Here is a 72089-nt window from a genome sequence, read left to right on the forward strand (position 1 = left end):
TTTCAACGGATCCAAGTAAAACTCCAACCAACAAGTGGAACGAATTCAAATATTACAAAGCAACAGCGAAAATAGAATAACAACACAGTGAACAAAAAAAGAAAAGAATACTATTCGATAGACAAGTCCAGTTACTGCACACGTGACATGTGCGCCAGTGCACGGCACTCGGTTACGAAACCATGACGGCCTGTACCGGAGACACCACGGGCATACGACGATCTTGACCCCCGAAAACACGTAATCTGCCACCGGATTAGGGAGGTACTTATCCTCGATCGCAAGTGACCAAGGACAAGGGCGTACTGAAGATCCCGATTCTTATCTGCTATACGGGCTGCCTACTACTACTACTACTACTACTACTACTACTACTACTACTACTACTACTACTACTACTACTACTACTACTACTACTACTACTACTACTACTACTACTACTACTACTACTACTACTACTACTACTACTACTACTACTACTACTACTACTACTACTACTACTACTACTACTACTACTACTACTACTACTACTACTACTACTACTACTACTACTACTACTACTACTACTACTACTACTACTACTACTACTACTACTACTACTACTACTACTACTACTACTACTACTACTACTACTACTACTACTACTACTACTACTACTACTACTACTACTACTACTACTACTACTACTACTACTACTACTACTACTACTACTACTACTACTACTACTACTACTACTACTACTACTACTACTACTACTACTACTACTACTACTACTACTACTACTACTACTACTACTACTACTACTACTACTACTACTACTACTACTACTACTACTACTACTACTACTACTACTACTACTACTACTACTACTACTACTACTACTACTACTACTACTACTACTACTACTACTACTACTACTACTACTACTACTACTACTACTACTACTACTACTACTACTACTACTACTACTACTACTACTACTACTACTACTACTACTACTACTACTACTACTACTACTACTACTACTACTACTACTACTACTACTACTACTACTACTACTACTACTACTACTACTACTACTACTACTACTACTACTACTACTACTACTACTACTACTACTACTACTACTACTACTACTACTACTACTACTACTACTACTACTACTACTACTACTACTACTACTACTACTACTACTACTACTACTACTACTACTACTACTACTACTACTACTACTACTACTACTACTACTACTACTACTACTACTACTACTACTACTACTACTACTACTACTACTACTACTACTACTACTACTACTACTACTACTACTACTACTACTACTACTACTACTACTACTACTACTACTACTACTACTACTACTACTACTACTACTACTACTACTACTACTACTACTACTACTACTACTACTACTACTACTACTACTACTACTACTACTACTACTACTACTACTACTACTACTACTACTACTACTACTACTACTACTACTACTACTACTACTACTACTACTACTACTACTACTACTACTACTACTACTACTACTACTACTACTACTACTACTACTACTACTACTACTACTACTACTACTACTACTACTACTACTACTACTACTACTACTACTACTACTACTACTACTACTACTACTACTACTACTACTACTACTACTACTACTACTACTACTACTACTACTACTACTACTACTACTACTACTACTACTACTACTACTACTACTACTACTACTACTACTACTACTACTACTACTACTACTACTACTACTACTACTACTACTACTACTACTACTACTACTACTACTACTACTACTACTACTACTACTACTACTACTACTACTACTACTACTGTAACAGTTTTCCCCTGTTCTCTATAACTTTACACTCCCTCGCACCTCATGCGTCTTACGCCTGTCTATTAGCACCTTCATTGGCGCCATTGCCACATGTATACTATCACATTTTGCATATAACTGGTCGAGGCACGCTCAACCAGGCCTCTTACTTTTCAAGTTTGATTAAACCTGTTACACTGGTAGCAGAGGATGGTTACTACTCTGCTTTTGGCAGGTGTTCTGGTCGCTCTGCTTACGCTCCTCGTACTCGTCGTTCGGCTGATAAACGATATCAAGACCGCTCAGCGTGTTAGCCAAGGAAACCGAACGATACATCCGAACTCGGAACCGTGGGAGCCAACACACCGCCTTACGAAAGAGCCGCCTGTGTTTGGAGGAGATTCCGCTACATTCAAAGAATGGACGTTTGCAATGGACATGGCCCTACGGTCGTTGGCACTCCCAAATGCGGCACAGAGGGTCGACTACGCGGCAGGATTTTTGACTGGAAACGCTCGTCTTTGGTTGATAGCGGCATTGGAAGCTAACCAAGTGTTTTCCGACTGGCCTGCTCTGAAAGCGGCACTTGGCGATGTGTACGGACCACGGCACAACGAGGAAACATCGCGTATGGGACTAATTTCCGCAGCGCAGCGCGGGTCGCTGGACGCATACATTGCTGCTTTCACTCGCCTCAGCCTGCAAGTGCCGGAAATCGACCACCACACCAGAGCGCTGCTGTTCGTCAGGGGTCTAGTGCCGCACATCCAGCGACAGGTCATGCGTGAGCATCCACGTACCCTGGAGCAAGCTGTCATGGCAGCAAACACCGTGGAGCAGTCGTCAGGGCCACCGGCGTCGGGGCCACCAGCCAGTAGAGAGTCGCGTTCCGTGCCCAGCTTCCGTGGTCAGGGCCTCCGCAAGCTGACGGACCAAGAGCGTGTCCAACTGCGAGCAATGGGACACTGCTTTGCTTGCAGGAAGCCAGGCCACCTCGCTAAAGACTGTACTGAGGGTGGACAGCGCTACCCAAACGCTGGTCGCCAGTAAGAAAGGGGGTGCGCTTACTGGCGACGACCCAAGCGCCCACGCCGATACCAGTCGCTAACCGGTTCGGAGCTCTGGAGGTTGAAGACGTTGCTCTCCAGGAACCTACGGAGCCGGAGACACCCATAGCTGTAGGAAATTGTCCCGTTGCAGAAAGGTGTCATGTCAGCAACGTCAGCGTCGGCAATGAACCTGAACACGACCTACTGCGCATACAGGGAAGAATCGGCGGTCGCCGTGCAGTGATGCTGATAGATTCCGGTTCGACGCATGACTTCATTGCAGACAGTTTTGTTCGAAAGCATCATCTTGACACGGATGCAAGCTCAGCAGTGCTGAGCGTAACATTGGCGGACGGCTCGACCAGCGAGGTCCCGCAGATTTGCACACGCACGCTAAGGGTGACAGTCGGGGGCTTCAGTGAGGAACAGCACTTTACTGTGTATCCCCTGACTCGCTACGACGCTATTCTTGGCAAGCCGTGGCTTACAAGGAACAACCCCAGCATCAACTTCCGTACGAACGAAGTTCAGTTGGACGGTGAGCCCTTTGTTGCCAAATTGCCTTCAGCTAACCCGCCGACAGCCGACCGGCCATCTGTGGAAAGCATGTTTATCAGTGGCCGACAAGCTCGTCATGCCCTGAGGAGTGGAGCCGAGGGGTTTCTTGCATGGGTCACTGCTGCAAACGAGGAGAATCGTTCCGGGCCACAACTCCAGGAATCAGAGCAACAAGACATCCAGAACCTGCTCAAGAGGTACCAGGATTTATTTCCAGACGAGCTGCCGAATGAGCTTCCACCGAAGAGACCAGTCGACCATGAAATCCAGATAGAAGATGGAGCCAGACCACCGTCTCGACCCGCCTACCGCCTGCCGAAACCAGAGATGGACGAGCTCCAGTCACAGCTATCAGAATTACTTGAGAAGGGATTCATTGAGCCAAGTAAGTCGCCATACGGTGCACCTGTGTTTTTTGTGAAAAAGTCGGATGGTACTCTGAGAATGGTGTGCGATTGGCGAGAATTGAATAGAATTACGATCAAAAACAAAGCTTGTCTTCCTAATATTGATGACTTATTCGACACGATCCAGGGCAGTGCATATTTCTCCAAGTTGGACTTGCGGTCAGGCTACAATCAAATCAGAATTCAAGACTCGGATGTTTCTAAGACGGCCATTAACACGCCGTTCGGCCACTTCCAATTTAGAGTCATGGGATTCGGGCTGACTAATGCCCCGGCCACCTTTCAGTCACTCATGAACTCTATTCTGCAACCGCATCTCCGAAAATTCGTTGTAGTATTCTTGGATGACATTCTAGTTTTCAGCAAGACCTGGGAAGATCATCAGCATCATCTTCAAACAGTTCTAGAAACACTTAGAAATAGTGAGCTGTATTGCAAACAGTCTAAATGCGAATTCGGCGTGAGAGAAGTTCTCTTCTTGGGGCATAAAATCAACGGCACATCAATTTCCCCTGATCCCAAGAAGATAAGTGCTGTGGAAACATGGCCAACTCCGTCGTCAGTAACTGATGTGAGGAAGTTTCTTGGCTTTGCAAACTATTTCCGAAGGTTCATAGACCGACACTCGACCATCTCTCGTCCATTAGAAGAAATCACCGGAAAAAATTCACGCTTTGAATGGAGCGCTGCTAGACAGAAGGCATTCGAGTCTCTAAAATCAGCATTACTCGAGGCGCCAGTGTTGCAACTGGCCGATGTTGAGAAAAGCTTCATGGTAGAAACTGACGCAAGTGACTTTGCCGTGGCGGGTGTGCTCCTGCAGCAGGGAGAAGATATGGATTTGCATCCCGTAGCCTATTGTAGTCGGAAACTGTCAGCTGCAGAACGCAACTATACTGCGGCCGAGAGGGAAACGTTGGCTGTGGTATTTGCATTAAAGTGCTGGAGAATCTATCTATTCCGCCACTTTGACCTGATGACTGATAATATGGGTGTTGTCTATTTACGAACCAAACCGACTCTCACCAAGCGTGAGGCAAGATGGGTAGAGTTTTTAGCTGACTATGACTTTACGGTCTTTCACAAACCAGGAAAGAAAAACATTGCCGACCCGCTTTCACGCCGTCCAGATCTGTTCAGTGATTCTGAAATAGGCGGGTCATCCTATCCTCCTAACATTCAGTTGAATGCCATAGAGCATACCCTAGAGATTAATCCAGACTTAGCGCAGTTAATTGTAAGCGGTTACAAGTGCGACAAGGATCTTGCTCCCATTATCAGGAGACTGAAAAATTCAAGCCATGACAATCTGCACGACCGTTACCTTCTAAATGAAACACCCGGTTATCTTTATCTCAGATCTTCACCACAGAACAGGTTATGCATTCCAAAGAGTAGCAAACTCCGACTCGCCCTGCTTCAAGAATACCATGACTGTGTGACTGCGGGGCATCCCGGTCGAGATCGCACCTATTTCAGACTCTCTAGATATTTCTATTGGCCCAGAATGGGACTGGATGTAAAGGCGTTTGTCAAGTCATGTGACGTCTGCCAACGAGTTAAAGGCGGCCAGCTAAAAACTGGTCTCTTGCAGAATTTACCAGTGCCCAGTCAGCCGTGGGCGGATATCTCGATGGATTTTATCATGGGTTTGCCTAGGACCGATACAGGTCATGATGCTATATATGTATTTGTAGACCGCTTGACAAAGTGTGTACATTTAGCACCTACTTCCTCTACTATTGACGCTAAAGGAAGTGCTGATCTGTATATCCAACATGTATTTCGACTTCATGGTTTGAGTTCTAGTATTGTATGTGATCGTGATCCAAGATTTACGGCAGCATTTTTTCAGGAATTGTTTGATCGCTTAGGAACGAAACTAGCATTTAGTACTGCCAATCACCCTCAGACAGATGGCCTAACTGAACGAGTAAACAGAATAGTAGAGGATGTGCTGAGGGCTTTTGTAAATCATAAACAAGATAACTGGGATATGCTCCTACCTCTCTGTGAGTTTTCTATCAACAGCGCTACTCAATCATCTACAGGAAACACACCGTTCTTCTTAAATTACGGTCTAAATCCCAGAGCGCCACCCGACTTCCTCAACCCTATTCAGGGAGGCAGAGATTCAGCTGATTGGTTGCAAGCAAGACAAGACGCGGTCAAGATCTCACAAGATGCGCTAGTGGCAGCTCAAGCTCGTCAGGCCTTCTATGCAGATCGGACAAGGGTCGAGGGAAAGCTGAAGGTGGGAGATTTGGTAATGGTCTACCGGGATTTCCTCCTGACTCCTGAAGCTCGGGACCGACCATCCCATAAATTACGCCCCAAGTGGTTTGGCCCCTTTCCTATAACCCATGTGGTCGGCCCGAATGCCTACAAGCTCAAGTTGCCTCATACCAGCCGCTGTCACCCGGTATTTAATGTGTCGGCACTCCGTGCCTACGAGAAGAACGCTATTCCTAATAGGAGACAGCCTACGCCTCCGCCTATCACGGACCTTGATGGTCATGCCCGCTATGTGGTGGAGAACATTCTCAGTCACCGCCGCCGGCAGAATCAGCTTCAGTACCTAGTCAAGTGGCAAGGCTACTCTGATGCCACTTGGGAGCCTGAACATTATTTGTTGGATGAATCTGGTAATGACATTGTTCCACTTCAGAAGTACAAAACCTTGGCTTCTGCCCGCTGAGTTTTGCAGTTGAACTTCTAGTTTCACCTTACACATTTGTTGAGCTTATTACACTTTATTTGCATGGAGTTTCAGTCGTCTTATTGTGTTACTTCAGTGCGAAGCCTTTTTTCGTCTCGCACGTGTTTGCGCTTATTGTACTCTATTCCACTTGAGCATTTGGGTTATAAGCTCCTTCCTCTCCATAGGAGGGGGATGATGTAACAGTTTTCCCCTGTTCTCTATAACTTTACACTCCCTCGCACCTCATGCGTCTTACGCCTGTCTATTAGCACCTTCATTGGCGCCATTGCCACATGTATACTATCACATTTTGCATATAACTGGTCGAGGCACGCTCAACCAGGCCTCTTACTTTTCAAGTTTGATTAAACCTGTTACAACTACTACTACTACTACTACTACTACTACTACTACTACTACTACTACTACTACTACTACTACTACTACTACTACTACTACTACTACTACTACTACTACTACTACTACTACTACTACTACTACTACTACTACTACTACTACTACTACTACTACTACTACTACTACTACTACTACTACTACTACTACTACTACTACTACTACTACTACTACTACTACTACTACTACTACTACTACTACTACTACTACTACTACTACTACTACTACTACTACTACTACTACTACTACTACTACTACTACTACTACTACTACTACTACTACTACTACTACTACTACTACTACTACTACTACTACTACTACTACTACTACTACTACTACTACTACTACTACTACTACTACTACTACTACTACTACTACTACTACTACTACTACTACTACTACTACTACTACTACTACTACTACTAGGAAGCGTGTTTTTATTGACCACATAAAATGATGATGGAAAGAAAGAAAAGAACACCGGTAACGTAAACTCAAGAAATAATATTCGGCGCAAAAGAAGAAACACAAAGAAATAACCGCAAAGTTTTTTGTTAAAAAACAGAATAGAAAAACAAAGAAATAACCCCAAAGCGCTAAATTGCACCTAAATTATAAGAAAAAGACAGGACACTTCCGGTAATGCAAACTACTCCAGCGATACAAAAAGACAGGACACTGCCTGTAATGCAAACTACTCCAGCAACACATCACAGTACGGTTGAAACTAAAAAGTTCCCATTGACAGATTAATTGACAGCAACCGACATCACGGACAAGGCAACACTAAAAGGTAGATACAATACCATGAGCTAACTGAAACCAAGGGCTCAGAAGCGAGCAGCAGCCCGCATCTCCGCAAGGAGAGCAGCAGCCCTTCGCCGGTAGGATGTACGGGATCCCCGGAGACACGTGATCTGCCACCTGAGCAGACACATGCCGATCTTCGCCCTGATTGTTGAGATGGCAACGGCATAGCTAATGTCTCCGCACTTCTCTGCGACACGACTTGCCAACGTCTTCAGGAAGACCTCACACTCCACAGCCGCCTGGCCATTCGTTCCAAACACAAGCGGCGTGAATGATCCACGGTCAACTTGTGTGATGCGCTCCCCGTACTGCCGCCTCTTGGCCCGTTCGTTGTGGGCTAGTTGGCTCTTGACTTCTGCACACGACCGCAGAGACGCTTTGGGGTGGGTCACCCTTACATCGAAAAACGCGCTCTGCTGCCGTGTCCAAAACCCAAGAGCTCGGATGTCCACTCTCGCTTGGTCGGCATGAGATCCACTGACGTCCTCGCCGTCCAGGGACAGGAGAACTGGTTCCCGTTCAACGTCCGGGACGACGACAGATAGAAGCTCCGAGAGCAAATCCCGGATCTCATTATGACGAGCCGTGGGATACCCCCCGGCAGGGCAGGTCATCGCATGATCCACCGTAAAATCGGGACTCCCACGGCAGATACACGACGTCGGCAAATCATGCAGCGCCAGACCATACCGCAAAGCTAGGCCGTCGCGGAAATCCGACTTCGACAATATGGTGCCGTGTTCCTGCGAGGGTGGAGACGTTACCCACGTCGAAACGCCCTTCTCCTTTGAGGTGTCGAGAAGAAGTCGCTGAGGTGGTGTTAGAGACGGTCCCAGCTCGCTGACGACGTCCACGAGGGACTCACGGAACTGAGCGCGTGTGCGCCCGGCAACTGCCCTGGACGCTGCAATTGCATCCACCACCCGAGGCCGCCGCCGAGCAAGCCCCGAAGCATCACCCGCACAAAGCCCAGTGCCGGGGCTGAGACTCTGAGCGACCTCCGATGCCGCATTATCCGCACCCGCGGCAGCAAGGAACTCCACAATCGGGCCAGTAGAAGCACGAGAGAGCTCTAGCTGTCTCGCGGCACCCTCGGACGGGACGGGGATGCCTAGACCACCGAGGCGGACAGGCAACGACAACAGCTTACGGAGGGACTCCGGCAGCTCGTCTCGACCGAAAATGCCCTCGCAGAAACGGACGATCACATTGTCCAATCGACCAAAGGCGTCGGCAGGGACCTCACACACTCGCTGCAGAAACCTCCACTTCGCCTGCACTGCGGTCGAGACGACGTGGTACGCAGCCTGGGGTTGGGTTTTGGCGAGCACCGTCAGACGATTCATGAGCGTTAGCCAGGTGTTGATCTGGGACGAGACCCGACCCGCCACAAACTCATTGGACCCGATGTAACCACCCAGGTACCGAACACCATCCGATCGGATTGCAATTCCTGTCCCGTGGAACACTTCCTTCGCCGTTTGCTCGAGCTCGGGCTTGACGAGGAGGATAGACTTCTGGGCATTTGGGAAATACCCGTAGCGTGGACCGACGCTGGATATGCATCTCCAGTACTCTCTGAGGGATGCGAGCTTGGCGGCGGCAGCATCATCATCGGCGAACCACAGTTGCCGACAGTCCGGAGAGGCAAGAGACAGCCTCTGCGCCAGCGGGGACATGGCTAGGGCATAAAAAGCCATTGCCAGGGGGTCACCCTGACAGGTCCCCTCCCTGGACAACACTGTCAGGCCACCCTCCAGAAACAGAGGGATGTCCGACTGATAGAGGTTGACGAACGCACGGCCGGCGGCGGGGCAAATGCGTGGGATATTGTGCAAAGCAGCCGACCTGTTCATGGCGTTAAATGCGTTGGAGGCATCCACAAGAAGAATGCCATCGCATGACTCGGACTGAAACTCTTGGCCGAGAATACCGACGGCAACCTCACAGGCAGATGGAATGCCAACGCACAGTTGGTAAGGCGTGACAGCCAGAAGGACATCCCGCTCGATAGCACTCATGATGGCTTTGCATATGACTCTCCGAAACACCTCGCCAATCGCAATTGGGCGGACTCCAGGTTGCTTGTCGAGTGGTATTAGCCTTGCAGCGAGGAATGGCCGAAGGCAGGTCTCGTCCAACGTTTCCGTGCAGATACACTTGGCCGCCCTCGAGAGAACGCCGCACAAGGAATCAGATGCGCCATCGTAACTGGTCATCATCCGCCTCCAGGCAGCAGAATCCAAGGCCGATGGCCTAGCAGCGCCCGACAATCGAGAAGCCAGTCTACGAATCATGGCGGGCGTGATCTTGTCATACAGTACCGGCTCAGGTGGGTCCGGGCCGCCGGGAAGAAGGATATCGGGTTGAGCATCCACTGGAGCGGGGTGCTTTTCCTTGAGGACATCAAGGACCCGGCGCCCCGGCGCCACCTCTTCAGAGAGGTCAAGTACCCTTCCAGAGGCATTCGACTCCACATAACGGGTGGCAGTGCCCACTTTGCCATGGCTAACCATTCCGGCGAAAACAATGTCGTCTATCCCATCGGATTGCCTGGACGAGGAGCGGGTTGGTAAGTGTGCCTGCAAGCAACGGCACTCACGCAATAAGCCGTCGAAATCCCCAGTCCTCCACCGCTCCATTCGGCCTGCGAGATGCCTCCGGGTTTCTTTAGACGAGTCGGCACCCAGGGGCTTCTGGAGAAGCAAATGACAGGCCGCGACCACAGCGTACCAGGCATATCGGCGTCCAGGCAGGCCATCAGAGAAGAGGCTGATTAAACGTGTAAGCTCCCGGACAAAACTCGAACCCTCCGCTCCAAACGGCAACATGCAGAGGTTGCGTCTCCAGCACACCACCTCATCATAAATCTTGCTGAAAATGGTAAACAACTCATCCGGCGGCAGGGACCAGGCACCATCCCCTCCAGGATCACCACCACCTGGGCCGCTGGGTGCACCAGGACCACAGGAAGTCGGCTCACGCGACTCCTGCCCTTCCAGACGCAGAGGGGCCAGACGAACATGCGATGGCTGATACAGCGATGCTGGTGAACAGGATGGTTCCGCCTGACAACACTCCGAAGACACCGGCGCAGGCGCAGGAGCAGACGCATGAGTATCTCCTGTTGTTCGATCGCAGGAAGACTGAGGCCCGGAACTTGGTACATGCCCAACCATGCCGCGGCGAGGCAGCGCAGATGCAGAGGCAGGAACAGACACCTGAGGATCTCCCAATGCGCCATCACGGGAAGACTGATGTCCGAAAATTGGCGCAGACCACGGGAAGACTGATGTCCGAAAATTGGCGCAGACTACTACTACTACTACTACTACTACTACTACTACTACTACTACTACTACTACTACTACTACTACTACTACTACTACTACTACTACTACTACTACTACTACTACTACTACTACTACTACTACTACTACTACTACTACTACTACTACTACTACTACTACTACTACTACTACTACTACTACTACTACTACTACTACTACTACTACTACTACTACTACTACTACTACTACTACTACTACTACTACTACTACTACTACTACTACTACTACTACTACTACTACTACTACTACTACTACTACTACTACTACTACTACTACTACTACTACTACTACTACTACTACTACTACTACTACTACTACTACTACTACTACTACTACTACTACTACTACTACTACTACTACTACTACTACTACTACTACTACTACTACTACTACTACTACTACTACTACTACTACTACTACTACTACTACTACTACTACTACTACTACTACTACTACTACTACTACTACTACTACTACTACTACTACTACTACTACTACTACTACTACTACTACTACTACTACTACTACTACTACTACTACTACTACTACTACTACTACTACTACTACTACTACTACTACTACTACTACTACTACTACTACTACTACTACTACTACTACTACTACTACTACTACTACTACTACTACTACTACTACTACTACTACTACTACTACTACTACTACTACTACTACTACTACTACTACTACTACTACTACTACTACTACTACTACTACTACTACTACTACTACTACTACTACTACTACTACTACTACTACTACTACTACTACTACTACTACTACTACTACTACTACTACTACTACTACTACTACTACTACTACTACTACTACTACTACTACTACTACTACTACTACTACTACTACTACTACTACTACTACTACTACTACTACTACTACTACTACTACTACTACTACTACTACTACTACTACTACTACTACTACTACTACTACTACTACTACTACTACTACTACTACTACTACTACTACTACTACTACTACTACTACTACTACTACTACTACTACTACTACTACTACTACTACTACTACTACTACTACTACTACTACTACTACTACTACTACTACTACTACTACTACTACTACTACTACTACTACTACTACTACTACTACTACTACTACTACTACTACTACTACTACTACTACTACTACTACTACTACTACTACTACTACTACTACTACTACTACTACTACTACTACTACTACTACTACTACTACTACTACTACTACTACTACTACTACTACTACTACTACTACTACTACTACTACTACTACTACTACTACTACTACTACTACTACTACTACTACTACTACTACTACTACTACTACTACTACTACTACTACTACTACTACTACTACTACTACTACTACTACTACTACTACTACTACTACTACTACTACTACTACTACTACTACTACTACTACTACTACTACTACTACTACTACTACTACTACTACTACTACTACTACTACTACTACTACTACTACTACTACTACTACTACTACTACTACTACTACTACTACTACTACTACTACTACTACTACTACTACTACTACTACTACTACTACTACTACTACTACTACTACTACTACTACTACTACTACTACTACTACTACTACTACTACTACTACTACTACTACTACTACTACTACTACTACTACTACTACTACTACTACTACTACTACTACTACTACTACTACTACTACTACTACTACTACTACTACTACTACTACTACTACTACTACTACTACTACTACTACTACTACTACTACTACTACTACTACTACTACTACTACTACTACTACTACTACTACTACTACTACTACTACTACTACTACTACTACTACTACTACTACTACTACTACTACTACTACTACTACTACTACTACTACTACTACTACTACTACTACTACTACTACTACTACTACTACTACTACTACTACTACTACTACTACTACTACTACTACTACTACTACTACTACTACTACTACTACTACTACTACTACTACTACTACTACTACTACTACTACTACTACTACTACTACTACTACTACTACTACTACTACTACTACTACTACTACTACTACTACTACTACTACTACTACTACTACTACTACTACTACTACTACTACTACTACTACTACTACTACTACTACTACTACTACTACTACTACTACTACTACTACTACTACTACTACTACTACTACTACTACTACTACTACTACTACTACTACTACTACTACTACTACTACTACTACTACTACTACTACTACTACTACTACTACTACTACTACTACTACTACTACTACTACTACTACTACTACTACTACTACTACTACTACTACTACTACTACTACTACTACTACTACTACTACTACTACTACTACTACTACTACTACTACTACTACTACTACTACTACTACTACTACTACTACTACTAGGAAGCGTGTTTTTATTGACCACATAAAATGATGATGCAAAGAAAGAAAAGAACACCGGTAACATAAACTCAAGAAATAATATTCGGCGGAAAAGAAGAAACACAAAGAAATAACCGCAAAGTTTTTTGTTAAAAACAGAATAGAAAAACAAAGAAATAACCCAAAAGCGCTAAATTGCACCTAAATTATAAGAAAAAGACAGGACACTTCCGGTAATGCAAACTACTCCAGCGATACAAAAAGACAGGACACTGCCGGTAATGCAAACTACTCCAGCAACACATCACAGTACTGTTGAAACTAAAAAGTTCCCATTGACAGATTAATTGACAGCAACCGACATCACGGACAAGGCAACACTAAAAGGTAGATACAATACCATGAGCTAACTGAAACCAAGGGCTCAGAAGCGAGCAGCAGCCCGCATCTCCGCAAGGAGAGCAGCAGCCCTTCGCCGGTAGGATGTACGGGATCCCCGGAGACACGTGATCTGCCACCTGAGCAGACACATGCCGATCTTCGCCCTGATTGTTGAGATGGCAACGGCATAGCTAATGTCTCTGCACTTCTCTGCGACACGACTTGCCAACGTCTTCAGGAAGACCTCACACTCCACAGCCGCCTGGCCATTCGTTCCAAACACAAGCGGTGTGAATGATCCACGGTCAACTTGTGTGATGCGCTCCCCGTACTGCCGCCTCTTGGCCCGTTCATTGTGGGCTAGTTGGCTCTTGACTTCTGCACACGACCGCAGAGACGCTTTGGGGTGGGTCACCCTTACATCGAAAAACGCGCTCTGCTGCCGTGTCCAAAACCCGAGAACTCGGATGTCCACTCTCGCTTGGTCGGCATGAGATCCACTGACGTCCTCGCCGTCCAGGGACAGGAGAACTGGTTCCCGTTCAACGTCCGGGACGACGACAGATAGAAGCTCCGAGAGCAAATCCCGGATCTCATTATGACGAGCCGTGGGATACCCCCCGGCAGGGCAGGTCATCGCATGATCCACCGTAAAATCGGGACTCCCACGGCAGATACACGACGTCGGCAAATCATGCAGCGCCAGACCATACCGCAAAGCTAGGCCGTCGCGGAAATCCGACTTCGACAATATGGTGCCGTGTTCCTGCGAGGGTGGAGACGTTACCCACGTCGAAACGCCCTTCTCCTTTGAGGTGTCGAGAAGAAGTCGCTGAGGTGGTGTTAGAGACGGTCCCAGCTCGCTGACGACGTCCACGAGGGACTCACGGAACTGAGCGCGTGTGCGCCCGGCAACTGCCCTGGACGCTGCAATTGCATCCACCACCCGAGGCCGCCGCCGAGCAAGCCCCGAAGCATCACCCGCACAAAGCCCAGTGCCGGGGCTGAGACTCTGAGCGACCTCCGATGCCGCATTATCCGCACCCGCGGCAGCAAGGAACTCCACAATCGGGCCAGTAGAAGCACGAGAGAGCTCTAGCTGTCTCGCGGCACCCTCGGACGGGACGGGGATGCCTAGACCACCGAGGCGGACAGGCAACGACAACAGCTTACGGAGGGACTCCGGCAGCTCGTCTCGACCGAAAATGCCCTCGCAGAAACGGACGATCACATTGTCCAATCGACCAAAGGCGTCGGCAGGGACCTCACACACTCGCTGCAGAAACCTCCACTTCGCCTGCACTGCGGTCGAGACGACGTGGTACGCAGCCTGGGGTTGGGTTTTGGCGAGCACCGTCAGACGATTCATGAGCGTTAGCCAGGTGTTGATCTGGGACGAGACCCGACCCGCCACAAACTCATTGGACCCGATGTAACCACCCAGGTACCGAACACCATCCGATCGGATTGCAATTCCTGTCCCGTGGAACACTTCCTTCGCCGTTTGCTCGAGCTCGGGCTTGACGAGGAGGATAGACTTCTGGGCATTTGGGAAATACCCGTAGCGTGGACCGACGCTGGATATGCATCTCCAGTACTCTCTGAGGGATGCGAGCTTGGCGGCGGCAGCATCATCATCGGCGAACCACAGTTGCCGACAGTCCGGAGAGGCAAGAGACAGCCTCTGCGCCAGCGGGGACATGGCTAGGGCATAAAAAGCCATTGCCAGGGGGTCACCCTGACAGGTCCCCTCCCTGGACAACACTGTCAGGCCACCCTCCAGAAACAGAGGGATGTCCGACTGATAGAGGTTGACGAACGCACGGCCGGCGGCGGGGCAAATGCGTGGGATATTGTGCAAAGCAGCCGACCTGTTCATGGCGTTAAATGCGTTGGAGGCATCCACAAGAAGAATGCCATCGCATGACTCGGACTGAAACTCTTGGCCGAGAATACCGACGGCAACCTCACAGGCAGATGGAATGCCAACGCACAGTTGGTAAGGCGTGACAGCCAGAAGGACATCCCGCTCGATAGCACTCATGATGGCTTTGCATATGACTCTCCGAAACACCTCGCCAATCGCAATTGGGCGGACTCCAGGTTGCTTGTCGAGTGGTATTAGCCTTGCAGCGAGGAATGGCCGAAGGCAGGTCTCGTCCAACGTTTCCGTGCAGATACACTTGGCCGCCCTCGAGAGAACGCCGCACAAGGAATCAGATGCGCCATCGTAACTGGTCATCATCCGCCTCCAGGCAGCAGAATCCAAGGCCGATGGCCTAGCAGCGCCCGACAATCGAGAAGCCAGTCTACGAATCATGGCGGGCGTGATCTTGTCATACAGTACCGGCTCAGGTGGGTCCGGGCCGCCGGGAAGAAGGATATCGGGTTGAGCATCCACTGGAGCGGGGTGCTTTTCCTTGAGGACATCAAGGACCCGGCGCCCCGGCGCCACCTCTTCAGAGAGGTCAAGTACCCTTCCAGAGGCATTCGACTCCACATAACGGGTGGCAGTGCCCACTTTGCCATGGCTAACCATTCCGGCGAAAACAATGTCGTCTATCCCATCGGATTGCCTGGACGAGGAGCGGGTTGGTAAGTGTGCCTGCAAGCAACGGCACTCACGCAATAAGCCGTCGAAATCCCCAGTCCTCCACCGCTCCATTCGGCCTGCGAGATGCCTCCGGGTTTCTTTAGACGAGTCGGCACCCAGGGGCTTCTGGAGAAGCAAATGACAGGCCGCGACCACAGCGTACCAGGCATATCGGCGTCCAGGCAGGCCATCAGAGAAGAGGCTGATTAAACGTGTAAGCTCCCGGACAAAACTCGAACCCTCCGCTCCAAACGGCAACATGCAGAGGTTGCGTCTCCAGCACACCACCTCATCATAAATCTTGCTGAAAATGGTAAACAACTCATCCGGCGGCAGGGACCAGGCACCATCCCCTCCAGGATCACCACCACCTGGGCCGCTGGGTGCACCAGGACCACAGGAAGTCGGCTCACGCGACTCCTGCCCTTCCAGACGCAGAGGGGCCAGACGAACATGCGATGGCTGATACAGCGATGCTGGTGAACAGGATGGTTCCGCCTGACAACACTCCGAAGACACCGGCGCAGGCGCAGGAGCAGACGCATGAGTATCTCCTGTTGTTCGATCGCAGGAAGACTGAGGCCCGGAACTTGGTACATGCCCAACCATGCCGCGGCGAGGCAGCGCAGATGCAGAGGCAGGAACAGACACCTGAGGATCTCCCAATGCGCCATCACGGGAAGACTGATGTCCGAAAATTGGCGCAGACCACGGGAAGACTGATGTCCGAAAATTGGCGCAGACTACTACTACTACTACTACTACTACTACTACTACTACTACTACTACTACTACTACTACTACTACTACTACTACTACTACTACTACTACTACTACTACTACTACTACTACTACTACTACTACTACTACTACTACTACTACTACTACTACTACTACTACTACTACTACTACTACTACTACTACTACTACTACTACTACTACTACTACTACTACTACTACTACTACTACTACTACTACTACTACTACTACTACTACTACTACTACTACTACTACTACTACTACTACTACTACTACTACTACTACTACTACTACTACTACTACTACTACTACTACTACTACTACTACTACTACTACTACTACTACTACTACTACTACTACTACTACTACTACTACTACTACTACTACTACTACTACTACTACTACTACTACTACTACTACTACTACTACTACTACTACTACTACTACTACTACTACTACTACTACTACTACTACTACTACTACTACTACTACTACTACTACTACTACTACTACTACTACTACTACTACTACTACTACTACTACTACTACTACTACTACTACTACTACTACTACTACTACTACTACTACTACTACTACTACTACTACTACTACTACTACTACTACTACTACTACTACTACTACTACTACTACTACTACTACTACTACTACTACTACTACTACTACTACTACTACTACTACTACTACTACTACTACTACTACTACTACTACTACTACTACTACTACTACTACTACTACTACTACTACTACTACTACTACTACTACTACTACTACTACTACTACTACTACTACTACTACTACTACTACTACTACTACTACTACTACTACTACTACTACTACTACTACTACTACTACTACTACTACTACTACTACTACTACTACTACTACTACTACTACTACTACTACTACTACTACTACTACTACTACTACTACTACTACTACTACTACTACTACTACTACTACTACTACTACTACTACTACTACTACTACTACTACTACTACTACTACTACTACTACTACTACTACTACTACTACTACTACTACTACTACTACTACTACTACTACTACTACTACTACTACTACTACTACTACTACTACTACTACTACTACTACTACTACTACTACTACTACTACTACTACTACTACTACTACTACTACTACTACTACTACTACTACTACTACTACTACTACTACTACTACTACTACTACTACTACTACTACTACTACTACTACTACTACTACTACTACTACTACTACTACTACTACTACTACTACTACTACTACTACTACTACTACTACTACTACTACTACTACTACTACTACTACTACTACTACTACTACTACTACTACTACTACTACTACTACTACTACTACTACTACTACTACTACTACTACTACTACTACTACTACTACTACTACTACTACTACTACTACTACTACTACTACTACTACTACTACTACTACTACTACTACTACTACTACTACTACTACTACTACTACTACTACTACTACTACTACTACTACTACTACTACTACTACTACTACTACTACTACTACTACTACTACTACTACTACTACTACTACTACTACTACTACTACTACTACTACTACTACTACTACTACTACTACTACTACTACTACTACTACTACTACTACTACTACTACTACTACTACTACTACTACTACTACTACTACTACTACTACTACTACTACTACTACTACTACTACTACTACTACTACTACTACTACTACTACTACTACTACTACTATACTACTACTACTACTACTACTACTACTACTACTACTACTACTACTACTACTACTACTACTACTACTACTACTACTACTACTACTACTACTACTACTACTACTACTACTACTACTACTACTACTACTACTACTACTACTACTACTACTACTACTACTACTACTACTACTACTACTACTACTACTACTACTACTACTACTACTACTACTACTACTACTAGGAAGCGTGTTTTTATTGACCACATAAAATGATGATGGAAAGAAAGAAAAGAACACCGGTAACATAAACTCAAGAAATAATATTCGGCGCAAAAGAAGAAACACAAAGAAATAACCGCAAGAAAAGAACACCGGTAACATAAACTCAAGAAATAATATTCGGCGCAAAAGAAGAAACACAAAGAAATAACCGCAAAGTTTTTTGTTAAAAAACAGAATAGAAAAACAAAGAAATAACCCAAAAGCGCTAAATTGCACCTAAATTATAAGAAAAAGACAGGACACTTCCGGTAATGCAAACTACTCCAGCGATACAAAAAGACAGGACACTGCCTGTAATGCAAACTACTCCAGCAACACATCACAGTACTGTTGAAACTAAAAAGTTCCCATTGACAGATTAATTGACAGCAACCGACATCACGGACAAGGCAACACTAAAAGGTAGATACAATACCATGAGCTAACTGAAACCAAGGGCTCAGAAGCGAGCAGCAGCCCGCATCTCCGCAAGGAGAGCAGCAGCCCTTCGCCGGTAGGATGTGCGGGATCCCCGGAGACACGTGATCTGCCACCTGAGCAGACACATGCCGATCTTCGCCCTGATTGTTGAGATGGCAACGGCATAGCTAATGTCTCTGCACTTCTCTGCGACACGACTTGCCAACGTCTTCAGGAAGACCTCACACTCCACAGCCGCCTGGCCATTCGTTCCAAACACAAGCGGCGTGAATGATCCACGGTCAACTTGTGTGATGCGCTCCCCGTACTGCCGCCTCTTGGCCCGTTCGTTGTGGGCTAGTTGGCTCTTGACTTCTGCACACGACCGCAGAGACGCTTTGGGGTGGGTCACCCTTACATCGAAAAACGCGCTCTGCTGCCGTGTCCAAAACCCAAGAGCTCGGATGTCCACTCTCGCTTGGTCGGCATGAGATCCACTGACGTCCTCGCCGTCCAGGGACAGGAGAACTGGTTCCCGTTCAACGTCCGGGACGACGACAGATAGAAGCTCCGAGAGCAAATCCCGGATCTCATTATGACGAGCCGTGGGATACCCCCCGGCAGGGCAGGTCATCGCATGATCCACCGTAAAATCGGGACTCCCACGGCAGATACACGACGTCGGCAAATCCACCGTAAAATCGGGACTCCCACGGCAGATACACGACGTCGGCAAATCATGCAGCGCCAGACCATACCGCAAAGCTAGGCCGTCGCGGAAATCCGACTTCGACAATATGGTGCCGTGTTCGTGCGAGGGTGGAGACGTTACCCACGTCGAAACGCCCTTCTCCTTTGAGGTGTCGAGAAGAAGTCGCTGAGGTGGTGTTAGAGACGGTCCCAGCTCGCTGACGGCGTCCACGAGGGACTCACGGAACTGAGCGCGTGTGCGCCCGGCAACTGCCCTGGACGCTGCAATTGCATCCACCACCCGAGGCCGCCGCCGAGCAAGCCCCGAAGCATCACCCGCACAAAGCCCAGTGCCGGGGCTGAGACTCTGAGCGACCTCCGATGCCGCATTATCCGCACCCGCGGCAGTGAGGAACTCCACAATCGGGCCAGTAGAAGCACGAGAGAGCTCTAGCTGTCTCGCGGCACCCTCGGACGGGACGGGGATGCCTAGACCACCGAGGCGGACAGGCAACGACAACAGCTTACGGAGGGACTCCGGCAGCTCGTCTCGACCGAAAATGCCCTCGCAGAAACGGACGATCACATTGTCCAATGGACCAAAGGCGTCGGCAGGGACCTCACACACTCGCTGCAGAAACCTCCACTTCGCCTGCACTGCGGTCGAGACGACGTGGTACGCAGCCTGGGGTTGGGTTTTGGCGAGCACCGTCAGACGATTCATCAGCGTTAGCCAGGTGTTGATCTGGGACGAGACCCGACCCGCCACAAACTCATTGGACCCGATGTAACCACCCAGGTACCGAACACCATCCGATCGGATTGCAATTCCTGTCCCGTGGAACACTTCCTTCGCCGTTTGCTCGAGCTCGGGCTTGACGAGGAGGATAGACTTCTGGGCATTTGGGAAATACCCGTAGCGTGGACCGACGCTGGATATGCATCTCCAGTACTCTCTGAGGGATGCGAGCTTGGCGGCGGCAGCATCATCATCGGCGAACCACAGTTGCCGACAGTCCGGAGAGGCAAGAGACAGCCTCTGCGCCAGCGGGGACATGGCTAGGGCATAAAAAGCCATTGCCAGGGGGTCACCCTGACAGGTCCCCTCCCTGGACAACACTGTCAGGCCACCCTCCAGAAACAGAGGGATGTCCGACTGATAGAGGTTGACGAACGCACGGCCGGCGGCGGGGCAAATGCGTGGGATATTGTGCAAAGCAGCCGACCTGTTCATGGCGTTAAATGCGTTGGAGGCATCCACAAGAAGAATGCCATCGCATGACTCGGACTGAAACTCTTGGCCGAGAATACCGACGGCAACCTCACAGGCAGATGGAATGCCAACGCACAGTTGGTAAGGCGTGACAGCCAGGAGGACATCCCGCTCGATAGCACTCATGATGGCTTTGCATATGACTCTCCGAAACACCTCGCCAACTACTACTACTACTACTACTACTACTACTACTACTACTACTACTACTACTACTACTACTACTACTACTACTACTACTACTACTACTACTACTACTACTACTACTACTACTACTACTACTACTACTACTACTACTACTACTACTACTACTACTACTACTACTACTACTACTACTACTACTACTACTACTACTACTACTACTACTACTACTACTACTACTACTACTACTACTACTACTACTACTACTACTACTACTACTACTACTACTACTACTACTACTACTACTACTACTACTACTACTACTACTACTACTACTACTACTACTACTACTACTACTACTACTACTACTACTACTACTACTACTACTACTACTACTACTACTACTACTACTACTACTACTACTACTACTACTACTACTACTACTACTACTACTACTACTACTACTACTACTACTACTACTACTACTACTACTACTACTACTACTACTACTACTACTACTACTACTACTACTACTACTACTACTACTACTACTACTACTACTACTACTACTACTACTACTACTACTACTACTACTACTACTACTACTACTACTACTACTACTACTACTACTACTACTACTACTACTACTACTACTACTACTACTACTACTACTACTACTACTACTACTACTACTACTACTACTACTACTACTACTACTACTACTACTACTACTACTACTACTACTACTACTACTACTACTACTACTACTACTACTACTACTACTACTACTACTACTACTACTACTACTACTACTACTACTACTACTACTACTACTACTACTACTACTACTACTACTACTACTACTACTACTACTACTACTACTACTACTACTACTACTACTACTACTACTACTACTACTACTACTACTACTACTACTACTACTACTACTACTACTACTACTACTACTACTACTACTACTACTACTACTACTACTACTACTACTACTACTACTACTACTACTACTACTACTACTACTACTACTACTACTACTACTACTACTACTACTACTACTACTACTACTACTACTACTACTACTACTACTACTACTACTACTACTACTACTACTACTACTACTACTACTACTACTACTACTACTACTACTACTACTACTACTACTACTACTACTACTACTACTACTACTACTACTACTACTACTACTACTACTACTACTACTACTACTACTACTACTACTACTACTACTACTACTACTACTACTACTACTACTACTACTACTACTACTACTACTACTACTACTACTACTACTACTACTACTACTACTACTACTACTACTACTACTACTACTACTACTACTACTACTACTACTACTACTACTACTACTACTACTACTACTACTACTACTACTACTACTACTACTACTACTACTACTACTACTACTACTACTACTACTACTACTACTACTACTACTACTACTACTACTACTACTACTACTACTACTACTACTACTACTACTACTACTACTACTACTACTACTACTACTACTACTACTACTACTACTACTACTACTACTACTACTACTACTACTACTACTACTACTACTACTACTACTACTACTACTACTACTACTACTACTACTACTACTACTACCAGCTAGTACTGGTGAATCAGGATTGATTGCAATTTTGAAGTTACTTCAAGGACAATTGTTCGGGATGAAACGAACACAATTCGAACATTCTCGAAACTAACAAAGTAACGAACGAACGGTTATTGTCATCCAAGGTGGAACTTCTCTTTATTTCCATGGGTTGAGCATTGTTTGAGTCTTTCTGGCAGGGATCGGGATTCGAGAGTCGCGACTGCCTGCTTTCTGATCAATGTCAAAGTTACCTTTTCCTCGTGCAAACTGCAAAGGCATTCAAGTTGTTCATTATTGTTTTACTTCATTGCGATAAGTTAATATCGTAATTATAATTATGGTTAAAAGTTAAAACCATTGTGTGGTTAGAGGCCTGGGTTAGGCCATATACATGTACATAAGGACTACTACATTGTACATAAAAACTCGGCTTGCTCTGACTCGACTGTAGTCTAGTACCAAGAGTCCATTTATATTTGGGGTTGTGGACCCTTGCTAGGAGTACTGCACTGCCAAGCGACGTACATAACTAGTACAGTAGAAGAACCTGGCCGGCTGTTGAGTGTTGTGGCAGCCAGCAAACAGATCCCTCTCGAATATTATAATAATAATAATCTTTATTTCAGGATTACCCAAAGGCTGACGCCTATCGGGGGGATCCCCTATTTGAATGGCCCGAGCTGGTGATGCACTGAGAGACTGGAAGACGGATCTCTTTTTTTATTAGCATCCAGTCGCTGCTGTCATTTACGATCGTCCTGGAGAGATAGTCTTCTGTGATATTGTCTTCCTACCCTCCAGGACTCCCTGGCAGCGAAAATCCAAATATTCGCTCGTCGCTGCATCCACGACCGGCCGTTCAAGTGTCCTGTTTAGGAATTATTACGTCAGAACACAGAGTGATCGCACCGGTGATTCAAATCAGTCCAGAATCAAATAAAATCAGTCTAGCAAGTAAGGAAACCAACACATTGCAGGGGCGGGGGATGGGGTTACGATGGGGTACAGTGTGAGCTACTACAGGAGCATATGGATGATAGAATGAGGCTAGACGCCATTGATTTAAGGGGGCAGCCTACCCATAAATTTCATATGGCATTCAATTGACCGTAACTTTGGTGTTTCTCAATGGATTTGAGTGAAATTTTGACCACACACTCCTGCCACTATGCTGGCCCTCAGGACATGATTTATAAGTTCTTGCGCCTCACTGACAGGCTTTCCAGGCCGGAAAAACTCAAATTTCCGGCATAGTGCCACGGTGTGCGAGCCACCCAGGAGCCAAACAAATGCATTTACAATTTTTTCACATTTTCGTTCTCATTCTGTTCGTGCGCGGGACTCAAACCTAGAACAAGTCCAGAAGCAGCCGTGGGTGATGGGGTAGGGCCCCTCAACGAGGCCCTGGAATCTGTCACAACGGAACGAGTGGGCGTTCTCGCACACACTCCCACAGACCCAAGTCAATTTTTGAATTTTTTAGGTTTAGCACGTGCTACGAGGTCGTACCTTTGATACAACATCCAGTGCTGGGACCTCCACAGCAAGCCATTTCCACAGCGCTGCACACCAAATCCAGGATACCCTCAGAAACCGGCAAAGACTACCACTCACGTTTCACTACTGCCTAGTACCAAGAGTAGATAAACTACTCTTGCTAGTACTGAATCCTACCTGACTTCTTGACACGACTCAAACTTGCCAAAGTCACTAAATCAACGTCAACTACAATAATCAAGCCACATATCTGCAACGTCACGAGGGTGCTGGCAAAAGTCCTGCTGCACGGCGGCGGGCTTCGCCCGCCGCCGTGCAGCCCAATACGTGGCTCAAAAACCTGATTTTTTGGACTTGGAGCAAAATTCTGCACACTTTCACGTGTTTCCATGATACGACAAGTTGCGCACGGTCTGCTCACATTCAAATACAGTGCTGCCAACAAATGACAGCGTGCAACAAAAAATCTTTCCTTGCAAGGGCACATTTTCGGCCATAACTCTTGAACGGCCGGTCAGATCGGGACACAATTTTCAGAGAATTTGCAGCTATTCATGCTCTTTCAACTGACGTAGCACTCAATATGAATTTACAAATTCGATTTTTCAGCGAATTTTTGGGTAGTCTGCCACCTTAAACGCATGCTTGCTATTTGTTTCACGCAGGTCGGGGGGGGGGGGGGGGTAATTGGTTGAAATTGTGAAGGGACAGGTTCAACGCTTCGAAGCCCCAGATAGGCGTTAGCCTTTGGGTAATCCTGAAATAAAGATTATTATATACTAAGTACCATTCAAAGTAGGTCACTTTTTTTTATCTGCTCACCAATGGTCAATCCTTTCTAATTTTATGTAAGAATTATTTTATCTGATCAAATCCTATCCTATGGGTACCTAATGTTCTGCAAGGATGTTAGGAAATGAACTTCTCGACATTAAATTGGTCAGTTACACTCCGTGTTTTCGGTTTTTCAACAGGGTTCTTTTTCCCGCCGATCTATCTGTGTGACATAATCAGTTAGCTTCGGTGACTTCTTTCTCTTATGATTTTTTCTGCTCCGCTCCCCATTTGTTTAGGAATGAGTTTGCTCCCACACTGGAGCTCACGCTATTCCGCCGACGACTTGACACTTGACTGACTCACGACTGCCATCCGGAGAACACGAGAAGTCCATCGAACCTTCCACTCGGCAAACCTGCAAGAAAGCACCACTCCCTGCTCAATACACAGTGTTTCGGGGAATTCACCCCTCATCAGTTGTACTTGAGTAGGCTGAGGAAGATTGTGCCTGAAGAGCACCACTTATATAGTGCTGTCCAGACACAAACATCACCAGGGATACAAACTTACAGAGACAAACACCTCGTGAACACCAGACAGCAGCGTGAGTCAGTTATCGCTCCTGGACGGTGAGAGCAGACGTAGAGGATCCTCGGTCATTCACAACGCTGTCACCTCCAAACCAGCTAGTCGCACGCCCGCGCTGGGCACAACAGTACGAAATAGAGGTTGCGACTTCGGCGATGATTTTGTTTAGGAATGGATTTGCTCCCACACTGGAGCTCGAGCTCCCGTGTGGGAGCAAGCCCATTCCTAAACAAAATCATCGCCGAAGTCGCAACCTCTATTTTGCTCCCCATTTACTATTATTATTAAATTTGTCGTGTCGATCGCATGTATAAAAGGCGGTGCCATCGCCTGTTTGTGTCAACAACAACAACAACAACAAATTCTCCACGGTGGGGACATGCACGGGCAGCAAGTGTACTCTGCGGAGGCTTTGTTTCTATTTTTTACTTTGTTAACATACCCAGCTAGAAAATAATAATGAAAGACAACGTTTTTTCCACTGGTTTGAGAGAAAGACACAAACGGGAAAAGTCTGAAGAAAAAATTGACTGTCACCACCAGGACTCGAACCAGGGACCCTCGCTGGAGGCCAGCGATGCTCTAACCACTGAGCTGTGGTGTAGTCGTTATCCCAGCAGGGACCGTTCAACATTTTCCTCAGACTTCATAACTCACACTGCAATGGTTGGTTCGGCCCATTGTCAGATCTCGAGGGCCGGCTGGCACAGCCGGTATCAAAAGAGTGAGTGCCACCTCGGTGGTTGCCATACGCCATTGCTGCTATATAGCATGTTCCTCCAACCCAGTCCAACCCAGTCCAAGGCCTCTCGTCCATCTGGCGGTCGCTGGGCCTTGGACTGGGTTGGAAGGTATGGATGGAGACCGGATGGGCTCGCACATCAATTATTGTGCTCTCTTGTACCATCATCCTTCAATGCGACGGACCCCGAGATAGGCGGTCAGCCTTTGGGTCGAAGGAGCTAAGCCTTTCAAAACAAAGACAGGTGTTCTTTTCTTCCAGCCTGTGTCTTGTGTCCCAAGCATCCGGCGTTGGTAGGTTTCCCGACCGTGGATGGGTTACCATGCTGACTATGGCCGTGCAGCACTGGGGAGGGCACAATTCTATCCACCAGTATACATGTACATGTACTACATACAGTCAACTTCGCTTATAACGACACTCGGCGGGGCATCAAAAAGGTGTCCTTATTCGCGAAGTGTCGTTATACCCGAAGTCTCATTATATTAATGTATTACAGTGGGATGGGAATTTGCTCTGGGCATGGAAATTCTGTCGTTATTCGCAAATTGTCGTTATATCCGCAGTCGTTATTAGCGAATTGTTGGTATATCCGCAGTCGTTATTAGCCAAGTTGACTGTACATGTCCGTGTAGATCTGCTTGGGCGTTATTGCGGAAGCATGCGTCGCTGCCCTTCTGGACCGTTAGTTACAAATCAAGTTCTAACAGAATTCAAATTGAGAGAAATACACAAACCTACTGTACATACATGTACATGTAAAATGCTCTTGCTCTCAACCTGCGGAAGTCCACGCGTTTTAGAAGCTGCCGCGCAGACTACATCATGTAGGATATGTGGCCCTGGCAGTATTTCAGCGATGCACATGCAGTGCATACAGTGGCTGGATAGAACAATTGACTACTGCAATTGACTACTGTATGTAAGAGTTATTGGAACTGGTGCGCTGGATAGCGCTAACGCCGAGACCCTAGATCGGCGTTGCTAGTCCCGCCTCACCGGCACAGGCTCCCTACTAGTACATTGTCTGTCTTTCTCCTTTGTTGTCTCGATCATTATTTTCTTTTGTCTTCTTCTTCTCCTCTCTTTGTTATGGTCTATCAGTAGGAGGTGCATTCTGTAAAAAGTAAAATAAAAAATATAACTCTGTGGAACAAACAATAGGAGGACAGAGGAAGTGTTTTTACTCAGAGTTTTCATAGGCCATTCACACGACGTGTAAATATTTGCACATGTGTGACCAAGATAACACTGGCAAACCGTGATCCAGTTCACACGGTGCTGCATCAGCGCTGGGCAAACTTTGCAACCGTCAATGTATCCATAGTGACCTCCTGAAAATGCCGGGAAATGTTCAATTTTGAATTTTCCCTTGTTCAAGCACTGCATTTGCAGTACGCACTTTCAACAACCGACACTTTTCCTGGCGTGCAAAGATAATCGCGAGCAAAAGGGCCTCGGCCAAGATAAAAAAATCAGTTGCACGCGTGTGTCCAAGTTTATCGTATCCGAGTAAATATCCTTGGAAACAGTACGATAAAAGTAAGTTTGCCCGTCGTGTGAATGGCCTATAAGCGATCATCAGAAAACAGTAACTCTGTGGAACCATGTCGCCGTCACGACGTCTCGTTTGTCAAGCTGGTGACTCGAGCTACAATAGGGCTTGAAAGTGATGACGTCAAAAACGGCCAGGGAGTAGTAAGTTGACATCAGATTTCTATTTTGGATTCACTGAGGTGTGACTTTGCTATTGCCTCAGTATGTGGGTGCATAGCAAACCAATCATGTCGTATGCAGGGGTGACTTTTACTTCACCACCAGTTGTAACCCCGCCCCCAGTAGTAGGGTCCAGCGGATAATGCGCCGAAAATGTTCGTATAATGCTAACCATAATGCTCCAAAAACTGCCTTATAATGCTGATTATAATGCTTCAGCAAGGGATATAATGCTCTTGGTTTGGGAGAAAAATGGAAGAAAGTTTGCACATTGTCAAATTACCAGGAAATTATGCATATCGTCGATCTGCATCTGAAGTTGCCACCTTATCTCTCACGAGCTCCACCACTTCTTGGCACTATAAGACATGATCGCTTCTCCATTGATTGCTCTCCATTCCAACTTTGATGCAGGGTTGTGGCAGAATAGTCGGTGTATCAAATCTTTCCCCGAAGTATCCATGTAGTGAGAGATGAAACCATTACTGCAGGTAGTCATTCATTGTTGGGATGAAGTTTATCTTGGCAAATAGTATTCCTGCCTGCAGACAAGTTGTCACTGCATCCACTCTGTGAATAATGTCTTCATCTGAAACACCAGACGTGAGGCCAGCTCCTGAGATCCGATCTCAGATGGAGAGCCCTCCCATTGCGGAAATCCCGAAAACACGTGGTCAGAAGTTATTTTGCCACTCTACATCCTTTGCTTGTGCTCTCATTTTGTCCTTGAGATGGTGTGTAGACGTATGGCTTGCCACAATACTCTTCCTTTCTGATAGCATTTGACTGTAGGCCTGGCATTACAACCGTCCACAACTAACTGTACGTGCTTCATCAGGAAAGACAGGCGTTCCTGCGCAATCGACTCTTGCTTGGTACTGCGTCCATGAGACATTCTAGTTCTTTTCGAGCCTGCTGAGCTGGACTCGGCAAAGGCAGTTCTTTTGGAACGAGCTCTTTCTGTTTATAGCCGCTCCTTCATCCTGGTCCAAATTTAGCAATGCATCAGTGTCTACTTCAGTATCGCTAGAGATGCTATCGCCGGAGCCTCTGGCAAAACTTGAAAACTCTTCTTCGTCTGTTTGATATTCACTTCGCGTATGTCTCCTCCATAGCTCTCCATTGTTCTAAAAGTAAAAGAAACCTCGTAAATATTTCTCCGGATTTGTGTCACTTGAACTGCCTCGGCCTCGGTTGGGCATGCTTCACAAAATTAATGGCTTGTAAAGTTGTATACATTTACTTGACCACATCGCTACAATCATAACGTTTTTATGTAACAATAGTTATGTAGCGTTAGTTCTAAAGGTGTTACGTGTCTACACAATCACAAAGTCATGCGCCGGTACAATGCATAGTGCTCAAACGCCCGGAATGGGCGGAGCGTAGTTCGCAAGAGGTACTCAAAAGGAGTAAAAATAGGGCTGTTTCGTTGTTACTCAGAGTTTCATGGCAAAAAGCAATCATCAGACAACATTTCATCTTTTTTTTTTTTTTTTTTTTTTATCCCACCTTCCAACCCGGCAAATATTTTGATTTTGATAAAAACGATGCAAAGCCTCTCAATTATTTAGTAATACTTGATGTATATATAAGAATAATAACAATAGTTACACTTTCACACCAAACTAGCTCGGTGCAGCACCAATCACTGCAGGGGAACCCGACCCTCCACCATCGCCAACTCACGAAGCATGTGAACTGGACGGTGACGGGCCGACCGAGCACCCCTGACACACAACACAGTGGAACGTAGCAGCGCGAAAGACACCCGACAACGATAATAACCCATCAACGACGAATAGCTACCTCCCGAAGATTGAGATGTAAGGAGGCAAAGGCGCCCGAGGAAGGCCGTGGATGCCGGCGCAGCAGCCCCATTCACAGAAAACACAAGAGGTGCAAAGGCACCACGCTCAACATTGACCACTCTCGCCTGATATTGCAATCTCTTAGCGCCCTCATGTTGCCGGAAGAGCGCGTCCAGGCTTCTGGACGCGTAGGAAGAAGCGTCAGGATTAAACCCCCTTACATCAAGACAACATCTCATGATCATGATTGTAGCCGATTGTTGCCAAAAACCTGGGATTACCCGATATTATCCACTATGAAACTCGTTATGCCGCTCAAACCTCACATAATGCTCGTTTTGTTCCTTTCTAATGCTCCATAATGCTCTGATGCTCGGATAGTCGTATAATGCCGGCATTATCCGCTGGACCCTACCCAGTAGCCAAATCAGTCAGTTTCACTGGCTACATCACCACCTTCCTGTGAGTAAGACGGCTTGAAATGTGCTTGGATCCATACAAAAACTGGATCCAAGTGGAGCCAGTTTTTGAATTTTTGAAATTGTTGCTATGCTGTGACGTAGCACTTTCAAGCCCTATAGCCTATAGTATTGTTACAATCGTGCAGTTTATGATCTACTAATTCCAGACCAGGCAGGCACAGTGGGTTGGTCAACGACCATGATTGAGATACGAGAGGTACCTGGTTCAAGTCCTGCCTGGAAGCGGTTTTTCCAGCCGTGCTGCTACCCACAGTCAACTGGGAACTTGTGGCCAGGCACAAGGGGTACATGGATGCAGCTAATGGGGTCGTTCTCTGCACTTGTGCCAGTGGTTGTGAGACTTACCCACTCACCCGTCAGCGCCATAGTGACCAAAACTGCGAGGAAGATTGGCGCCTTGTGGCGAGCCCGTCGATGCCTCTCCCGCAGCTCGCGCAAGATATATGTAAAGGCTATTGTCATGCCGGAGTATAATAATGGTGCCTGCTGCTTCTCTGCAGCCCTCCGCGTGACCCAACTTCAGCGTCTGCAAGCCATGCAAAACCGGGCGATCCGATGCATTGATGGCAGCCCGCCATGTTCCGCGATGCAGCCCCTCCTGGCTGCCAACTCGATTTACCGCGTCACTGAACTTTCTAAAACAAAAGCTCCTGATCTTCATCTGGCGGTGTCTAAATGACTCCACTAGCCTTGCTCTAGCCCAGCTTCTCAAACCAGCAGCATGCAGCGGCAGAAGTACGCGCCATCAGCATGCCAATGGTCTGCTCAGCCAGCCAGCTCGCAGTCGGTGTGGCCAAACGAGATTCGCCACCGCAGGAGCATTGCTGTGGAACAGTTTGCCTAGAGAGGTGCGCACCGTATCCAGATTGCAAGAGTTTAAGCTAGCCTGCCTTCCTTATGTATGCCTGGAATAGATTGTGTTTCGTCAGGTTTTGACATGTTCCTTTTCTTCTCAGTATTCTCGCTCGCATAGTACTCCACTTCTATGATAATATTGCCTATGCTGTTGCTCATTAGGATTTTGGCAAATTCTATCCTTCGCTTTCATATAACTGGGCCAGGAACCCGTTTGAACTTGCGAAGTAAAATAAAATCAATCAATCAATCAATCACCCCCACCGTTAGGCGCTGCATCTGCCGCTAAGGTTTACCGGGTGTTAGCGGCCGTCGTGGGTTCCCTTCGGGAACGGACACGATAATTTACTTTTTTTTTAAATTCCAGACCACGACGCGAACTTGCAGGGCACTTTCACGCGTACGGCGCAACTTTTTTTTCTCGCTAGTTAGAAACTGCCTTGGGCTGCGCCTAGCCAGGACGGGTGGAAACAATACAACAGTCATGCGAGCACCAGCCATACCGAGGGTATCGTTAGTGCCGCTACTGCCATAGGCTATGAGTACAGCAGATAATCCCCTTACTTTACAGCATGCTGTCGCTGCGTGGATTGAAAAAGCCGAACGAAGTGTTAAAATAGTCATCGTGCACTATCCATGGGTGTTAAATTATTAAATTCTGGTTTGATTAGAGGTTTGTTGCTGCGTACCGGGCTCTCTAAAACTAAGCAAGGTGTTAGATGGATGTCGCAGTGACACCTGCATCACCCACGGGCTTGCCTATGTTGGCGTGTGTGTGTGTGTGTGTGTGTGTGTGCGCGCGTGTGTGTGTGTGCGTGTGTGTGTGCGCGTGTGTGTGTGTGTGCGTGTAAGTGTCCGCAGCTCGGGAACACCCTCCAAACTGGCGGCGTACTGCTCACCACCAACCCAGACCCCTTGGCGCGGCTCAAACCTCACAGCCAGCTAGAGCCGCGTCCGATACGCACAAGGAACAGGCAGTAGTGTGAATTTACCGAGCTTTATAATGCCAAAGAGAAAACAGTTAGACGCATTAATCCCCGCTTGCTCGGTGGATGCCATTTTTTTTGCTGGAAGTTCAAAAGCGTGGACAGCTACTGCCATACTAGTGGCAATCTCTCTCCGGTCAAGGAGGTCAGGCGGAGCTTAGAGAACTAACGATTACTTTCGGCACAGACGATGACAGCCGGAATGGCCGTAGTGCGAGCATCTTGCGCCACACTTCTGCTGTGCACGCTCGCGTCACTGGAAGTCCGCGTGAGTGCAGGTGCCAGTGCCAGTACCAGTGCCACCGCCCAGAACTTGCAGAAGACAACTAACAACAAGGCTGGTACGCATCATGTGGTGTCCAAGCGCGAAAGTGCATCCGTTCCCAACGGCGACGATCCCTATGGAGACTCGACGTATTTCGATCTGGAAATCAACCAGGCCTTCCCGGGCATGCTGAAAGCCGCCCAGCGTACCACTGGCGTCCAAGAAGATCCCTACAGAGACTCCGCGTACTTGGACCGTGCAATCAATCGAGCGTTCCCGGTTGCCAGATCGACCAGTGAGCGCCATCCGGTACACGTCAAGGCCGCAAAGAACAGCAACACAGCTTCCCGTCGCCATGGTCACCAGTCAGTGGATGTAGCTGTTGCAGCGGACCACGGGCCCAACCATGAACAACATCAAGGCTCGTACATGGAAACGGCCGTTACACTTGGTGACTTGACAGCCAGGAAAGACGGCAAAAAGACGTCCGTACGACGTCATCACAACGAGAAGGCCAGTGCACGTCCGGCACACCTCCGTCCAACCCAGCACGCACGGGAGCCGAACCAAGCCAGGAAGACTCTGGCCGGACATGCACTGACGCAGGACAGCCACCTCAAGGCGGGACATCGATCACGTACCAGCAGCAACACCATCAAGAAGCAACAGAGGAAGTCCGCAGCGCTTCGCCTCAACGCCAATCACAAGCGTGGGAAACCTGCCAGCAAGAAGAAGGTGGAAAAGAGTGAATCCTATAGCCGGGTAGGTGGCAAACAGGAGCACATAGGATCGGTTGACGTCATGGATACCATCAGCAGCGCATTCAATCTGTACGGGAGCGGCGGAAGCGGGTTTTCCCCTGGTGACGCAACTGAACGTCATGCCGACAAAAGTGTGACGAAGGCTGTTGGAGACAACGGTGAACATAGCCCTGGACACAAGGTCAGCAAATCGGCTACCGAGTTGCCTACCTACAGTAGTCGCCATGGGGACGATGATCCCGAGACGGTTGAAGCTGGAGAGGGTGCGAGTGGCAGTGGGGACGGCTCAAGCAGCGGAGATTCGTACAGCGCAAGCGAAAGCGCCACCGTCGACTTCCAGATGGGCAGTGGTAGCGGCGGCTTTGGGCTTCCGCCCCTGGGTGGATCGGGCGAGGGATCCGGCCTGCAGCCGGAGGAATCCGGCTCCGGTCACCAGCATAGCGGAGACGGCTCATCTTCGGGTGACGGGCACAGCGGAGGTGGAGAGGACAAGCAGCCCGATCAGGGTGGTTCAGGAGAGCATCACGAGGGCGGTGGATCCCAGCCAGAGGAAGGCGGACACGGCCGTGATGAGCAGCCAGCAGCCGACGGCTTGAGCGAAGAAGAAACGAAAGTGTTGCTCGAGTCGCACAACCGAGTGCGTGCCAACGTTAGCCCAGCGCCGTGCGACCCGCTTCCAGAGCTGCACTATGACAGCGATCGGCTGGGTAAGATGGCGCAGAGCTATGCGGAGCAATGCCAGTTCCATCACAATCCCGAGTTGAAGCTCTACAACAACCCCGAGTTGAAGAGTTACAACGACCCCACCAGTAGCCCTGGAAGCACATCGCACACGGTCGGAGAAAACATGTACATGACAACACTGATCGGTGATCACCCGGACGAGGCGGTGGTCTCGTGGGCGGACGAGGCAGCTTTCTACGACGCGTCAACCGGCGCGTGCATCGCTGAACTGCAATGCCGCCACTACACTCAGATCGTCTGGTCTGCCACACGCTTTGTGGGATGTGGCACGGCGGTCTGCGCTGCGAGCACCACCGAAGACTACCCGTTCGACGCGGACCGATTCCCAGAGGCGCGTCTCGTCGTCTGCAACTATTCACCATCAGGCAACGTCCGAGGTAAGATCCCATACGAGGTATGCGACGAACAAAACAGCACAGATTATGATGCGCAACCAGCTCATAAACCCGCGCCCAACGCTGCAGTGGCTCTTGTTGCCAATGAGGATGATGTGGCCCACCAGCCTAGCAATGTCGAGGCCGCAGTGGAGCACCGTAGCAACAATGACGTCATCAGCCATCTTGAACAAGAACTGTTCGACATTGAACACAGCCTGGAAAAACTTCTGACCACGGACAGATCGCGGAGTGACATACCAGCAAGTCACGCTGGGCGTCATCCATCAAAGCATCATGCAGACCATCATCAACAACAGCATCGTGCAGGGCCTCATCCAGCACCGCGCCAAGCTGGGCAACACACGCCACAGCATCGCGCAGGGCATCATCCATCACAACATCTTGCAGGGCATCATGCACCACAGCATCGCGCAGCGCATCATGCACAACCACAGCATGCTGCAAAGACGCAAGCTAGGAGTGCGGACACCAGCACAGGACACCACAAGAAACCTTCTTCTCCACACGACGGCCAGCAGATGATCATGAGGAAGCGCCGTGCCTTGCTCCGCAAGAAGCCCGCTCAATAGCTCCATGGAGAATCTGTCCAGCGCATTCCAATCCTGATGCTGGTATTCAGACACTGTCCGCGCTGCCTGTCGAGCATTGTTGATCATCCTGGTCTGTAGGCATGGAGATTAGCGCATTGCTGTTATACCACTCATTCACCCTCATTGTCATCACCCCGCATGGTATTCCCCCGTATGGTATTCAGATATGCTAACAGCAGTCTGTTCAACCTTGCCACCATTCCAAAGCAGGACACCCGCAGTATAATGTACACAAAGGCAATACGGTCTCCCACGTAAATGTATACAACTGTTTCGGTCCAAAGCAGGACGGTTGGACAGTCTGTAACAGCTACATGTATAATCATCGTGTATGCTCACCATCCTTAGTAACTGTTCTATCAAGCCCCTGCATGATTAGCTCTCAGTGTTAGGTTTCTGCATGACCTGGGCCCATGGTACCATACTACCAAGAGTACATAACATTATGTACTCTTGATACTACTTCGAAGTACATGTACAATCATGTACATGTACATCATAACAACTGCTTAACCATTGCAAAATTGTAGTCATCAATAATTACACACACAACAGAGGCGAAAGGCGGTGTAGCTATACCTTTTTTAAAGTATTATTAATTTCGCTCATTTCAGCGATCATCAGACAGCAGCATTCACAAAATATTAATTTTGTTGCGTTAGTCCACAGTGCATGCAATGCCACTGGCATGCAAATCTACATCCCGCGTGATCTGTGAGTGTGTTCATATCACTGGATGATTCGGGACACAGATCCTTCCCTATTCTGACTTGGTTACGCCGAGTAGAGCTCCCCTGGCTTGTGTAGCTTTAGCTATCACGTGACTCGATCTAAGTTGCTGGCATTGCAGTGATCAGGTCAAGCTGTGAGTCGTCGTGGTGAACACTGACTTGGCATGCCCGACAAGAATGCAGTGCTGAAACTAAATTAATTCATGCACGAAGAAGGGAAACTAAATTATTTCCCTGTCTCAGACTCAGAGTGGTACCATGGTTACACGATCGCGCGAGCGATCATCGGACATAACAGCACGTACGTGTACAGTGAAACCTGTCTAAGGCGACCGCTCACGGGACCTTCAAAATGTGGTCTCTGTTACCAGGTGGTCTCGTTATCCAGGGTCATTTGACTGGAAATCGTTTAATCGTATCCCTTGGTGCTGGTTGTAGTGGTCTTCTAGGACAGGTGGTCGCCTTATCAGAGTGGTCTCCATGAGACCATGACAGGTTTTACTCGTTATCCAGGGTCATTTGACTGGAAATCGTATCCCCTGGTGCTGGTTGTAGTGGTCTTCTAGGACAGGTGGTCGCCTTATCAGAGTGGTCTCCATGACAGGTTTTACTGTAGTATAATAGTGCTGAATCTTACGAGTACAAAATGGTCACAACACTCAACAGCCTCTTTTACGGGCGAAAGCAACACAATGAAATGAGAGGAGAAACCAGGGTATGAAGGATAGGAAGAAAATAACATACATGTACATGTGTGGAAAATATGTGCTGAATCCGAGGCTACTGCCCGCGGCCTGTTTCTACGCAATATGGCATGCGGTCTATTTCTTTCCTGGCGGCAGACAGATGGAATGCTCTTCCCACTGACTGCCGTCAGGCCCCGTCTCTTACTCTGTATGTAAACATGGTAAAAATTCACCTAGGGTTCCCAGTAAAAAGGCAACGCCTGTTGGGACTCCCCTAGTTAAAATTTAATAATAAAATCTACTACTACTCTACTACTACAGACTGTACTACTATTACAGTGCTGGCAACTGAAATCCGACCCCCTGGGCGGTGCGTTCACGTTCTAGCGGCCTCTATTTCGTAGTGTTACGATGTGAGCGCACCGCTCAGGGGTCGGATTTCAGTTGCCAGCACATGTAGTACGGTATGTACACCGTACATAATCTATACTACAGTGCTGGCAACTGAAATCCGACCCCCTGAGCGGTGGATTCACATTCTAGCGGTCTCTGGTTCGTAGTTTTACCATCCCGTGTTGGGTCTTTGCGATGTGAGCGCACCGCTCGGGGGGGGGGGGGGGGGGGTCGGATTTCAGTTGCCAGCACTGTACAATTATCCTCGGGCTCCATTCTATCTCCCTTTCGCGCCTGTTTTTTCTCCCCTCCCCACTCTCTTTCTGCCCTCTCCTCTTCTACATTGTAAGTCGTCTCCTTGTGAGAAGGCACCATTGCCTGTTTGGCTGCACGACTATAAATAAAAGCACAACAACAACACATGTGCATGTAGTTACACAGCAAAGTGAGGACGTATTATTCGGTTTCAACTACCGTATTATCTCTAATATAAGCACAGTCTCCAATAATAGCACGTCTCCAATAATAGAACACCTTGGGGCAGCATTCAAAAAATAAAGTGCTCAGTCTCCATTATAAGCACACTGTGTAAATCTATTATCTGTACCGGCGAAAAAACCCCTGAAATGTGTGTCATACATGACTTTGGCATGGCAACATGCCTCTGAAATGAGGTTGAAATAATAATGGAACAGTCTACAATAAAGGAACGTCTCCATTAATAGCACGGGGCGGAGGTACATTGAAAAAATAAAGGACCGTGCTTATATTAGAGATAATACGGTATTATATGTGAAAAGAATTCGGGTGGACACACCCATTCCCATAGCGCTGCACATCACATCCGAACCAGTTCCGTTATTTTTACAACGTTTCGGCACTTGGCCATCGTCAGGTAATAGCAATGAATACCGTGGAAGCCACACAAGAGCAGTATATACGCAGCGTGTAGCGCCAAAAAAGATGCGAATTATGTCACCTAGTGTGCAGAAGGGGGGGGGACAGAGAGAGAGAAAAGGCGCAACTAGCACATCACGGAGGAGAAGCAACAGAAGGTAGCGCGCATTGTGCTCTGTGAATGGCGTTACGCAGAGTGTAGCGCCAAAAAATAAAAATGATGCGAGTTATGTCACCTCTATACGGAGGGGGGGGGGAGAGAGAAGGTGCAGCTGTGCACATCACGGAGAAGAAGAGCGCGCCGTTGAGCTCTACGAAGTGAGGGCACATGCCAAATAATTATGGTGTTAATTCTAGCACAGGAGGGGAGCACGGAGCCCCATGTGTCAATGCACTATGAGGTTAAACTTCCATGCCAAACTGTTACCACCAGGGACGCGACGAGGCATCAGGAACAGAATGGATTTGAGTGACCCGCCTCATATTATAATTATTCAGTGATATTGAAGTAGCAGCAGGGGAAGGTGAGAAAAATTCACAACAAATCCCATCCGGTGCTTATGTTCACATGGGGCTTGGCATCACGAATCTCAATCGCCTCGCGCAGTTTGCGACGGGCTCGATCAGGCTCTCTTCCTATCACTTCAACTGCAGAGAATGCACTTTGCCCATAGTTAAGCTTACATCCAGGGTGAGTGGTACGAAAATGTTGGCCCCATGGCTTGTCGAGTTCCTTTCGTCTTGCCTCACCATTGTGTTCTTCCAGGCGAGTTTCCAGAAAGCGGCCAGTCTCACCAACATATTGTTCCGGACATTCTTTGCACTTCAGCTGATATACAACATTCTTCTGCATACATACATCCTGTCCCCCGGATATACACGAGATACACGGCCCCTTTGGGCGACCTCTCTTTTTCGGTTGTAGCGGATTTGCAGCCTTGACACATAGAGGAGGAACGAGGGCGGAGCGACACAATGTGCGCCTCAGGCTACCAGTGTGCTCATATACGACTCTAACCGGAATTTTATACTTTCTGATTGCTTTATTCACTGCTTGATGTACTTTATCTGACTTATATGGAAGCTTTAGAAATGCGCAGCATGGGTTGGCATGGCGACGACGCTTTGGCCTTATGGAGGCAGTGCGTGCCTCTTCAATGATTCTCTCTGGGTAATTGTTCAATCTTAATTGTTCCTGAACCCTCGCTTCACTTTCTGCACGCATTCTGGTATTCGATGAGAGCCTCTGAGCTCTTAGGAATTGTGACGAAGCAACTGCCAATTTGATATGGTGGGGAACTGCCGAAGTATAATCAATGAGTAGACCACTAGCACATGCCTTCTGGTACAGCTTGTATGCCAGCTTGCCTTCCTGGATCATAATTGTGATATCCATATAATTTATGGAGCCACTCACCTCGCTGCTGGGGCCAACATTTTCGTACCACTCACCCTGGATGTAAGCTTAACTATGAGCAAAGTGCATTCTCTGCAGTTGAAGTGATAGGAAGAGAGCTTGATCGAGCCCGTCGCAAACTGCGCGAGGCGATTGAGATTCGTGATGCCAAGCCCCATTTGAACATAAGCACCGGATGGGATTTGTTGTGAATTTTTCTCACCTTCCCCTGCTGCTACTTCAATATCACTGAATAATTATAATATGAGGCGGATCACTCAAATCCATTCTGTTCCTGATGCCTCGTCGCGTCCCTGGTGGTAACAGTTTGGCATGGAAGTTTAACCTCATAGTGCATTGACACATGGGGCTCCGTGCTCCCCTCCTGTGCTAGAATTAACACCATAATTATTTGGCATGTGCCCTCACTTCGTAGAGCACAACGGCGCGCTCTTCTTCTCCGTGATGTGCACAGCTGCACCTTCTCTCTCCCCCCCCCCCCTCTGTATAGAGGTGACATAACTCGCATCATTTTTATTTTTTGGCGCTACACTCTGCGTAACGCCATTCACAGAGCACAATGCGCGCTACCTTCTGTTGCTTCTCCTCCGTGATGTGCTAGTTAGTAGTTGCGCCTTTTCTCTCTCTCTGTCCCCCCCCCCCCTTCTGCACACTAGGTGACATAATTCGCATCTTTTTTGGCGCTACACGCTGCGTATATACTGCTCTTGTGTGGCTTCCACGGTATTCATTGCTATTACCTGACGATGGCCAAGTGCCGAAACGTTGTAAAAATAACGGAACTGGTTCGGATGTGATGTGCAGCGCTATGGGAATGGGTGTGTCCACCCGCATTCTTTTCACAGATGAAGCTGCAGGAAGCCTCAGCCCTTCTTCAACTATTGTATGTACATGTATAGGAGTTTCGCAAGTGGCATGATCACCAGGGGGGGGGGGGGCTCAACTCTGAGTTGCAAACCTGCAGCGGAGCCCCCCCCCCTTTCCGCCTTGCGTTATGCCAGGGAGTACAATACCCGCATACCGGTATTGTACTACTCCCTGCTTTGTGCCAGCGGTCACGAGTCGATCACAACTGAACACCACGAACTGCCCATGGCTACAACCCCACGCACCCGCCATAACTACCACATCACACCGGCATAGCAGTCTGCAGTGAGTCAAGTATTCGAATCCAAGTTAGTTAGTGATTAGCCTAATAGGGATCGCGGATCCCGGGGGCGGGGGATCAATACCGAAAGAGCTGTATTTATTTTTTATTTTTATTTCACTTCGCACATTCAAACGGGATGACGACCCAATAAAATTATACATGTAGGTGCATTAATTTTGATTTTCAGGACGCTGACATCCGGAGATGATTGTGTTCCACATTCTGTTGGCCAGCGTGGGGCCAGCGTACATGACATGCTAGGCTAGGGCTGAACAGTGAATACTGGACCCCATGCAGAGTTGTGAGCCGAGATCCAGTCACAGACGACGATGTGCCGAAGGCTAACACCGTAATGAGCCACGAGCTAGCAAGGCAACAACAACTCACTGTGACGTAGGCCAGCCCAACACCAAGCACCCGAAATGTCTAGCATGCGAAACGCGACCGGAGGGTTTCGGATTAGCGAGCGGAGGGCTTCGAACGAATGCACAAAATAGCTCCCAGTCCTCAGCCGGAGAAACGACCACGCCAGGGGATTGAGTGCAATAGTACACCTTTCCCTTTTTTGTCACACGTTTTCACTGCCGGTGGGTCGCAGTTGCCCCACGTGTCGTAACAAGCGCTTGCAAATGCTCCACGGGGTGTAACGACAAGGTACTATACACAGTATGCAGCCAGGATTGCCTCGATCATTAGAGGTATTTGCGATATTTGGGGGAGTTACAATGTAGTCGCCCTCAGGCAGTTGAGATCTCACTGAACTCCATTCTTCCCTCACCTTCGAGCACTGCACCAGCCCTACTCTTGCAATCACACGTACACGTGCTTTATAATAATAATAATAAGGGGTCGTCCGTAATTTTCGAAAAATTAAAAAATCCGTCCTCGTGCAAAATTGTCTCTGACCCACCCACCCACCCCCCAATTTTTCCCATTAATTTTTTGATTTTTACCGATGCCCAGCTCGAAAATAAGAACTCCTGACCCCACGTTTTCTGACTGCACCTGTGTCAAGTACTAGCAGCTAAGTACAGTGAGTAGTAGGTCTTCCGACGTCACGGCCATGCACCGTCCCACAACTACATGAAAAGTCATGTATCATAGTAGATACTGGTGTTTGCGACAATCGATCCTACACTACGTCTACAGTACAGTACACAGTCAGCTATATACTGAATCAGTGCAACAAGTGTATCAAAGTCACTGGAGCAAAAAAAAAAAAAAAAAAAAAAAAAAGTACGAAAAATCAAAAAATTAAATTCCGCCAGCACACTTGACCACCCACCCCCTTTTTGCCTGAGGACGGATTTTTTAATTTTTCGAAAAATACGGACGACCCCTAATAATAATAATAGGGGTGAAAGTTGGCACTGAGATCCCGAGTTCGAGTACTCTGATTTTCTCCGATCGAATATTCGAGTATTTTTCATCTCCTAAAAATTGCACACCAAGGGCTTTAAAATAACATGATACAACCCTGATTGAACCGAGTAGCAGTCATTTTTCTCGGGTATATCGGTTGGTGGGTCATTTGGGCTCTCTCTACTCATGAACAAATGTTCACCACACAGCCTGCACATCACCATCTGCCGACTGCTGCCCTGAAACTGCAGATTTCTGTAGTAAATGCATGTACCATGTATGAACGAGTACTCTAATTTATTCCGAGTACGATTATTTTTGAAAAAACCGAGCGAGTACTCGAGTACTCGGTATAATTGTTTCACCCCTAAATAATAATAATAATAATAATAGCACATTTTGCGTAGTACTAGTAGAGCACTAAATAAAGAAATTCAGTGTCCTTTCCGCTTCTGTCTTGTGAGCATCATCAGCTAGGTGTAGTAGCTGCTGATACCGATTTCTCCCCGGGTGTCTTTATAGCGATATTTTAGTTAGTTTCAACCGAAGTAGCTTGCTTTTCCACTCGCTCCATTGGTGATCTGCACCAGGGAGTAGTACAATACGGGTATTGTACTACTCCCTGATCTGCACTCGTTGCTGCGACCTTCAATCCATCTTAACCCCCCCCCCCCCCCCCAGTTCCCTCTTTTCCATACTAGTAGTTATGTAGAAAGTAATCTCTTCGATACTTCCCCGATCACTCGTTGTAACAGTTCCACGAGTACAGGTGACAGCTAGGCATTGGCGGATAATGCTCGAAAAGGTGGCAGATTCTCCTCGAAAAGGTGGCAGATTCTGCTCGAAAAGGTGGCAGATTCTGCTCGAAAAGGTGGCAGACTCTGCTCGAAAAGCAGTGAAATTGGCAGAACCATACAAACCTTATGGCGGGCAAGTCCTCGAGTTCTGCTCCATGTCTTTATCCACATGCCAAACATGCATGAAACTTACTAGTACCAGAAAAGTACCGAATTCTGCCAATTTTTCTGCCTGCATTATCCGCAAAGGCCGAGTGACAGTTATTAGTCTGCTTTGTCTTGCACGTGTTACTGTCAGATAAGGTGTTTCAACGTTTCTTACTCGACGTCTTCGAGCCTATAATTGGCTTGCCGGAAAATCGCAGTAAACACTGTTTCGGAAATCACCCTATCATCGGATGTTGAGAAGTCTGGTCATAATGTTACACCCCCCCCCCCCCACACACAAAACTCTTCATACATGTGGATGTATACTGAAAGCTCATAAAAATAAAAATAAAAAGGTAATGATGTTGTGGACCAAAGCCTCTCATTCCAGTTCACACCGCAGTGACCTAGGGGTGGCCTATTCCGCGATAGCGCTAGAAAGGTGTTGCCTCTCTCCGCCTCGATGTGTGCACGCACAGCACACTCGTGCACCACGTGGTGACACTCATCTTCCTAGACCTGCCCTACAGCGAACTTAACCTACCGGTGGGTCGGAATAGAAAAAGATTGATTCGGTGACTGCGTTCATTTTGTCACAATACAGCAACAACCCAGGCAATTGCTCGCGACATTACAAGTGTGGTGCTTCGCAAAGCTAGTTCCTGAAGTGAGGGACATGCTGGTATAGCACAAGTAGGTCGATCCCGTGCTCATGAGAACGCTGCTCTCGGTATGCCGAATACTGCCACTGCTCAGCAAACAGAGGTGAAAGAAGCCCTACCCGGCAACGTCTTGAATAAATGAGACGTGCAAAGAACAAAGAAGGACAGTTGCTTTGCTCCGGAAAAGACTAATTTTCTTAGCCTAGTGTTTGCGTTCTCTGGCACCGCTACAAGATGGCTACGTCTAGGCAATGGCTTCTCCTGTCCATGCTCGTCTTGGCCTCCTTCCTGGCACCAACAGAGGGCCGTGGCGTGCGCAAAGCTGAACACGCTAAGGAAATCCTGAGCCGTGGCAGTCAAGGCCTGATGGGTAGAGTATCGAAACGAAGTGCACAAGAAAACCGTGTGCTCTATCCGGACGGAGCCAAGGTGCTGGATATGGAAAACATAATAGACCTTGCAGTCGTCGCCGCTCCCGACAATGCCGCCGCCGCCGCCGCCGTCCACTCTGCTGTGAATGTGCCTTTCCATGCCGTGACGTCCCAGGAGGCCCAAATCTTCCTGAATGCACACAACACAGCCCGGCGTGACGTTCAGCCACCGCCCTGCAAGCCTCTGCCGGAGATGAGCTGGGATAGCACGCTGGCCCGCGTGGCACAGGACTATGCCGACAAGTGCCGCTGGGCTCACAATCCAGATCCGGCTAGCGATGCCGGCGGCGAGTTCTCCTCTGTGGGCGAAAACTTGTTCATATCGACGAGTATCAAGCCAGATTTTGAAAGCGCTGTAAAAGCCTGGGTGTCCGAAAAGGTGGACTATGACTACGACACGAACTCATGCAGACCTGGCAAGGTGTGTGGTCATTATACCCAAGTCGTATGGGACAGCTCGGTCAAGGTAGGCTGCGGTGCGGCGGCGTGCGATGCCCAGGACACCTACCAGTTCCCGTTCGACTCGGCCGTGTTCTCCAAAGCTCTCATCGTCGTTTGCAACTACGCCCCGGCCGGCAATTTCATCAACCAGCGGCCGTACGAAGCGACCTGTCCTACCGTACCGCCCATGGCCGCAGCGACCGGCACTGCATTCAACGGCGCTCAGATCGCCGACATGCTTGCCGCGCACAACGAAATCCGCTTGCAGGTCTCGCCCAAGGCATGCCCAGCGCTCGCTCCCATGGTCTGGGACGCCACGCTGGCCACCGTCGCGCAGAACTTTGCGGACACGTGCCGTTTTCAGGGCAATCCGAACCGCGTGGCACAGACCAATGGCAAATATGTGTCGGTTGGCGAAAATCAACTGTTCATCATCGGCTCGTCGCCAGTGTATGGATGGGTGGCTCGTCACTGGGCGCAAGAAGCAGCTTACTACGATTACTCCACTGATACATGCAGTGCCGGAAGGAGTTGCAGCCGCTACGAGCAGATCGTCTGGTCGGCAAGCACCAAGGTGGGATGCGGCATCAAGGAGTGTACGCCGTCTAACTCGCCTTCGTACCCGTTCCCGCCCACCGACTATCCAGCCGTCAAAGTGATCGTCTGCAACTACGCTCCATCTGCGTCGCCGGGGATCAAGCCCTACACGGCTTGCTAGATACTTCATTCTGTGCAATGTCCTACTTGCAACACTGCTCACAAGCCATGCATGGCAATTTCGCGTGCGTTCTAGCAAGCTGTGCGTTTTTACCGGTGCTTTAATTAGTTCCACTCGAAGTACAGGATCAAGGCGCAGCTTGCTAAACCTTTGCTTTTTTTCACTTACTCCATGGCTGACCTCCTGTAAGCATAGCCAGTTCGAAAGTCTGCCCACCTCCTTTCTTCTCCTTCCTCTTTCTCATGTTCTGTTACATCAAGAGTAAAATCAGCCTTATTTACACTTGGTCACGTGACTGTAGCTCCACTACTAGTATACTGTAGTTGGTTTTACAAAAGTCGAGAAAGGAAGCTTGTGCAGGTCTACCCTCGTTAGTACGACATTGGTTACAAGACAACCCTCAATAATACATGTAGTAGACAACGATCCAAACTCCCCCTGATGCCTGAAACGCATACTATGCATGCACGTACGGATTATGTAATACCAAGAGTACATAATTATGTACATAATTATGTACTCTTGGTAATACTCGTAATAATAAGACAACAAATAATATCGACCCCCCCCCCCCCCCCGCCCGGGTTGTCTACTAACCAGGGAGTCGTAAAATACTGGTATTTTACGACTCCTGCTACTAACATAGGTGCCATCATTTTTCTTTGTTTCAATAAAATTACTTGTCAAAAAAAACAAAACACAATGGTAAACCTAGAGTAGTGGTTCCACAGTTGTTCTTGTAGCTTGTAATCAGGTGTGACCTTACAATGTACATCCTTAAAGTGTCATTACGCACTGTGCAGTATCACCAAGAGTACATAAACCGGTGTATGTACTCTTGGTATCACCTAATGAAATGTAGTGTAGACATCTGCACACCTCCCGTGCCTCTCTACCTGCTGGGACGAGGTGCCATGCGCCATGGAACAGAATATAGACGTTAATATGCCAAAATAAAGAAATGGAGCAGAATTCAAGGAAGTGCCTGCCTTAATTAAGGTTTGTATTGTTCTGACATGGCAATAAATAAGATAAATTGTGCACTCATAACAACAGCAAAAATGAAGAAAGTCAAGTTCCATAACGTTTTAGTTATGTATTACATTTTTATGTGACGGCGTTCCACTGATGACAGTCACAAGAAAACGTTATGGAACTTGACGTTTTAGTTATAACATATTTATGTGACGGCATTCCACTGATGACAGTCACAAGAAAACGTTATGGAACTTGACTTTCTTCATTTTTGTTGTTATGAGTGCACAATTTATCTTATTTATTGCAATTTTACGACTATTATCTCCTCGTCGATTGTTCTGACAGATCACAATTTCATTGCTTTTCGACCAGAATCTGCCAATTTTAGAGCATTACCCGCCAAGCGCTACTCAGTAGGCATTGGCAGATAATGCTCGAAACTGTGGCAGATTCTGCTCGAAAAGCAGTGAAAACGGCAGAACCATACAAACCTTATGGCGGGCAATTCCTCGAATTCTGCTCCATTTCTTTAACCACATACCCAACATGCATGAAACTTACCAGAAAAAGTACCGAATTCTGCCAATTTTTCTGCCGGCATTATCCGCATATGCCTACTACTCAGCACCCGCATCACCTTTACATCTACAGTAAACCGGTCAAGGCGACCAGACCACTCGGATAAGGCGAACACCTGTCCTCGAAGACCGCTGGAACCACGACCAAGGGATGCTATTTCCAGTCAACTGGCCTTGGATAAGGAGACCACCTGGTAACAGAGACCATATTTTGAAGGTCCCTTGAGCGGTCGTCCTAGACAGGTTTCTCTGTACATGTATGTCATCACCACTACAACTCTCTAGTATACGCCTGTATCATGCCCTCCACTCACTCAGTCATCCATTCTGTATCCCCTGACGACCTTGTTCAGACCAAGAACCGTTTGGGAAAGTATTGTAGACAATCTTTACCTCTATAAAACTCGGATGTTGTGCCAATAGTATTATCAATTTATTATGTAAAGAGTAAGGACCTATACGTTGCGAGTTATGACTATTACAGTCCACCAAGGTAACCAGATAATTAGTTACAGAGAGGTTCCAGGCTGTCCAATACAGTGCTTAATACCGAAAGCCAGAGCTACATGTACAATAGTCATGTAGTTCAAACAATAATAAGAGGATGAAAAAGTGTTTTAACTCCAAGTTTCACGCACTAAGTGATCACTAGAAACCAGTAATGAGTAACTCTGAATACTGGTTTATACACCCACAAAGCAAGAGTGTAAATGACAGCAGTTGTGAAAGATTGCATCACGGCATGACTTTGAAAGGTGTGAATAACAGCACGGTGGCGAAAGATACTACTTCAAGTGGACACGCACTGGAGCTGGTTGTCTGCTACCTGATTAGGTGATGTCCGTGGATGGTTTGAAGTTCGAAGGTAGTACTTATTCCCGTGGCGACACTTTGACACACGTTCACTCCTCTTGTTGAGAGAGAGAGGTGCTTGGGTGTTTGCGCGATTGCCAATTTTTCTGTCAGGCATAAGTTGCACCTTTTGCTTTTGTTGCTGTAGGCCACTGCTTTGCGGTGGACTGCCCATTGAATCCTGCATGCCTTCCCTTCATCCTTCTTGGCCCAGACGTGCTGCGATAGGCGGGTGTCCTTCTCGTACTAGTATTGTCTGTGGCGGAATGATGATCGGTGGTTATAACGTTAGTAGCATTGTTTTTAATGTTGTTGCTGTTAATCCAGTATATTCCTTCTTATCTGTACCTGTGGTGACTCTTGCCTTATACGAGTACACAATGCTCTCCGGTAGACACGCCCTGTCCAGTGAACATAATTCTTTCTTCCGACAGTTACATGTCCTGGTGTCGTTGTCACCTCCGTTGGCTTGTTTCTTGGGTCGTCGGATCGTGGTATTGTGTTGCTTGTGTTGCTCGTTATTATGTCAACGAGATAATTATACAGTCAGATAGTGCGACAACAAGGCACTGTCAGTCATAACTCGTGCCGTATACAGAGAAACCTGTCTAAGCCGACCGCTCAAGGGACCAGGACGACCTTCAAAATGTGGTCTCTGTTATCAGGTGGTCTCCTTATCCAAGGTGAGTTGACTGGAAATGGCATCCCTTGGTCGCGGTTCCAGTGGTCTTCTAGGACAGGTGGTCGCCTTATCCGAGTGCTTGCCTTGATAGATTTTACTGCAGGTCCTTACTCTTTACTCGACACCTTTGTTGTTCGTTAGATTTCATTGCGATCGGTTCGGCCAGTAACTCTGAGGTCCGCTGAGGACTCGGCCCTGACAAGGTCGAAACAGCTACAGTAATATTATTATAGTTGGCCGGAAATGGAGTATCATGTACTCTTGGTTACTGCTAACATCCGTAATAACCTGCAGCCCAAACTTCCTCATGATTAGCGTTAGTATTGGCTAACTAGCGGTGAACCCCCTTCCGAAAATTCCAATGAGACAGGCCTTTGGGAAATTCTCCATCTTTGTACCAAAAAACAAGCTTCTAAAATGGCAGTACCGCTAACTAGAAATTTAATGGTGCACCCACACCCTGTGCTAACACCCCGCTATTCTGGCTGAGGGGCGTGTGTATCAACCGTTATTCAATACAAGGCAGTTCACACAATGATACAATCCATAGGGCATATGCTCCGTCTTCAATAATGGGAGTGTGATTAACCATTCCAAACGGACAGCCTATTTTTGAACCGACGATTTCCCAGTTCCCTATTCCGCTGCAAAACATCAACACTGCTTACAGTCGAGCCGATGATTACCGGACTCGCTTGATTATAGAGCCCTGTCTCGAATAGCGCCCCTGTCTCTGCGTTGGTCTACATGTACGGTATGTCATTGCACTGGTGCATTCAGGATGAAAAGAGCATAGAGAAAAATTGCTCTCTCTCTCTCTCTGGCTCGGAATAGTGCCATCTTCCAAAACGTTCCTCCTTGTTTATGTCTGATACATGTAGTACATGACGTACGAGCACTGATGATTGAGAATATCTTGAGCACAAATTAGCATCTTTGCTTTGAGCGAAACTATTATTACTACTTGTGACAGCTACTTTACTAACAAGTAAGGGTGTCCACATCATATCATGCGAATTATTTTGTCCAAAATTGAAATTCAAAAAGCGAAAAAAACGGTCAAAATGTTTTAAGAAAATTCAAAAAATCCCCCAAAATGCAGAAAAAATTCGATCCGTTGCCATGGTTTTTACAGTACTCGTACCTAAAAAAATAAAAATAAAAAAATCCACAAACTGTTTATCATGTGTGTCTGTGTGCTTCCAAATTCGGGGATGGGTGTCAAAAGGTTAAAGGTCAAAGGTAAAAAGGCCCTAGGCCTAGCCTGTGGGACTGCCCTATTCAAAATTTAATAAAATAATATTAAAGGTGTGTGTATTTGAAAGTACTGTTTTCACATGTCCAACTTGGTAATATATTTTATCAAGAGTGTTTATGGACTCTTGATTTTATGTGTTGATTCTTCACAAAATGTGTTATTTTGCCCGTACAAGATAAGAGGCTCAGGGCATGTTCGATTGGTAAGGATCGGGATCGGGATCCAGATCTCAGATTCCTCGGATCCTTCAGATTCAACTGAACACTTTATCTTGGACCTTGACTGTTGCCATGTTGAAAATGGCGCTCACAAGGCACCCAGAAGGGTGAACGTCGTACTCATCGCGTGCGTCGTACAAAAAGTCAACAAGCTCTATCTCCATCCACGTGTGCGTACCACAATGTGTACAAAAATGATTTTTACCCGCCATATACGCACAAAGGTCACATTTGGATCTGTGATAACTCGCTCGGACAGCGTTCCGGTTAGTCTCGTCTGGCTGGATCGCTAACCTCGGAACGTTTGTGACAAGTATAGTCACGGCTGGTACGGAACGCAACTTCACCCAATCCTAATCCCAACACACACACACCAACTGATCTCGTCAGAGCAGAGAATATGTTCAGTGTTTGGAAGAAGAGCACCGAAAGAACCCCTCGCTAAAAGCAACAGCATGCTATGATATAACACATTGTAGAAAACAGCAAGCAGGGGCAGTAGCGATAGTACTTGCTAAACATGCAGCTAAACTGCTACTTTGTCCTCTGCGCGGAACGGCGATCGGACACGCACACGCATACACATACACGCACAGGTCTGCGTGATCTAGAAGCGGCGGTCATCATGATAACATAAATATGCAAAGTGTGAAAGAGTATTAGAAAGGGGCGAGACTAGACCCGGCGTCTGGACTGCAATAACCTGATTAAAAGCATTGCCAACCAAGTGGTCAAGTAGGTGCACTCACACTCATCCACACCTCGCGTACTACTACTATATTGCAAATTCATAATTACATTGTATTGCACTTTCTACCGCAAGTGCACAGTCGTGCGCTTCATCTATTGAAAGCAGCCAAACCTATCATCAAGAGTACATAACTGTTCCAACTACGGAAGACATAGTGTGTCCACGTTCTACGCACAGTAGCTATCAGAAGTTAGTAATAGTTACAAGCCCTCACTCCCGGGCTATGACATCTCCCCGCGCCTTCGAAAAGACTGCCACGTCCTCGTGGCGACAACATTCGGCTTACCGTCGTCTTCTCAACTGGGTTTGCATCCCATAGTACTGCGGTGGCCGGACGGTCCTCCCAGCTCGAGTCTGAACCGCAATCTGGGCTGGTTGTGGCGGTGGCTGGTTGACTGGTAGCGGGATCTGCACAACTGGTTGGCCGCCAACACCGTCCACGCCGCCATACGTCTCATGCTGGGCATCCTCATCAGAATCCCAATACAACAAGTCTGTAGGGTCCGGCACATACACATCAGCCGGGGGCGTTTCGACAGACTCAGCATCTTCAGGTTCCTCCACCTCACTCACAGCGTGAAGATGGTTAGGCCTTACTCTACATCGTTTTAGCCTGTTCACGTGCACAATCTGCACCTTGACACTGGCCGCTCGTGTATCTCTCACCCGATACACTACGTCTGACAACTTCGTTACTATTTCAAACGGCCCTTGCCAGAGCTTGGAGAACTTCGGAGTAGTCCCCATCGGAACTGCTGGTACCAACAACCATACCAGATCTCCTTCTGCGAATGAAACGGGTACTGCTCCCGAATCATGCAAGTGAGCTTGATGCTTGTGCACGGTTTCCAACTTCTTCCGCACAACTGCATGCACATGCGCTAGCCTTTGTCTCAAATCTCTGACATAGCTAGGCTCGCATAAGCTGACCATCTCATCAGGTGGTAAGCCATAAGCGACATCCTGTGGCAGACACATCTGTCTACCGAACAGTAGATACGCAGGCGTGTAACCCGTACTCGCCTGAGGCGTGGCTCTGTAAGCCATCAAAACCGCCGGCAAATGCACATCCCAATCTCGCTGATGCACATCGACATAGTGAGAAATCATCTTCTCCAATGTCTGATTAAAACGCTCTACCAACCCATTTCCAGCAGGGTGATAAGCCGTCGTCCTGGTCTTTTTAATACCAAGCATTGAACAGACATCTCTGAACAATCTGGAGTCAAAGTTTTTGCCCTGGTCAGTGTGCACACTCTCCGGTGCTCCAAACCTTGCAACAAACTCACTCACAAACTTTGAAGCTATCGTGGATGCATCCATCCGTTTCAGCGGATACGCTTCAACCCATTTGGTAAAATAGTCAACAATTACCAAAATGTGCTTGTTGCCAGCATCTGTCTCTGGCAATCCGGGAATCAAATCCATTCCAACTCTCTCGAATGGATATCCCGACCAAGTGACCTCTAGTGGTGCGCCACTGCCACGCCCCACAGGTCTCGATCGTCGACTGCACGACGCACAACTACCAATCCAGTCTTCCACATCTCTCTTCATGCCATACCAGAAGAGCTTGGACTGAATCTGGTGATACGTTCTAGTCACCCCTAAGTGACCTAGATGATCATGGTACTCACTCAGCACCTGACCGCGCAACGCAACTGGCACCAAAATTTGAAACTTTGTGCCCTCTCCTGCGTTCTCACTGTGCAAAACGCGACATATCACGTCCTCTCGCACCACAAGACATTTTCGTCCTCGGAAATAATGCCTCAGAGCCGGACTCACACCAGTCAAGTCAGGCGAAGATGACCCGGAGCTGAGCCACTCACTCAGCCGTGTCAATTCATGATCACGTTGCTGAACATCAGCCCAATCAGCTAATGTCCAGTTTCGTCGCCACACAAAGGGCGTAGGAAGGTCACTCTGGACCGACTCAGCATTCGCCACTGAGCTCCTTTCGTCTGATACCACAGCGATCACCTCATCAGGGACTGTGGTGCCACACCTCTGATCCTGCACTTGTCGAGACAAGCCATCAGCATTGGCATGGACTTTACCTTTCCGATAACGCACCTCGTAATCGAAATCACTCAGAAACTCAAGCCACCGCGCCACGATCGCACTTGGTTCTTTGAAACGGTTCAGGTATTTTAGTGCCTGATGGTCTGTGCGCACGACAAACCTTCGACCCAGCAAATAGCATCTGAAATGCCTAAATGCCCACACTAGTCCGAGGAGTTCACTCTTCGTCGAGCCATAATTCCTCTCTGCAGAGTTCAACCCTCTGCTTGCATACGCAATAGGTCGCTCCCGACCATCTGCGTCGGTCTGGGACAACACAGCTCCCAAACCATGACCACTTGCGTCCACATCGACTACAAATGGGGGCGCATCGGTCTCAAACCTCGGATACGCCAACGTGGGTGCTGAAGACATCTTCTGTTTCAGCAATTGGAATGCGATCTCACACTCGCCATCCCATGAAAACCTCTGGTTTTGCCTCGTCAGCTTCACCAGCGGCCGAGAAATGGATGCAAAATCCTTCACAAACCGTCGATAGTAGCCACAGAAACCCATAAAAGAACGCACCTCTGCTACGTTCTTTGGGCACCGCCACTCTGACACGGTCTCAATCTTGTCCGGATCGGTGCGCACACCATCCTTCGTGACAACATGACCCAAGAAATTGACTTCTGTCCTCAACAGATGACATTTCGAGGGTTTCAACCGAAGACCAGCCTCCAGTAGTCTTTGGAACACTGCTTCCAGTCGTTCCAAGTGTTCGTCAAACGTCTTTGAGAACACGATAATATCATCGAGGTATACCAGGCACATCTGCCACTGCAAACCTCGCAAAACGGCACTCATCAGCCGTTGAAATGAGCTCGGGCCATTGCACACACCAAATGGCATCACGTGGAACTCATAGTGCCCATCAGGCGTGGAAAATGCCGTCTTGGCCTTGTCTGCCTCGTCCATTGGCATCTGATGATACCCAGAGCACAGATCAAGCGTCGAGAAGTACATCGCACCGCCCAACGCGTCCAACGTATCATCAATACGCGGGAGTGGGTATGGATCTTTCACGGTTATCGCATTGACTCTCCGATAATCAACACAGAACCTCGTCGATCCGTCCTTCTTCCGCACCAACACAACTGGTGAAGACCATGGACTGACCGATTCTTCGATCACACCCTGTTCAAGCATGTCGTCAACCAACTTCCGACATGTTTCTCGCGAGCTCCAAGGCAATCTCCTTGCGGGCTCATAGACTGGACCATCACAGCTAGTCCTAATCTCGTGTTTCAACACGTCTGTCCGACCCAGCTCGGACATGTTCATAGCGAATACACATCTGTACTGCTCGACCAAGGTTCTGAGCCTAGCCAACTGCTCGGCCTCAACCACAGGCTGCTCGCTGTTGCCTGTATCAGGTGGGGAGCATGCCTCCCGATTACCCTCCTGAGAGCAACAGCCATCAGGCATCGTACCACGACCACGCTGGTCAACGTCGGCCTCGTGTACTGCCTCATCATCCCTCATCGCACAATGGTGTGACCGACCATCGTCATCACCACCACCGGTTTCAAGCAGCCTCTTCCCGCCTGGAGAGCGCTTCCCTGCGCCGGGACCACCATCGGGGTTCCCCACTCGCAGTACAGACCACAAATCCTGGTTAGCCCCGTAGCTACACCAGTCATTCGCCTCGTCCAACTCTTCACTACCGTCCACCACAGTTGCAACTGCACACAGCTTGCCAATCTGGGCTCTTTTGGGCAGAGTGATTTGTTCCGCCGTGCAATTCATCAATCGCACGGGAACACGATTCTCTTGTGGCCGCACAACACACTTTGCCACCAAGAGACCAGGGTCGCTCGCAGTTCCACAATCTGGTTCCGTGAGCCCCAACTCTGGCATCCCATCGAATGCAAGAGTGTCCACCACAGCCGCCACGGTCATCTCGTGGTGTGGTGGGAGAACAATCTTCTCCTGCAAGCGGAGCGGAGCCTCATCTGCACCACTCCCTCGCCTTTCTTCGACCTTGAAACATAGCTTGCCATTCGCAGAGGTTATGTTACAGGGAATGCTGGACAGCACATCACGTCCCAGCACACATGGAAATCGTAGCCCATCGACTACCCGCATTTCCGGCGAACAAACACATCCTTGAACGCCAAGGTGAACAACCACTTTTCCGTTCACCACCAAAGGCTTACCATCTGCCCCACAAAACTTCAACCCAGGCGCATCCGCCGTGAGTCGATCCGGATCGTAGCCCAGCTTCCTGGCTAGATCCGCAGATACTAAGCTTACAGCCGCTCCAGTATCTACCAGCATCTCCACTGACAACCCATCGATTGTCCCCGTGGTCAACATCCCCGTTCCAGAGTCGCATCCGACCATAGGAATGGATTGTTCAACAGCACGCTCATCAGGTGCTGTCGGATTACACTCTCGACCCAAAGAAATGGTCTGACCAGGCACGTGGGCCATCGCCCCAGTCACTGGCCGTTTCCCAAAGGCCCTCTCCTCGAGCCATCGTATCCTCCGCGCCCCGTCTGCGCTTCACGAGGACATTGGGCTGCCCTGTGGCCCGGTTCACCACAGTTCCAACAAGTGAACATCTTCACTCGTCGAGCGGGCTCCTGATCCCGAGTTCTTCCTCGGCCTCGCCCTCCTTGACCACTTGGAGCATCACGCCTCTCCAGTAGTTGGTCGAGCGTCCTCACCAGGCTGCTCAGAGTACGCTCGAGGACGTCCGTCTGTCCTCTCGCTGGAGCCTCAGCAACATCCACAGCGGCCGTCACCAACTGTGTTTGCTGGCTCTCTCCGTAGGGGCCCACCAGCCTCTGCGGAGCTTCGCTTGGCAAGTCAACACTTCGCCAAACCTTTTCCAGGTGCAGCGCCATCTCTAATGCCGCCTGCACCGTCGCCGGAGGATTCTCCTGCAGCCTCACTCTCAAGGCCACAGGAGATACCGCCTCGATGAACTGGTCCCTCACCAGCTCATCCTGTAACCCACCCGGCATGTTGGGGTACGCCCGCACCACCAGCCGACGCAGATCATCCGCCAGATGCGCTAAATCCTCACCGGATTTACGCCTCCTCGTGCGGAATTGAGCCTTAAACTGCCGCTCATTAGCAGGTGGTGCGAACCTTCGCTCAAGGTCCGCACTCACATGCTGCCATACGGCCCGTCTTGCAGCCGGTATAGTAGCCAAAAAGCGTTGCGCCCCACCTCTGAGGCGTACCGCTAAGTACTGCGCTTTCTGCGGGTCATTCCACCCGTTCACCTGCGCGCACTGATCGAAGTACTGGATATACTCCACCCAGTCTCCGGAACCATCGTAGGCCTCGGGCATCACCGCAGGCCTCCCGAAGGCTGGAGCAACTGGCGCTCCTCCAGCACCAGCTACCGCTCCCCCTGCTGCAGCCATCACTGCACCAGGGCCACCCACCGCAGCAGCACCACCAGCTACTAACGGTTGATGAACATTCGCAGCAGGCGCATTCACACCTCTGCCTTGTTGTTGCTGTTGCTGAGCCATCGTCAACACAGCAAAAGAATGAGCAAAGTAGACAAAACAAATAGTGCTAGCAGGACGACTGATCCGCGAAGAACTCAATCCTCTTCGCCTCAGCTCGCCTGATATAATCAGCCACGCCGCTGCCGTCCGATCACGGCCCGCGCGCGCCTACGAGTGCACACCCCAATTGCACGTGGGCACAGCGTACTCAACCACTGTAACCCTAACCGCCGTGTGAACATGCCAAGCGACCACCGTCGCATCAGGTTTCCCGATCCCACGCCTGACTCGCGACATCTCGCGGAGCCTCGTGCGCCATCCGGATTCCCGTTCATCACACATTTAGCCAAGCCGACCAGTGCAAGCCGCATCATGCATGCCTCTCAACATCATGCCATGATTCCTCGCGCAAAAGGCCGCCAATATTTCACCCTAATCACTCCGGCTGGCATCCCAGCCTGAGGACTAGACCAAACAGACTAGAGAGATACGACACATCCATACCCCTCCTTACGAACTGTATGCCCATCATGCAGCATGCAATTCTCATCACAAAAGGCAGCTCAGTCATCACTGCGCCATGCCTATCGAGCACAACAGAGAACAAACCTCTTTGTTCCCTGGTGGAGGCCAGTTCCCGCACCCACAACAACACAACCAGTAGTGAGGCAGGATACATTGAACATCTTCAATATACTTAGACTGCGCTTGCACCGTCTACAAGCGCCTGGCCGAGATCTTCGCGCCTCTTCTAGGAATGGTGAACTTCGTCGCTACCGTCTTACCAGCCATCCTGTGGTCACAGCACCACTTGTGATAACTCGCTCGGACAGCGTTCCGGTTAGTCTCGTCTGGCTGGATCGCTAACCTCGGAACGTTTGTGACAAGTATAGTCACGGCTGGTACGGAACGCAACTTCACCCAATCCTAATCCCAACACACACACACCAACTGATCTCGTCAGAGCAGAGAATATGTTCAGTGTTTGGAAGAAGAGCACCGAAAGAACCCCTCGCTAAAAGCAACAGCATGCTATGATATAACACATTGTAGAAAACAGCAAGCAGGGGCAGTAGCGATAGTACTTGCTAAACATGCAGCTAAACTGCTACTTTGTCCTCTGCGCGGAACGGCGATCGGACACGCACACGCATACACATACACGCACAGGTCTGCGTGATCTAGAAGCGGCGGTCATCATGATAACATAAATATGCAAAGTGTGAAAGAGTATTAGAAAGGGGCGAGACTAGACCCGGCGTCTGGACTGCAATAACCTGATTAAAAGCATTGCCAACCAAGTGGTCAAGTAGGTGCACTCACACTCATCCACACCTCGCGTACTACTACTATAATTATTGCAAATTCATAATTACATTGTATTGCACTTTCTACCGCAAGTGCACAGTCGTGCGCTTCATCTATTGAAAGCAGCCAAACCTATCATCAAGAGTACATAACTGTTCCAACTACGGAAGACATAGTGTGTCCACGTTCTACGCACAGTAGCTATCAGAAGTTAGTAATAGTTACAAGCCCTCACTCCCGGGCTATGACAGATCCGTTGGATCCGGTCAACCCTGCTCCCCGATAGGCCTTGACAGATTATGCTAGCATAATTTTTCGCATAATTCCTACCAAAATCGAATAATCGCATAATTCGAGGCAAATTGCATACGAATCGCATAAAATTGGAATAATCCGCCTGTTCGCATCAAATTTCATACAGTTGTACATGTTCTACAACAAGTACAAGTAGATGCACCAGGAAGTCGTAGGTTTACGACTCCCTTGATAACATGTCCAGTCCACTACAATCAGTGATGGATGGTCGTAGCTTGGTCGGACGGTGCGTTGACCCCCTTGAACTTTTGCCACTACAGTACAACGCCCTCTACAAAAAAATTCCCCTATTATTTTGCATTTTTGCACAGAACCATTATACATTAGCAGCATATATATGAGCATAAAGCGGGATTCACAGAAGCTTTTTTGCGATGCGACACGCGATGCGACAGGCGCGAAACCGGGAAAACCCCAAATCGCAGCCATGTCGCACCCCACGCAACTGACGCAACTGGGCCATCGCATGCCATCGCAGAAGTTGAGCTTGGCTCAACTTTTGCGATGCGATGCGATGCGACAAGCGATTTGGTGTACGATTTTGACCTTTTCTACAGCAAAGTTGTACAAAGGTGCAAGAGTTGCCTTTAAATTTTTACAAGTTGTGTCAAACCGCGCGAATATCATGGTGACGTACCCAAATCAGCAAAACTTTGTCGCATCGCTGACTTCTTCTGTGAATGGTATTTCGCGAGTTCGCATCGCACGCATCCATCGCAGATCGCGTCGCATCGCGTGTCGCATCGCAAAAAAGCTTCTGTGAATCCCGCTTTAAGCGGGATTCACAGAAGCTTTTTTGTGATGCGACACGCGATGCGACAGGCGCGAAACCGGGAAAACCCCAAATCGCAGCCATGTCGCGGCCCACGCAACTGCCGCAACTGGGCCATCGCAGAAGTTGAGCTTGGCTCAACTTTTGCGATGCGATGCGATGCGACAAGCGATTTGGTGTACGATTTTGACCTTTTCTACAGCAAAGTTGTACAAAGGTGCAAGAGTTGCTTATAAATTTTTACAAGTTGTGTCAAACCGCGCGAATATCATGGTGACGTACCCAAATCAGTAAAACTTTGTCGCATCGCTGACTTCTTCTGTGAATGGTATTTCGCGAGTTCGCATCGCACGCATCCATCGCAGATCGCGTCGCATCGCGTGTCGCATCGCAAAAAAGCTTCTGTGAATCCCGCTTAATGCGGCATAATATGATAACTTTTAGCATAAAAATAGCATGATTCTGCAATTTTTTCAGCAATGCGAAAAGCATAATTTCACGAAAATATTAGCATAATCTGTCAAGGCCTACTCCCCGAGGTGGGTTGACCGGATCCAAATCCGAAGGATCCGGATCCTGATTCGACCAATCGAAAGGGTGCGAATCCAGTGGATCTGGTGGATCGGGATCCCGATCCTACCAATCGAACATGCCCTCAGTGATCTAAAAAAAAATATATATATATATATTGAGACTTACGTTACGGGTAGGACTATTTTTTAAAAAGCGGGATTCACAGAAGAAATAAAAGCGGGATTCACAGAAGCTTTTTTGCGATGCGACACGCGATGCGACGCGATCTGCGATGGATGCGTGCGATGCGAACTCGCGAAATACCATTCACAGAAGAAGTCAGCGATGCGACAAAGTTTTGCTGATTTGGGTACGTCACCATGATATTCGCGCGGTTTGACACAACTTGTAAAAATGTATAGGCAACTCTTGCACCTTTGTACAACTTTGCTGTAGAAAAGGTCAAAATCGTACATCAAATCGCTTGTCGCATCGCATCGCATCGCAAAAGTTGAGCCAAGCTCAACTTCTGCGATGGCCCAGTGCAGTTGCGGCAGTTGCGTGGGCCGCGACATGGCTGCGATTTGGGGTTTTCCCGGTTTCGCGCCTGTCGCATCGCGTGTCGTGTGTCCCGCTTTAAGCGGGATTCACAGAAGCTTTTTTGCGATGCGACACGCGATGCGACAGGCGCGAAACCGGGAAAACCCCAAATCGCAGCCATGTCGCACCCCACGCAACTGACGCAACTGGGCCATCGCATGCCATCGCAGAAGTTGAGCTTGGCTCAACTTTTGCGATGCGATGCGATGCGACAAGCGATTTGGTGTACGATTTTGACCTTTTCTACAGCAAAGTTGTACAAAGGTGCAAGAGTTGCCTATAAATTTTTACAAGTTGTGTCAAACCGCGCGAATATCATGGTGACGTACCCAAATCAGCAAAACTTTGTCGCATCGCTGACTTCTTCTGTGAATGGTATTTCGCGAGTTCGCATCGCACGCATCCATCGCAGATCGCGTCGCATCGCGTGTCGCATCGCAGAAAAGCTTCTGTGAATCCCGCTTTAAGGGACAAGCTTATCTATTTTTGCGGATTTTCTTTCATAAAAAATAAACGTCACAGGCTGCTCTTCGGAGGTGTCCGCGTACGCGTCCCAGCGGTCCGGGCAAGCGACCGCATCTCAGTGGGACACTTGTCCGTGGCCTTTGTACTGGAATCTGTGAGAGAGCCTTTCCAGGGACTACACACCTGGGTACCGGGTATGGACAAATCCCTGGTGTTGCTCCTTTTTTGTTCCTTTCCTTTTTATTTGTTTTTGCTGAGAAAGAAACGTTGCTGCATGAAAAGCTTTCTGTTCACGCCAGCGCCTTTGGCATTTGCTCTAGTAACATTGCTGGCTGATAATGGTCATTGCTCGTGATGCCAATGGTGAAGAGAAGCTGGGTTTCTTGCCGTTTGAAACTTCCTGACTCTGAAAATGTAGCTTGAACTAAGAGCTCCAAGTATCAAGTTTAGTTTTTCGTTGTGCCAGACCTATTGTTAGAAGCTGCAGAGATGAGGAGCAAGGGCCTAGCCTAGGGAGGCGTTGGATTAATGCCAATAATGGTGTTTATGGTCCTGAAGACGCCAGCAGTTTTCACTTGTCAGGAGGACAGCCAAGTTGGAGCAGGCAGATGACAGATTATTTGAGCATTTATAGCAGATCGTCTCAGCACCTCATTGTTACTAGTATCTGACAAATGCCTATTGATAGTCTGCATTAGAGCATAGCAGAATTGATCATGTCACAAGTAGTTACAAGACTTGATGTCCTACGATTATGCTCAGATCATGTTGCAACTTCACGGGAATATTCGTCCTGCCACTGTGCGCTCTCCCAGAATTGCATGCAGAAGTTACATGCCTGTCACAGTGTGCAATGGACAACGCGTTTGCATTGCTTATGGATGCAAGCGGATGGAGTGTAGACCAGATGAGAGAAAGTGATCCGGATATTCAACTAGCTTGGACTGCCATAATTAATTGGCCAGATGCCTGGACCATCTGAACATTGCTCCGAACCAATCCACAGAAACAATACCCACACAGGAAGCCAAATGATAAACCCATTCAGCAGCTATCGAACCTTTCATCAAAACGTAATGCAGTGCATGCCTACTACTACTACTCAAATGAGATCAACAGATGCCACATGCAGATACAACGTGGAGGCTCAGTATTTTGAAGAACACAGTGCAGTCTAGACAACTAGAACAACGGGTCTTGCACCTAATGTCCCTGATTTGCTTGCCGTATTTAGGTCCTTGCAATTCTCCGATGGTTATGTACCACAGTATGAGATATATGAGGGATCCCGGCAGCATGATAGATCCATCGGTACGTGAAATTCTCCTGGACGTTTGTGTGTGGTTATAGTGGTACAGGACATGTGATGTACGCCTCTTTGGTCGCTCACACATGATCCATTACCAGCATTGGTTACACTTTATTATCAATTAATATTTGTTATGACTTACGCTGGTCTGCGTACCCACCCACTCTACTCTAAAAAGTAGAGACTCTCGCTTGCCATTAATTTATCCGATAGTTTGACTCTCTAGGAGTTTCCCTACTACAGTACATGTATTATATGATAATTTATATTACCAATGCTCTAGACAGCAAGCTGTTTTACAATATGAATTATCCTTCTACATGACATTGTATATCTTCTTGACACCATGACTTTCTTTGAAGGTCCTGTAGCTATGAAAACGATTCTCTTTGGCAAGCCACCCACTCTGCTATAAATGCTCAAAGTTAATAATCATTCTGTCATCTGCCTGCTCCAACTTGGCTGTCCTCCTGACAAGTGAAAACCGCTGGCGTCGTCCGGGCCATAAACACCATTATTGGCATTAATCCAACGCCTCACTTGCTCCTCATCTCTGCAGGTCGTAACAATAGGTCTGGCACATCGAAAAACTGAAATATTTGGAGCTCTTAGTTCAAGCTACATTTTCAGAGTCAGGAAGTTGGAAATGGCAAGAAACCCAGCTTCCCGTCACCTTCTAAGTTGACATCACGAGCAATGACCATTATCAGCCAGCAATGTTTTACTAGAGCAAAGGCGCTGGCGCATGGCGGGAACAGAAAGCTTTCCATCCAGCAACGTTTCTTTCTCAGCAAAAACAAATAAAAAGGAAAGGAACAAAAAAGGAGCCATACCCGATACCCGGGTGTGTAGTCCCTGGAAAGGCTCTCCCACAGATTCCAGTACAAAGGCCACGGCCAAGTGTCCGACTGAGATTCGGTCGCTTGCCCGGACCGCTGGGACGCGGACACCTCCGAAGAGCCTGTAACGTTTATTTTTTATGAAAGAAAATCCGCAAAAATAGATAAGCTTGTCCCTTTAGCCTTTCGCTTACGTTACCATGGTTACTAACAAGACAAACTACGTAGTCGTTACGTCACTGCTGGTCATCGACGTCATCGAGTTTCAAATCAGGATTCAGGAACACAAAAAGTGTGATGTGCTAGAAAGGATGAAGAAGCAACAAAATCTTTTGTACAATGTACTCAACCCCATGGCACGTTTACAAATTGTAGTTAGCATGAGCGCAGATCTATCTTAGTGGACAACGACGGGAACATGGAGGCGAGCAAGGCGGCTGAAAACCAGCAAGAGGGAATTCTCTACGACCTTCTGCAGCCTGCGGAGTGGACGCTCGATCCAGAATTGGTACGCGAATATTGCTGAAGTTCATTTCTATAACTTTATGATTGTTCGTAAAGTCCAACGCAGCCACTTTCACATTTGAACTTGTTGTAGGTTCTCCATCTCTATATCGGTCCCGTCTGTGCAAATAGTGGACTCGGTGAAATGTAAAGTCAGCCATTTGCAGTAAAGAGACCGTTTAGGAGATGAAAGATGTCACACGTGTGTCAATGTCGTTCGAATTCTCAGTTCATTAGTTAGAGCTTTCAGCTTCTAGAACCAGTTCCAGATGGTGTATCGATATCCTATCCGGTGTTGATTTATTTGGTCATGAAGCAATTTAGAAATTTATAGTGAAGAAAAAGGACCAAGGAACTACAAGTTACGCTATAATGTCCACTAACACCACCTGTTACTTGACAATCAGCTCATGCTCGTGTGGTGTTAAAGGGGAAGTTAAGGCAAAAATTAAAATTTCACCAGTTGTAGTCTTCGGGGTGCTGAGTCGAATGGTCTTGGTCCGAGAAAGCTGAGACGCTCCCTTCCTACTTGAATCCCAATCGAACTCGCGCACTTCCACCGAAACTGGGTGACTGCGCCCTACGAGATGGGGATTTGTATGCAAAATGTCACTAACAGCACCATTTCGTTCTTATAAAAGCACGGGTGACCGCCATTGGCCCATATATTGTAGTCTTTTGGACGCTGAGTCGACTGGTTTTGGTCCGAAAAGGCTGCGATGCAGCGTTCCTCCTTTATTCCCAATCGAACATGGTTGAACAAGCGGTCACGTGCTCCTGGGTGCCAAAATCACCTGGTCACCACGCCAGCAGGCGACAACTTTCACACCAAGGTTCAACTCGAGTGACAGGACTGCACCCAAAAAAGGTCAAAACAGGCTGTAAGTTGTACCCTGCAGGCACGGTGACCAGGTGACTGGTGTACGCAGGAGCACGTGACCGCTTGTTCAACCATGTTCGGTTGGGAATAAAGGAGGAACGCTGCATCGCAGTCTTTTCGGACCAAAACCAGTCGACTCAGCGTCCAAAAGACTACAACATATGGGCCAATCGCGGTCATCCGTGCTTTTATAAGAACGAAATGGCGCTTTTAGTGACATTTTGCATACAAATCCCCATCTAGTAGGGCGCAGTCACCCAGTTTCGGTGGAAGTGCGCGAGTTCGATTGGGATTCAAGTAGGAAGGGAGCGTCTCAGCTTTCTCGGACCAAGACCATTCGACTCAGCACCCCGAAGACTACAACTGGTGAAATTTTAATTTTTGCCTTAACTTCCCCTTTAATGGACACTCTAGCGTAGCTTATAGTTCCTTGGTCCTTTTCTTTACTATAAATTAATCATCGGCTCTCCATCCAAGGCTATTCATGAAGGAATCCTAGCCCATAGCCACCCACACGAGTAGCAAGTATTGCCTTCACCGGCTGCACGGGTAAATGTACAGTTAACTTGGCTAATAACGACTTCGGATATAACGACAATTCGCGAATAACGACAGAATTTCCATGCCCAGAGCAAAGTCCCATCCAACTGTAATACATAGAATGCGACTTCGGGTATAACGACACTTCGCGAATAAGGACACTTTTCTGATGCCCCGCCGAGTGTTGTTATAAGCGAAGTTGACTGTAGTTGGAATCTGGAACGGATACTTTGGTGCCGTCAATCATTAATTTTTTCTGAACCTTGTCCTCACCCACTGAATGAGGTGCGGCGAGCCCATTTGTGGAATCATTTCCAAGTCCGCCCGGAGTCTGGGGATTGCAGGAGTTGTCGGCCGTTGGGCGGTTCAAAAGGCAATTGGGTTATCTTCCCAAGATTCCTTTTGAGTCCCTCTCCCCCGGGAGACCCACCAGACCAATCCAGGGTAGGGGCAAAGTACATGAACGCGAATGTGTGTGCACGTTTTGAATGGTTACGTGTACCGTAAAGTACCGCGAGAGAGTCCGCCATCTTGTCCTTTCATGGTCGTGTCGTGGAGGTGGTGTCCTGTCTGTAGGTCATACGACACAGACCATGTACACACATTGCACGTTGTGCAGTTAATCCGTACTCAAAATTTACCGTCAGGCGGTCACGAGCTCCACCCAAAAACCTGCCAAGTGTAACCTTAGTACACTATGGTTCTCACACCGTACAAACTTCGTTGCACTCTGCCATACGATTGTCCTTTCCCTGGCTGTAAAATCAAGGTGGGGTGCTCTCGCGAGACGGGGCGCTCTCGCGGTACTTTACGGTACATGGATGTGCTTTTCTCTTCAAAATGTTCCCCCGGTCGCAAACTTTTGAATGGGTGCTATCCCAGTACAAGCTGCTGTGGTTGGCGCTATATCGTTAACCTGGTGATCCCCGGCGATTGGTGTCTGAGGTCTAACGTGTCAGTGTCCATCGTATTATCCCGTTTATACGCCTACCCCGTTTTTAGTTCCGTGTTCACGTCGTAAAGGTTCGGCTCATATTCAGGAAAATACAGTATATTTTTGCTTGTTCCCGTTTTTTGTCTGTATCCAGCCCGCCAAGTCCACATCCAGGCAGTTTCCATGGAACCTTGCACTCTCTGCACGTGGTAAGTTGTCAGTTTGTTCAATATTGCTTCCCTGACAACTGTTCTATTGTACATGTCTATTTAGCTAGGCGCATGCGAAGAACGTCGAGTTGAAGGTGATGTTGTGCACACTCTCACGTCTGTGTGTGTGTGGTTGTGTGTGTGTGTGTGTGTGTGTGTGTGTGCGTGCGTGTGCGCGTGTGTGTGTGTGTGTGTGTGTGTGTGTGTGTGTGTGTGTGTGTGTGTGTGTGCGTGCGTGCGCGCGTGTGCGCGCGTGTGTGTGTGTGTGTGTGTGTGTGTGCATGTGTGTGCATGTGTGTTGTATATTGTACCTGCATGCGTCTGTGGGTGCATGCTTGTGTTGGTTTGTGTATGTACAGATGCTGGTTCGACACTGTGGTCCTTGGCCTCGAGTCCGTTCAGGTAAGCCATTCATATCTGCTCGTGTGTGCACGTGGCATTGCATGACACCAGTACGTATGTTTTGCCGGAGGAGAATAATGTGAATCACATTGGAGGTGGCAGGTGTGGAGTACACTCAAATGTCTCTTATCCGGACGCCTCAGATACAGGCACGTCTCTCTACCGGGCACCTTCAGCTTGAGTTCCTATGGCAAAAGTACTTCGAATTGGGGGGACTTTTTTTGTATTCGCAAGTGCTTATTTGTCACTGCCAACCTGTGTAATCGACACATCTTTATCAAAGGATTCTTTTTGTATCCTGAACATGTGCAATGTGTGCCAAATATACTTCTTCAAAAAATGATACGATACGTGGTAGATGAGTTAACCAGAGATACGGGCAGTGCCCGGTCCCAAGGTGCCCGGATAAGAGACGTCCAAGTGTACTGTGTTTTTATTTTACTAGCTGCAGTAAAAAGCTGTGTTTGGCGGACCATGTACCAAGCGGAATCCTGTACTGACAGACCGGACAAATTTCCATGCACCAAAGTGCTGTATGGATTGAACGTGCATCCCTGGATCAAGCGGAGTCCTGTCGCATCCGGACAGTGTCCGCTGCACCGAGGGCATCCATTCGGTTAGGGCAGGTATTACTGTACTTCCGCCGGAAACATAAACTTCATGATGCGCATAACTTCAAAACACCGTCAGCACCAAGAACAGAAAACTCATCATCCATCGTAAATGGTTGTGAAAAATGACAACGGTGCGACTATTTGTGCTTCACCTAAACTTCATCATGGGAGATAGGAGTTGTTTGCTTGGACAGTGGAGATTCTTGGCTGTACTGTAAATGCTTCGATTTTGAAGTTCGGTTCAGGATTGACCGTGTTAAAGTCAGTTGAGTATGTTCATGTTTGGGCGTGTATGTGCCTGTGTGTTGATTTCAACCTGGTCAAATGGGTATTTTTGTCTCCAAGCCCGGCCAGTGACCTAGATAATTTAGTTCCGGATGATGGATGCGTATTTGTTATACGTGTGTGTGTGTGTGTGTGTGTGTGTGTGCGTGTGCGTGCGCGCGCGTGTGCGTGCGTGTGCGTGCGTGCGCGCGCGTGTGCGTGCATGTGTATATGCGTGTGCGTGTGTGCATGCGTGTATGTCTGTGTCTGTATGCGCATGCATACAACCTGTGTGTGGCTATGTCATGCAGATGGCCATCTCACACGACCACACTGCAGCAGGTTGTGGCACAGAAGCTGCCATGGAAGCTAGCTATTTCTCCCGACGGTCTCTTTCTGGCCATTCTACAAGATCGCCATGTCGAGATCAGACGGTAAGAGATGATTGCTAGAGTGCATGCTTAGAAAGACTGTTTTCACTCAGCTGTGGATGTGGTCTTGTGACTCTTGTCCCAAATAGAAAACGTCTTGTGTGGTTTGATTTGAACCCCCCCCCCCCAAACACACACCCATCCCTTTCTACGGTACTGTATGCACATGTGCCCAGTTCCAGCTGGTGTCTATTTCCTGTCTGATTGTCTGGCCCATATTTTCTCTGTCTGTTTTCGTGTCGTGGCAGATGTGTGGATCGGGATGAGGATACGTCCGTGTTGATCGCTAGGTTCGACGGTGAGTCATCAACTGCTGGTGGTCGGATTCAGGTTGTAGACAGCGCACGGCCCACCGAAGTGTGCGGCTCTGATCCGAGCCCATCGTTCATCAAGCTTCCTGTGCTTTGTCAACAGGTTTCAGTATTTCAGTCTTTGCGTAGCATGTGATCGCACTTTTTTTCTGGTTTTGCAGAAGTACGTTTTTGACTAGCCGCGAGTACTTTTTATGCAAAAAACACAACTCCCAACTCCAATAAGCCAGCACAGCTGGGCAACACAGTGTGGGAAGTTTGATGAATGGTTACCCTACATGGTTGCACAGTGTAGGGTGCTATCGTTTGCACATGACTCTCGCGACTTTGCAGGTGCATCTGGGGCTATTGAAAAGGGATGAAATAAAGTCGGAAGAAAAAGGCGCCTGTCACCGAAAGTTGACCGTCAGCATCACCACCAGATAAACCTGAATCGTGATTTTCTACAGTTTACCCACGCGGTGTTGTTTTGTAGGTTTTCACGGCGTCGTCGTTATCATTGTTGTGTTTGCTGTTATTGTCGTTGCCTTTGTCACCACTGGACAATACTTGTGTGTACCCACGTGGCTTTAACCCTTTATTCCCGGCCTGCAGACTTTCGATCATATATGATCCAAAGTCTTTAGGCCAGTAATATCTTCGTAACTCCATCATTTCTTGTGCGAATTCAACAATCGAAAGGTCTATTTGGTAGCGGAAACTCCAAGCTATCCAATGCAACAATCGCCGAAGAGTTACGATGTCGGACGCCAGAGATATCGCGTGCCGTATTCTCATCTCGGCAAATTCAAATTTTTGATCGATCACTTCGCCATTTTTGGGGAAAATCCCTTTTCGTGTGCTCTTTGAGCGACTAAGCACATGATAATGACATAGTCGGCTGAAGTTTGAATCGTCTCAAACAATTTTGAGCGTTCTGCGATGAAGGAGAGTGGAATGGCGTTGATGTGACGAATTTGCTTGCATATCAGGCTTGGAGACGACTTTGCTGTGTTACCGCGCCTGATTTGTGACGACTGGATAATGGAGCTTGGTACCCTGGCGATGCTCTCGCCAAGAGCTTTCCAACGAGCCCTAGATTGTGAAAATCAAGTGAAGGAGACCAAAGTTATGACCTGGTGAAGTTGGAAATTGTGCTGAAATTCGTAATTCTGGTGCATGCTGTGCAAGTAATCCGGTAATAAAGGGTTAAGAGACTTTCTTACTACTCTTAATGAATAATAGCACCCTGGTTTTCTTCACACTCGCACGCTATTTCTGCTTGTGTTTCATTGTCTGGCATTAGCATTTAAACGTGCGATATGGGTGCCAATTTTGGCACTTCTTCCCATGTTGTTTATCCTGCTTTGGCAGTGATTTTGTCACCTTCTTTTTTTGTGCACTTTTAAGCATCATTGCTGCTTTATTTTCTTCTTTTGCCTGCATCCACCTGATGAGAAGGTAGCGAACGTATGTGTGGAATGCTGGGCGTTGGTAGCCTTTAAGGTCATAGAAGAGAATGCTCACTTTTGTATCTGTAGGATATGGGCAAGAGTCGATTGTTTGTCCGTCCTCTTGGCTTGTCGGTTTGTAGCAGTTCTACAGTAAACCTCGTTTGTGTGTACATGTGTGTGTGTGTGTGTGTGTGTGTGTGTGTGTGTGTGTGTGTGCGTGTGTGTGTGTTTTGTCATGGACACAGTTCATGCTGACAGCCAGCCTCACTGGAGGAGAATTTGCTGGGATGCGTCATCGTCGTTTGTTGCATGTTCATTCAGGTGAGGACGGTGAATGTGTGTGTGTGTGTGTGTGTGCGTGTGTGTGTGTGTGTGTGTGTGTGTGTGTGTGTGTGTGTGTGTGTGCGTGTGTGCGTGTGCTCGTGTGTGTGCTCGTGTGTGTGCTCGTGTGTGTTGGGGGGGGGGGGGGGGGGGGGGGTGCTTGGGTGCATGCGTGTTTGTGTGAGCATGTGTGGGCACATGCAGTTGTAATGTCTGTGTGCACATCTGACTCCTTGTCCGCCTCTCCACGTTGTCTGTCTGTTTTTTTCTTCCTCCTTGCATACGCACCTGTGCATCGCGTACAATCGTGCCATGCAGCTGGGGAGAAGTCTGCGTGTATGACAAGTTTGGACAGGCCGTGGCAGACCTGAGTAAGGTAAGCGTGACTATAGCGGTGTTCTGCTCTACGTTAAGGGAACGCGACGCGAAGAATCCCGGCATCTCTCTTCGCGTTCCCATAACGACGTAAAGAAACCTTGTTCTGCTCTACGTTCACGTAGAGAAATCACGTGGAATGTGTACTGGGTGTTTCGCCTTCCATATTTGGCAGTTTTCAGATTCTGCCTGCATTTGACTGATACCCAGCAGATCTGTGCGCATTTTCTTTGCGTGTGCCACAGCGTAGAGAACCTCGTCTACGCGTAGAAATGTGGACCCAAAACACGCGAAGCCATAGGCTCTAACCCAGACACCTGCTCTCTACGTGATTTGTCTACATTTCACATATAGCAGAACTCTCTTATATACAGTCAAGCCCCGTTTTCCACAAAAATATCCGGATAGGCGAGGGAACCGGATAATGGAACACACATACTGTATGTATGCATGACATATGCTGTAAATCGGTAACCAACGATTTTCGTCTGGATGGCGAGGGATCCGGATAAAAGAGGACTGGATAAGCGAGGTCTGACTGTATCCTGTTTGTTTGGTTTGTGTTAGTCTGGGTAGTCAGTGTTCTTGTGCATACTGGTATGCATGGCTGGTGTTCATCATGCTCTACTTGCTTTGCTTATGGATTTGATGGGGTGTGTTTATGTGTGTGTGTGTGTTTGTGTGTGTGTGTGTGTGTGTGTGTGTGTGTGTGTGTGTGTGTGTGTGTGTGTGTGTGTGTGTGTCTGTATGTGTGTGTATTGTGTGTGTGTGTGTGTATAATTATGTGTGTGTGTGTGTGTGTGTGTGTGTGTGTGTGTGTGTGTGTGTGTGTGTGTGTGTGTGTGTGTGTGTCTGTATGTGTCTGTATGTGTGTGTGTGTGTGTGTGTGTGTGTGTGTGTGTGTGTGTGTGTGTGTGTGTATAATTATGTGTGTGTGTGTGTGTGTGTGTATGTGTGTGTGTGTGTGTGTGTGTGTCTGTATGTGTGTGTATTGTGTGTGTGTGTGTATAATTATGTGTGTGTGTGTGTGTGTGTGTGTGTGTGTGTGTGTGTGTGTGTGTGTGTGTGTGTGTGTGTGTGTGTGTGTGTGTCTGTATGTGTCTGTATGTGTGTGTATGTGTGTGTGTGTGTGTGTGTGTGTGTGTGTGTGTGTGTGTGTGTGTGTGTGTGTGTGTGTGTGTGTGTGTGTGTGTGTGTATGTGTGTGTGTGTGTGAACGTGCCTGCACACGCTTGTTGGCTTGTGTTTTGCTTTATTGTATCGCTGGACGAATCCCTTTCAGCATGTTGTGCGTAGCGGCACGGAAGGGCCACACTTTGCCATCGAACTTGCCGTGTGCGGCCTGCTGTTTGCACCATGCACGTCGGCAATGAACGGGTAAGTGCTGTAGTGATTATTCGAATGATGTCATCAGGTGAGTCAGTGGATTTTCTCAGGTGGTGAGCTAAGGAACAAATTGTAACATGGCAAATTTTGGGCACAAGTTATGCGATCGAGTCCACCAACTGAACCAGATACTCGCTGTCAGTTTTGTGCTAGATTGTGCACGTCTGACTGTTCAAAATCTGGTTTAGTTGGTGGACTCGATCGCATAACTTGTGCCCACATTTTTCCATGTTACAATAGATTTTCTAGTTGGCGATACGTATACAGCTTTAAAAGTCAGCGGAGCTTCTAATGGGCGCTATGTATGCAGCACGGGTCACTAGTGCAGTGCTGTGTCGCGAGTCCGTTACTTTGCCAAGGCATCCCCAGCTGATCATGTATACTGTAAAAGCAGACATTTTCGGTGGTGTAATATTTTCGGTATTCTCCAAAATCGGCGGTTCGGTAGAGGGAAATTTTCGGTAAAACCCGTTCTCCAGGTAAGTGTACTACTAGTTACTACATGTATACAGTACCGGTAGTACCGACATTTTCTGTGCGTTTTATTTTCGGTAAAAATTGTCAGCACCGAACTTACCGAAAGTAAAACCCCACCGAAAATTTCTGCTTTTACAGTAACCTCTATTGGTTGTCCGTCTCCATCTTGGTGAATTGGGTTTGGCTGTTGTACTAGAGTGGCACGGATGCAGCGGATGGGATTTTCGGTCGTTGACCACTTTGCTGCTGTTGTGGGTCCAGTGTGGTTAGCTCCCTCCGCTGCTCCAGGAGCTGCATGTGTGCCTTGATCCTTAGAAGGTGGTGGCCTTGCCGCAGATGTTGAACATTCAGTCTGACCGCGTCTCGCGCAAGCCACCACAAAACAATTGTCATTGTGCTGTGGGAAGTTGTTACAGGCAGAGTGTCCTACGCCCTGCTCTTGGTCGTGTGCATTGT

General features: G+C 47.9%; 3 protein-coding genes across 4 annotated transcripts in view; all 3 read left to right on the top strand.

Annotated features, from left to right (window-relative positions):
- The first annotated feature begins 33038 nt into the window (after positions 1–33038).
- LOC135819267 (uncharacterized) lies at positions 33039–36124 on the top strand. The gene has a single exon (XM_065332442.1). It carries the CDS (start codon positions 33182–33184, stop codon positions 35726–35728), a length of 2547 nt encoding a protein of 848 aa, XP_065188514.1. The 5' UTR covers positions 33039–33181; the 3' UTR covers positions 35729–36124.
- Positions 36125–43980: 7856 nt separating this feature from the next.
- Positions 43981–45861, top strand: LOC135819268 (uncharacterized). Its single transcript, XM_065332443.1, has one exon. The coding sequence runs from the start codon at positions 44226–44228 to the stop codon at positions 45579–45581; it is 1356 nt and encodes a 451-aa protein (XP_065188515.1). The 5' UTR covers positions 43981–44225; the 3' UTR covers positions 45582–45861.
- A 17003-nt stretch (positions 45862–62864) lies between these two features.
- Positions 62865–72089, top strand: part of LOC135819270 (NBAS subunit of NRZ tethering complex-like) — an 88820-nt gene continuing 79595 nt past the window's right edge. For both annotated transcript variants that reach the window (XR_010553885.1, XM_065332444.1), the window contains exons 1-8: positions 62865–63061; positions 65566–65620; positions 65980–66022; positions 67212–67334; positions 67580–67629; positions 69321–69396; positions 69715–69772; positions 71053–71147. Coding sequence is in view for 1 of the 2 variants with exons in the window: in XM_065332444.1 (XP_065188516.1) it covers positions 62972–63061; positions 65566–65620; positions 65980–66022; positions 67212–67334; positions 67580–67629; positions 69321–69396; positions 69715–69772; positions 71053–71147 (590 nt within the window). In the remaining variant the exon portion in view is untranslated. The remainder of the gene's footprint in view (positions 63062–65565; positions 65621–65979; positions 66023–67211; positions 67335–67579; positions 67630–69320; positions 69397–69714; positions 69773–71052; positions 71148–72089) is intronic.

The sequence above is a fragment of the Sycon ciliatum genome, chromosome 6, assembly GCF_964019385.1.
Source record: "Sycon ciliatum chromosome 6, ocSycCili1.1, whole genome shotgun sequence".
In the NCBI taxonomy this organism is placed as follows: Eukaryota; Metazoa; Porifera; class Calcarea; order Leucosolenida; family Sycettidae; genus Sycon; species Sycon ciliatum.

Excerpts from the sequence above, each read along its gene's own strand:
- LOC135819267 (XM_065332442.1), top strand. The coding sequence starts at position 33,182 with ATGACAGCCGGAATGGCCGTAGTGCGAGCATCTTGCGCCACACTTCTG.
- LOC135819268 (XM_065332443.1), top strand. The coding sequence starts at position 44,226 with ATGGCTACGTCTAGGCAATGGCTTCTCCTGTCCATGCTCGTCTTGGCC.